Genomic DNA, 68,598 nt, shown 5'->3' on the forward strand with positions numbered 1-68,598 from the left:
GTTGGGTATGTTTAGCTTGGAAAAGAGGAGACTGAGGGGAGACAGGAGAGCCACCTTCCCATATCTCAAGGGCTGCCACATGGCAGATGGAGCAAGCTTGTTTTCTGCTCCAGAGGGTAGGAGTCGAACCCATGGCCTCAAGTTACAAGAAAGGAGATTCCGACTCAACGCCAGTAAGAAGGGTCTCCCTTGGCAGGGGGTGGACCCTCCTTCCTGGAGGGTTTTTAAGCAGAGGTTGGATTCCTTTCACGCAGATTCCTGCTTTCCCAGGAGTTGGGACAGCAAAAAGTAACCAAACACAGCCCTGTGTTGCAAAGAGAACGTCAGCAACGTCCAGGCAACACAATGACCGTGTACATACGCAATAGAGAATCTTGATAGAATTCCTTCCAACCAGTAAATTCCTTCAAACGGGGGGTTGGGCTAGATGATCCTTGGGGTCCCTTCCAGCTCTACAATTCCACTCCCACAAGAAGCCCCTCAGAAGGCTTCGCCTGAAGGGGCCAAGGGCTTTGCGGCCAAAGTGCGTCACTTGTCACTTATTTGATTGATGGGTTGCATTTATATCTCGCTTTTCCTCCAAGCAGCATACCTAGCTTTCCTCCTCCCCATCTTATCCCACAACCACCCCATGAAATAGGTCAGGATGAGGCCTTACTGGGCCCCAAGGCCACCCACTGATCTTCATGGCTGAGTGGGAGGATTTGAACCTCCCAGGTCCTGGCCTGACTCTCCAACCACTACACCCCATAAAATTGCATTTGCCCTTTGGGTGACCATTCGCTCGGTTTGGAGAGGTCCCCACAGACCCTCTTAGTTTTGCCCCCCACCCTGAATAGTTTGGCATTGTCAGGAAACCCCCGCCTTAAAAGGGGGTTCCCATATCAGGGGTGAATCTACTCTGAAATAAATGGAGCTTCAGCCTCAGGCCTCCAGAAGCAACTTGAGTCCACGTTTCTTAACAATTTGGGGTCAGGAAGACCCAGTTGGAGTCACACAACTCAATTGAGAGTTTGAGAGTCAGTTCAAGCTTCAGGAGCCCCCTGCCTATGGGGCTGCCTCTCCTGGTCTGCCCCACGGAGGACCTTAAGGTCCGCAAATGACAACACTTTGGAGGTCCCAAGTCGCAAGGAGGTTAGATTGGTCTCAAAAGGGCCAGGGCCTTTTCAGTACTGGCCCCGACTTGGTGGAACACTCTGTCCCAAGAGACCAGGGCCCTGCAAGACAGAGCTGTTCTTCCTGGCCTTTGGACTCAGTCTGACCCTTATGTTCCCCTCCCCTGACGGTTTTGATCTATGGGCTACTTTTAAAATGAGGCTGAATTTTAAACTGCATTTTAACTTGTATTTTAAATTGGTCCCCCCCCCATTATGTTTTTACTGTAATTTTATTGGTGTTAGCTGCCCTGAGCCCAGCTCTGGCCGGGGAGGACGGGGTATAAATATTATTATTATTATTATTATTATTATTATTATTATTATTATTATTATTATTATTAAAATGTAGGTCAGCCACTGCCCCATAGGGATTCTTCTGGGAGATTATTGAGCGCCCCCAGGTGTCTGATGTAGGGACTGCCCAGATGGATTGCAAGACTCTCTTCTGAGAGTTAAAATCCATCGTCTGCTTGGGAAAGACTCTGAGGTGGACTCTTCTGTGAACTTGGCAAACAGGAGGAGGAGACAGGAAAGGGATTTCGCTCCCCCCCCTTCCAGATGTGTGAAGCTGGTGAAGAAAACCACTGGAGTCACCGTAAGACTTTTAATTAAATAGTTATCAGGATGGATCCAAGAAGTTAAACCGTGGGACTCCCTGCGGCAGGAGACTGTGGGGGCTGGATGGCTTTAAAAGGGGGTCAGACCAATTCATGGAGGGCTCTGCTCTGCCCTCCACACTCAGAGGCAGCAGCGCTTCTGAACAGCGGTCGCCGGGAGCCACAAGAGGGGAGAGGGTCTTGAGTTCGAAACCTGCTAGTGGGCTTCCCATTGAGGGCACCTGGTCGGCCACTGGGAGAACTGGGTGCAGGACCAGATGGGACACAGGCCTCATCCAGCACATGCTCTTCTCGTGCTCTTAGTCAACTAGTTATTTTATGACCTTTACATATAACTAAGTGGAGCAGGAAAACTCACTTGAGTCCAGCGCCCAGTGCTCTGGGGAGCCCCACAAGCTAGGCCTGTGGGCATCAGGCCCTCCTCCCTGCTCTGTGTCCCCAGAGGACAGTGCTCAGTGGTAGACCCTCGTGGCACATGGAGGTTCTACTTAGCTCCTGTGAGTAATAGCTGCTGGCACACCTGCTGCCGAGGAGGAGAGGTCAATGTCTGGGGTTGGGGTTTGAGGGGTGGAGAGGAAGAAGATGGGGCCAATCCTGCCTGGGGCTGGGCTACACCTGCCAGTAGGTGCCATTGTAGCTGAAGGGCTCCTGGGAGACGCAGGGCATGGGGTCGGCCGGGGTCCAGCGCTGGACATGCACCCCAGACCTGCCCCCCGGCTCAGAGGGGCGCACGATGACGGTGCGTCGCGAGGCCACAGAGGGGTCTTCGTCAAAGAAGTTGAAGGGTCGCAGGTAGAAGCCCACCACGTTGCCCGGCGTGGACGTGTTGGGGATGTCCTCCGAGTGGGGGATGTGGAGGAAGCCCACCGTCACCCAGGCCACCAGGTCCTGCCGGAGGGAGAATAATAATCGTAATAATTTCTTATTTATACCCTGCCCATCTGGCTGGGCTTCCCCAGACACTCTGGGCGGCTTCCAACAAAATATTAGAATACAGTAATGCATCAAACATTAAAAGCTTCCCTAAACAGGGCTGCCTTCAGATGTCTTCTAAAAGATAGTTGTTCATCTGGTGGGAGGGTGTTCCACAGGGCGGGTGCCACCACCGAGAAGGCCCTCTGCCTGGTTCCCTGTCACTTGGCTTCTCGCAGTGAGGGAACCGTCAGAAGACCTTCAAAGCTGGACGGTTGTGGTGGAGACGCTTGTTCAAGTATACTGGACCGAGGCCGTTTAGGACCGTTTAGAGCATGAATCTGCCTGCCCTGGCCTGGATCTCCGTGTGTGCTCCCCCCCCAAAATCCCAAGTGAGCCGCCCTGCTGCTCCTCTTCCTGCCCCCCACGCCCAGGCCGCCCTCACCTGGTTCTCCAGGCTCTCGTCGTTCTTGAGGAAGTTCTCAAAGCTGACCGTGGGTCTCCAGGGGTCGTTCTGGATGTAGAGGCTGCTGCTGGTGTCCTCGTTGTCGTGATGCTGGGTCACTGCTAAGGGGTACCTGCCAGAGGGACACGACCCCTCAGTCCCCGGGGCATGGGTGCCCCTGAGCCCACCCCATCAAAGAGAGGCCAGCCCACACCCAGGCGCCCAACACCTCCTGCCCGCTGGATCAGGGGTCAGCAAACCTTTTCAGCAGAGGGCTGGTCCACTGTCCCTCAGACCTTGTGGGGGGCAGGACTATATTTTGGAAAAAACAATGAACGAATTCCTCTGCCCCACAAATAACCCAGAGATGCATTTTCAATAAAAGCACACATTCTACTCATGTAAAAATTCCTGGACCGTCCGCGGGCCGGATTGAGAAGGTGATTGGGCCGGATCTGGCCCCTGGGCCTTAGTTTGCCTACCCATGCGCTGAATCAAGGAGGCTCCCTTCTCCCCATCTGTTCCACAGGGGGGCAGGCTCCCTCGAAAGTGGGGGGCTCTCCTTCCTTGGAGGATTGTAAGCAGATATTTCATCAGGGATTCTTGAGCTCAAGGAGGAGAGATCTAGGGCCGGCTCCCAGCCAGTGGGGCTCTGCTCTGCCCTCCACACTCAGAGGCAGAGATGATTCTGAAGGCCAGGAGGGGGGAGAGGCTCTCTGCAGGTTCCCCATTGGGGTATCTGGCCGGTGACAGTGAGAACAGGGGGCTGGAGCGGATGGGCAAGCAGCAAGCTTCAATGAAATGTAACCCTGAATTTTTTGGGGGAATCAGACCACGCTGGATTTTGGGGTGTTAACCTGGAACCCCGTTTGCTATGTTAATTACTCAGTTTTGGGGGGGGGGAGTACAAAATGCAGAATTTCCGGTCCAAATGGGCACAAAACGAAGACATACCTTTGGCACCAGTTTGGAGGAGATCCTAATTTTGGGGTTACAGGTTAATGAGGCTCAATCCTGAATAGCTGCCTTGGTTAGAGAGAGGAGCTGATAATTCCAAGGTTGCAGGTTCCATCCTGATGTGGGGCAGCTGCATATTCCTGCCTTGCTGGGGGATGGACTAGTTGACCCTCGGGGTCCCTTCCAACGCTAGAATCCCATGATTCCATGAAGCAGCAGCCCAGCGCCAGAGCAGCACCGTCCCCACGGGGCTGTCCCGCAGCCAGTGGCATAGCGTGGGGGGTGCAGGGGGGGCCAGCCGCACCGGGCGCAACATCTGGGGGTTAGGGTTAGGGGGCGCAAATTACTTACCTTGCCCCGGGTGCTGACAACCCACGCTACGCCACTGCCAGCAGCGGCTCCTCGCGAGCAATTCCTGTCTCCCACCTGCCCCCAGTTTCCAGCCTTCTTTCTGGCCAGACCCCGACGGGGGGGTGAAATCTCCAGGCGTGGGCGACCCGCCGCTCCCTTCGGCTGGGAAGTGGGGTGGGGGCTGCCCTCCCGCCCGGCGTCCCAGCTCGCCTGCCTGCCCCGCCCGCCCGCCCCACCTGCCGGGCTCACCTGCTCCAGGTGATGCCGCGCTCCTCCTGCCAGCCGCGGGGCAGGACGCGGTCGGCGTGCGAGCTGAGCTGCAGGCGGTAGCTGCGCCGGTGGCCCCAGCGGTTGGGCTTCGCCGGGTTGCCGAAGAGCAGGTAGCGGGGCAGCGGCTGGCCGAAGGGGAAGGCGGCCTGGCGCTCGCGGAGCCGCGGCTGAGGCTCCAGGCGCGGCTGCACCAGCGGGTGACTCGGCTCCCAGGGCAGAGAGATGTTCTCCAGAGCCACGTCCAGCGTCTCGAAGCTGTTCTCCAGGCCTGCAGGGGGAGAGCGGGGGGGGGGGACGGGGGTCAGGAAAGCGGCAGGGGGGGCCCTGAGGGTGCGGGGGCAGGGGGGCTCGCTAAGGCCAAGGAGGGCGCCTGGCACGGCCAAAGGGGCCAGCCCCAGGGTTCCTCCTCTGCCCCGAGGGGCATGCAGTTTGCAGCGGGCCAGGAGAGCCGGCGGGGGCCGCTCCAGCCCCAGGAGGGAGGAAAAGGTTCCCCTCTCACAAGAAGGGTGGCCAAAGGGGGCAGCGGGAAGCCTTGGGGGCGCAACGGGGCAGGGGGCGCTGCAGCTGCAAACCACCAGGCTTGGAAAAGCTGCAGTCGCTGAATGAAGCGCACCGATTTTGTGGAATTGGTTAAACTAATCCGTTTTTATCGGAGTTTGCGTAAATGTGCAATGAATTGTCCCTGTTTGAATTTTATTGTGGGATGTAAACACAGGAGCAGTCAATGACAACATTCCTAGAGTGTACATGTTAGAACATGGGGAGGGATGTCTGTCCAGCAAGCAGGTAAACTTCCTGGGGACGGTTACAGATAGTTTGCCGTGTTGGTCTGCCATACTCAAAATAAAAAAATTCCTTCCAGTAGCACCTTAAAGACCAACTAAGTTAGTTCTTGGTATGTGCTTTCGTGTGCATGCACACTTCTTCAGATACCGTCCTGGGGACGGACTTCCTCCGCCTGTGACCAGAGGTGGGTGTGGCCTCACCTGTGCAGGTAATGACAAAAGCACAGGGCAGGCAGCCATCTCTCTCTCTCTGCCATCTTCCTTCGATGAGGAAGCATCTAAAGATGCCCTCTTGGCCTCAGCCAAGAGAGGAGATAAGGACTATCTTGCAACAAGATAGATTCTAAATATATGTAACCTTTTTAAGCCTGTCTGCCTTCTGGGATCATATTGTGAACAGAATGTGAGTAAACTCTTTTATACTTTTATAAAGACTGTGTCGTGTCTTGTATTTTAAGAGGGAACAAAAGGGGAAATTACCAGGGTAATTATTATAGAGGTTCTAGCGAACCTGTGCACACGTTACCATTGCAAACTTAAAGGGGAATGTCTATAAACTCTGCTGATATTTTGGGAACTTGTTAGCACAAGTTGGATAAGGATATAATTAGTCAATATATCCTCTCCTGCACCCCAGAACATTCCCACATTTATTACGTTGTGCCTTGCAGGGGGTTGGACTAGATGACCGTCGGGGTCCCTTCCAACTCTGTCATTCCCTGATTCTATGCTTATCTTCCTGAGATGGTTGCGCAGGCCAATATTCTGAATATAATGCTTTTTGTAGGGTAGGGGGCACGGGGAGTAAGTTGATGGAACCAAGCGGGCGCCCCCCCCAAAAAAATTGGTAACTGCTGCCCTACAAATTCAAGAAATGGAGTTGGGGGCGGGGAGACCCCTCTGCTCTGTTCTATAGACCTTGCGATGGAGCCTCCAGAGTGACTGGGAAGCGGGGGGGGGCAGCTCGTTCTGGCGCTTGGAGGCAGAGGCTGGGACCTCCCCCTTGCCTGCCTGCCTTCGAGCTCCTCTGCCGGGGGTCAAGGATGGGGCTTGGCCACAGAGCCCCCTCCCCGCTTGGCCTTTGAGAGTCCAGCGTATCTCCCGGGGTTGCCTGAGGACAGAACGAGGCGCCTCTTGCCCCCTGAGACTCTGGGCGAGGGGCGAGGAGAGCGGCTTGCGAGAACATCACAGCCGCCCCTCCCTTTCCCCGACGGGGGGGGGGCGCCTGGCTCTTCTTCAGACGTGACCCTGATGGCAAGGGATGCTCGACAGCAGAACGGACACCCTTGGGAGGCGGCGGGCTCTCCTTCGTGGGAGACGTGGAGTCACCCCTGCCGAGGGTTCTGTGATTCCTGCATTGCAGGGGGTCGGACTACATGACCCTGGGGGTCCCTTCCGCCTCTACGGTGCTATAAAAGCAGCCACAGCTGCAAACAGGGGCAATTCCTCGGAGCTCGGCCTGTTCCGTGACTGGAAAGGGGGAAGGGAGACTCTTGCGACTGAGGATGGACTGGGCTTAGGGACTCCCCGACTCCCCCCGTGCCCCTTTCTGCGAGCGAGCGAGCGAGGGCCCCACCTGCAACGTCCAGGTCGACCTTGTAGTGCACCAGGTGCGTGTGGATGTTGCCCAGCAGGTGTTCCTGCAGGCGGTTCCCGTAGCGGAGCCCCTCGGGCGTGTAGAACGAGGTGTGCAGGTAGCCCGTGGCGTGCACCTTGGTCTCCAGCACCCCGTTGGGGTAGAGCAGGAAGTCCCAGATGTAGTCGTAGTTGTAGACGGTGGAGATGGTGCGCAGGACCAGCGCAGCACCCTCGAGTCCCGCGTAGAAGTGGGAGCCACCACGGAAGTTGCTGTCGAAGTGGCGGCGCAGAGGGACCCCCGTGGGCAGCTCGAAGATGCAGAGGGCACGCGGGAAGTGCACGGGTCCCGGGGCGTCGTACAGGTGGTGGGCGTCCAGGAAGGTGGCCCCCTCGGGGCAGTCGACGCCGGGCGCCAGCTCGTGCGTCACGGAGCCCATGCCCCAGCCCACGTCGATGTACTTGGTCTGCATGGTGGCCGGCGTGTTCCCCCCGTAGATGGCGACGGCTTCCTGCACGCTCACCTCGTAGGCCACGCGCTCCCCGTTGAAGCGCACGTCGAAGAGCTGCAGCCCCGTGGATGAGCGCAGGCGGAAGGCCAGGCTCCAGCCGCTGTACTCCACCAGGTTTCCTTCCACCCAGTAGCGGCGGCCCTGCGGCTCGCACACCTTGGCGCCGTGCGCGTCCGTCGGGGGCCCCGCCGAGAAGCTCCCCCGCGGCACGAAGGTGGAGAAGAGGCTCTCGTCCGGGTGCGGCGGCAGAGGCACGACAGGCACGGCGCCCGAGGCGTGGAGCTGGGCCAGCTCCTCAGCGCTGCTGAAGTAGCGCCCGTTGTACCACAGCTTCTGCACCTGCCAGAGGCTCGGGTCAAGTTCCCGGTGGTCGAGCAGGACCTCCAGGCCCACCGGGTGCAGGAAGAAGCCCTCCACAAAGCGCTGGAGTATCAGCCAAGTGCGGCGCTCGCCCGAGGCCAGGCCCCGCGGGGCCACCTCCGTCAGGGTCAGGCACCGGTCGCCGCAGTTCCCGAAGCCGAAGCCCGAGGCGTCCAGCAGGAACTGCTGCAGCGGAGCCAAGCAGTCCGCCAGCCGCTGCGAGAGCAGCCCGAACTCCAGCTGCGACATCGGCCGCGCCGCGAAGGGCGCCGGCTTCCCCCAGGGCCGGTAGGAGGTGGGCGCGGGCAGGGGCCACACCACGTACTCGGTGACATTGGGCTGCGCCTCGGCCCCGAAGAAGACCACGGCTCTGGCCCGGCGTTGGGGGCGGGACTCCCCGGACTCCAGGTACTGCAAGGCGCGCCCTTTCTTCGGGGTCAAGAGCTCCACCAGGAACAGGCTGTTCTTGGCCAGGGAGGGGGCTGGATCCGCCTGGAGGCCCAGCTCGGGCCGGCCCAGCAGAAAGTCGCGGACGGCCCGCAGCTCTGCCGGAGTCAAGTCGGAGAAGATGGAGACCCCGTCGTGGCGCTGCGGGGGTTCCCCGGAGGCGGCCGCGGCCAGGAGGCCGAAGACGGCCAAAGCAGAGGACCACATCTCGCCCTGCGGGAGAAAGAGGGAGGCATCAGAAAGGGGGGAGGCGTCAGCAAGTGGGGTCGGGGCAGGATCCGGGGCCCCAGTCTTTCTCCAGAGTCTGACTCTGGAGTGTGGTGTAGTGGTTCAGAGAGGTGGCCGCGTAATCTGGGGAACCGGGTTTGATTCCTCGCTCCTCCACCTGCAGCTGCTGGGTGACCTTGGGCCAGTCACACTTCTTTGAAGTCTCTCAGCCCCACTCACCTCACAGAGTGTTTGTTGTGCGGGAGGAAGGGAAAGGAGATTGTGAGCTGCTTTGAGACTCCTTAAGGGGCGTGAAAGGCGGGACATCAAATCCAATCTCTTCTTCTTCTTCTTCTTCTTCTTCTTCTTCTTCTTCTTAGTCTTGGCTACACTGAGTGGCAGCCGCAGCTCTCGGGGTCTCAAGTGTGGGAGATGGCAGTCCAGCAAGGATGTTCTTGCTACTTAGCAGAGACTCAGACCACAGAAAATGTAATTGGTAGAGTCGGGTACATGAAAAGGGAGAGCCAGCTCGCAACCTAGCCGGCTAAATAGACGGCTCCACAACCTTCTTCAATTCTGCTGCTAAGGGGGGGGGGGTGTTTAACGCTACTCAGCCCACAAATGTGGGTGCCTGGAGGGATAAATCGAATTTGTATATCGTCTCCTACCTATTAAAACCTGCCCCGTATCAAGCAAGGGTCTTGCTCATCCCAAGTTGGAGATGCCCTTGCCGAGTGCAGCAACTGGAGGAACGTGTAGCTACGCTCCAAAGAATTAGAGAGCTGGAGCTCTTCTTGGAAGCAACAGAGCACACCGTCTCCACCAAGGAGGAGACAGGGGACACCCCTGAGAAGGAGGCTAGTTCACCAACACAGGAGCCAGATATATGGAGAAACGTGACTCAAAGAAGTAGGAGGCCCAGGGTTCACTCTGATTGTTTAGAAATACACAATCGCTTTGAGGTCCTCTCCCCTAGCATGGAAGATGAAGAGCAGACTCCATTTGAGGATCTCTCCCTCATTACAGTCGATCAGGTATATGAAGACGAGCAGCAAAGTCAGTCCTCAGGGAATGTGCAGGCGACCTTGGAACGGACAGCTCATGGAAGAACCCCGACCAAACCTATGTTGGGATTCGCAGGATACTGGATAAGTCTGCAGGCTTCAACAGGATGATGCAATACTCTGCTGGGTCAGAGTGACTCAGCAGGAGTGTGATTAGTGTAATTGGCTATCACCTGTTTTAAAAAGGAAAGCCTGTTTAACAGGGGGTGTGGTGGTTGTGCTGTAGTGTGGTGGTGCTGTGGTGGAGAGTATTCGTTTGTAAGTACTCTGTATGGACTGTTTCTTTTGTAAATGCCTGTATATAGCTCACATTAAAAAGGACTGCACTGAAAAAACCAGTAACTCTTAGTGTTTTGCTGAAGATGCCACATGGAATACACGACAGGGTTATGGGCCCAGCACACTTCCGCTGCGCAAGAGTACAGGTGGCAGTTATCTAGCCGTGGGTGCTGGAGGTGAACTGCAGGGATGGAGCAGTCCAGAACTGGCGTGTTGCTGGAGAAGCTGACGGCCACGAACTACAGCATCTGGTCGGTCCGCATGCAACACTTCCTCAAGCGTGAGCGCCTGTGGAAAGTGGTGGAAGAGCCACCGCAGCCCCCTGAGGAGGATGAAAAGGATGAGAAAGCTTTGGCTACGATCATCCTTGGAAAGCTTTGGCTACGATCATCCTTGGAGTGGACGATAGCCAGCTAGTCTACGTAGCTGATAAGGTGATGGCAAGTGAGGCGTGGAATGCGCTCAAGGCTGTCCATGTGCGAGAGACAGCTGGCTCACTGGTAACACTGACCAGGAGACTGTACCGGTGTCGGAAGAAACCGGGGGACTCCCTGGTAAACCACCTAAAATTCCTAACAGGCTGTTTCCAGGAGCTAGCCTTAAGAGGGAGGCCTGTGGGGGAAGAGGACAAGGTCTTTATAGTCCTGAGTTCCCTTGATGACAGCTATGATATGCTGGTCAACTCCCTCGAGTCTGTAGAGACTGATAAGCTGACTCTGGAATACATGACCGGACGGTTGTATGCAGAGGAGGACAGGCGTGCAGAGCGAAAGATGACCTCAGCCCAGCTGTTGGAGCATCCCAGAGGGAACAACAGCCGGGAAGAGCAGAGGTGTCGGGAGCCAGAGAAACAGCCAGGAGGAGCTGCTGCAGACCAGCCGGTGGTCAACAAAGTAAAAAGGTTTTTGCTGCAAGTCCAGTGGACATCTGCTGCGGGACTGCCCAAGAAAACAACAAAAACAGTGGAAGCACAAGTGGCAGCAGAGGGAGTCTACTGCTTGGGTGTCTGCAGATGGTCAAGAAAATGAGGAGCTGTGGGTTCTGGACAGTGGAGCTTCTCAAACCTTTTGTAAAAGAAAAGGATTGCTAACTGATGCTAGGGCTTCAAACAAAAAACATGTAAGTCTTGCTACGGGCCAGAAAGCTAATGTGGTTTGTGAGGGGGAGGTTGTGTTCCCACAGCTGGGACACACATTCAGGAATGTGTTGTGTGTGCCTAGTTTGCAAAACAATCTCCTGAGCATTCCTGATTTGGCAAAAGCAGGCTTTGAAGTAAATTTTGTGGGAGATCAGTGCCAGATAAAGCAAAATGGGGCAGTGTTGGCAAATGCTAGCCTTGGAACTAATATGTATGTACTGCAGTGTGAGTCTAAGGTTGCGAATGTGCAAAATGTCCCGACCCATGATATGTGTATTCATCTCCTGCACAGGCGTCTGGCTCATGCTAGCTATAAGGTGCTAAACAAAACACTGGAGTTGTGTGGGGGGATGAAAAACATAAAAAGTTGTGATAATTACTTAGACTGCAATATCTGCAAGGAGGTTAAAAGCAGGGCTTGCCCAGTAGCAAGAGCAAGCCAGAGAGAAACCAAAAAACCACTGGAGTTGATCCATGCAGATGTAACTGGTCCTTTCCCACCAAGTGTCTCCCACAACAAGTATTGTTTAATCCTAGTGGATGATTTTTCTAGATTTGGCTGGGTCTATCCATTAAAGCAAAAGTCTGACGTTGCCCAAACTTTGAAGTTCTGGGTAAGAAGGGTAGAAAGGCAACTTGGTGAAAAGGTGTCCTCTATTCAATCAGACAGGGGAGGGGAGTTTATGGCAAGCTCCCTAAGAAACTGGTTGGGTTCCCAAGGGATTAAACATAGGCTTACCAATGTGGCCACGCCTCAGGAGAACGGAGTAGCAGAGCGTAGGGGAGGTGTCTTGCGGACACAAATGAAAGCATTGTTAGAAGATGCAAATCTTCCAATTAAGTACTGGGCTGAGAGTATTAAAACTGCGAATTATATTGGGAATCGCTTGTTGTCAAGGGTACTAGATGACATACCCTATAAAATTCTCTATAACAAAAGTCCCAGTTTGCAACATTTAAGAATCTTTGGGACAAAGGCATGGGTTGACATACCTGTGAAAAACCGAAGAAAAGGTGGGAAAAGGGCACAGCAGTTGCTATTTCTTGGGTATGAAAGTGGTACGAAAGCCTACAGGTTTGAAGATGATAAAAACCTTTTGAATTATAGTCGATCAGCCAGCTTTAATGAGCAAAGAAATTGGCCCAAGATACATGCAAACCTGCTGCCAGAAAGTTTTACTGCCGAGCATACCTGATAAGGCAGCTGAAACGAAGCTAAGAATTGGCAGCTCTCCCAGAGAAACTGAAAGGGAGGAAGTAAAGGTTGAGAATTTTTTTCCAGCTGCTAGCATGGAGCAGGGGAGAGAAGAAAGTGCAACAGGGAAAGGAGGAGGTAGATCTACAGAGTCAATCCACCCCAAAAGCAGTCCTGAAGGTAGCCCAGGGGGTGAGATTAATGAACCAAGGAGGTCTGCAAGAAGTAATAAAGGTCAACCTCCAGACCGTTATGGGTTCCCAGCCACCATAAACCAGGTTTGTGTAACTGAGCCAGAAAACTTTGAAGAAGTGCAAGAGTTACCTACTCTAGAGAAAGAGGCGTGGTTAAAGGCAATGCAGGCAGAGTATAACTCTCTGCTAAACAACAATGTGTACCTACAGAATTGCCTGAAGGTAAAAAGCCCATAAGCTGTAAGTGGGTTTTTAAAGTGAAAAAGCTGGCTGATGGTAGTTGTCAGAGGAAAGCCAGGTTGGTTGCACGGGGCTTTACACAGAGGAAAATGATACATTATGATGAAGTGTTTGCCCCAACAGCAAAGGCTGAAACAGTAAAATCAGTTTTAGCAATGGCAAGTCTGAGAGGGTTAAAAGTTAATCATTTTGATGTTGCCTCAGCATATTTAAATGCTCCTATTGACGCCGAGGTATATTTACAGCAAATACCAGGTTATGAGCTAGAAAAAGACAGTATGGTGTTAAAACTGCAAAGGGCACTATATGGTTTACACCAAAGTTCACGTCTATGGCATGAATGCATAGACACAACTTTGAAAAAGATGGGATTCAAACAAAGCCTGGCTGATTCCTGTTTATATTCAGCAATGGTGCAAGGAAGTGTTTGTTATTTACTTTTGTATGTTGATGATATCTGTCTAATAACAACTGCACAAAAGCAAGTGTCTTGGTTTATAAACAGCCTAGGTAACAAATACAAACTGAAGTATTTGGGAGAGATTCGGAATTACTTAGGAGTAGAGGTTCAGAGAAATGAAGAGGGTGTTTACTCTCTGAGTCAGAAGGAAAAAATCGAAAAGTTGCTGAAGACATATGGAATGGAGAGGGCAAATGAGGTTGACACTCCCATATCTACCCGGTACAAACATGAACCAGAAGGGCAAAAATGTGAGAATGCAACAGCGTTTCATTCTCTGTTGGGTTCTCTGTTATATTTAAGTTGTTGGACAAGACCCGACATAACATTGGCAGTGCACATGTTAAGCCAAAGAAGTGCAGACCCGGCTCAGAGAGATTGGGTAGCACTTAAAAGAATCCTAAGGTATCTGAAAGGCACAAAAGATTACAAACTGGTGCTGGATACAGGATATGATCAGCAAGTGTATGCATACGCTGATGCCAGCTGGGGAGACAGAGAAAATGGAAAGTCTACCACTGGCTATGCCATATATATTGGAAATGCCCTGGTTCAGTGGAAATCCCAAAAACAAACATTTGTTGCCACAAGTACTTGTGAAGCAGAGTACTCAGCCATAAGCGAATGTGTATCACAAATAGAGTGGTTTGCTTGCCTAACAAAAGAGCTTGGAATACCTTCTGAAATGCCAATCACTGTGCTAAGTGACAACATGGCTGCACAACAGCTTGCCAACCAACAGAACTTTAAAAGCAAGAGCAAACATATTGCTATAAGATACGGAAATGTGAAAAATGCTTTGGAAAGAAATGTGTTAAAGGTACAGCACTGTAACACAAAATGTAATGTGGCAGATTTGTATACAAAATGTTTGGATGCTCCTAAATTTCGAGACTTAAGAGAATTATTGGGTCTCAAGCCTTTGACTTAAGGAGGAGTGTTGGGATTCGCAGGATACTGGATAAGTCTGCAGGCTTCAACAGGATGATGCAATACTCTGCTGGGTCAGAGTGACTCAGCAGGAGTGTGATTAGTGTAATTGGCTATCACCTGTTTTAAAAAGGAAAGCCTGTTTAACAGGGGGTGTGGTGGTTGTGCTGTAGTGTGGTGGTGCTGTGGTGGAGAGTATTCGTTTGTAAGTACTCTGTATGGACTGTTTCTTTTGTAAATGCCTGTATATAGCTCACATTAAAAAGGACTGCACTGAAAAACCAGGAACTCTTAGTGTTTTGCTGAAAACGCCGCGTGGAATATGTGACAACCTAAGAGGAGGCGTGTAGTGGTGATAGGGGATTCCCTACTGAGGGGAACAGAAGCAGTGATCTGTGGGCCTGACAAGATGTCTCGGGAAGTGTGCTGTCTCCCCGGGGCTAAGATCCAAGATGTAACTGAACGACTGCAAGGAATCAAAACCCACTGACAAATACCCCATCCTCTTGGTTCATGTGGGAACCAATGACACTGCAAGCAATAGCCTCCAGAAGATCAAAAGAGACTACGAGGCTCTCGGCAGGAAATTGAAGCAACTAAATGCACAAATTGTCATCTCATCTGTCCTCCCAGTTGAACGACGTGGCCCAGGGAGAGAGGGGGAAAATAGTGGAAGTGAACAGCTGGCTTCGTAAATGGTGTAAACAGGAACGGTTTGGATTCTTAGATCACGGACTGCAGTTTCTTGAAGATGGACTTCTGGCAAGTGATGGGCTGCACCTCACAACGGTTGGGAGAAATGTTTTTGCCAAAAATCTCAGAAACCTCATCAGGAGGGCTTTAAACTGACTAATGTGGGGGAGGGAGACAGTGCTCCTGAAGGTAGGAGTCTATCAGTTGATGAAGATGATCATCCAAATGCCATAGACCAAATGGAGCAAACAGCACGTAGACCTAGTGGTGGGAGGAAAAAATCCTTAAATAAGAGACACGGGGGAATGATTAATGGACTTCAATGTCTGTACACTAATGCGCAAAGCATGGGAAATAAACAAGATGAGCTTGAGCTCTTGGTACAGCAAACTAAATATGACATAATAGGCATCACTGAAACCTGGTGGGATAAGTCCCACGATTGGAATGTAATAATGGGGGGATACAATCTATTTCAGAGAAACAGACCAGACAAGAAAGGAGGAGGAGTGGCGTTATATGTCAGGGATGTGTATACCTGTGAAGAGATCCAAGATTTAGAACCTCAAAGCCAAAGTGAGAGCATTTGGGTCAAAATTAAGGGAGAGAAGAATAACAGAGACCTCATTGTGGGAGTTTACTATAGATCCCCAAGCCAAACGGAGGACATAGATGATGCCTTCCTGGAACAGATGGCCAAGCATGCAAAAGGAAGGGAGATAGTAGTAATGGGGGACTTCAATTACCCGGATATTTGTTGGATGTCAAACTCAGCCAAGAGCATAAGGTCAAACAGATTCCTCACTGGCCTTGCAGACAACTTCATTGTCCAGAAAGTGGGAGAAGCAACAAGAGGAACAGCCATTTTAGATCTGGTCCTAACCAATGTTGATGACCTGGTTAGTGGGGTAGAAGTGGAAGGATCATTAGGCGCGAGTGATCATGCTCTTCTGAAGTTTACTATACAGCGGAAAGGAGCAGCCAAGCATACTAGGACTCAATTTCTTGACTTTAAGAAAGCCGACTTCATAAAACTTAGGGAAGTGCTGGGTGAGATCCCATGGACAGTAATACTAAAAGGAAAGGGAGTTCATGATGGCTGGGAGTTTGTTAAGAGGGAGATAATAAAAGCGCAACGTCAGGCAATACCAATGAGACGGAAACATGGAAGGTGCCTAAAGAAGCCAGGGTGGCTATCTAAAGAACTTTTAACTGAGTTAAGATTAAAAAAGGATGTGTACAAAAAATGGAAAAGGGGGGAAACCACCAAAGAGGAATTCAAACAAATAGCCAGCACGTGTAGACACAAAGTCAGAAAAGCTAAAGCACAGAATGAACTCAGGCTTGCTAGAGAGGTTAAAAGCAACAAAAAAGGCTTTTATGGGTATGTTCGTAGCAAAAGGAAGAACAAAGAAACAGTGGGGTCACTCAGAGGAGAAGATGGTGAAATGCAAACAGGGGACACAGAAAGGGCTGAACTCCTCAATGCCTTCTTTGCCTCAGTCTTCTCCGATAAAGAAAACAATGCCCGACCTGAAGAATTTGGAGCAAATGATTCAGCAAAGGAAACACAGCCCAGAATAACTAAGGAGATAGTACAAGAATACTTGGCTAGTTTAGATGTATTCAAGTCTCCAGGGCCAGATGAACTGCATCCAAGAGTATGAAAAGAACTGGCAGATGTGATCTCAGAACCACTGGCAGTCATCTTTGAGAATTCCTGGAGAACAGGCGAAGTCCCGGCAGACTGGAGGAGGGCAAATGTTGTCCCTATTTTCAAAAAGAGGAAAAGAGAGGACCCAAATAATTACCGCCCAGTCTGTCTGACATCAATACCAGGGAAGATTCTGGAGCAGATCATTAAGCAAACAGTCTGTGAGCACCTAGAAAGGAATGCTGTGATCACCAATAGTCAGCATGGATTTCTGAAAAATAAGTCATGTCAGACTAACCTGATCTCGTTTTTTGACAGAATTACAAGCCTGGTAGATGAAGGGAACGCAGTGGATGTAGCCTACCTTGATTTCAGCAAGGCATTTGACAAGGTGCCCCATGATATTCTTGTAAAGAAGCTGGTAAAATGCGGTCTTGACTATGCTACCACTCAGTGGATTTGTAACTGGCTGACTGACCGAACCCAAAGGGTGCTCATCAATGGTTCCTCTTCATCCTGGAGAAGAGTGACTAGTGGGGTGCCACAGGGTTCTGTCTTGGGCCCGGTCTTATTCAACATCTTCATCAATGACTTGGATGATGGACTCAAGGGCATCCTGATCAAATTTGCAGATGACACCAAACTGGGAGGGGTGGCTCAGGACAGGATCACACTTCAAAACGACCTTGACAGATTAGAGAACTGGGCCAAAACAAACAAGATGAATTTTAACAGGGAGAAATGTCAAGTCTTGCACTTGGGCAAAAAAAATGAGAGGCACAAATACAAGATGGGGGACACCTGGCTTGAGAGCAGTACATGTGAAAAGGATCTAGGAGTCTTGGTTGACCACAAACTTGACATGAGCCAACAGTGTGACGTGGCAGCTAAAAAAGCCAATGCAATTCTGGGATGCATCAATAGGAGTATAGCATCTAGATCAGGGGTCTGCAACCTTTAAGACAAAAGGAGCCACTTGGACCCATTTCCGATGAAAAAGCAACAACTGTGAGCTGCAAAACCATTGCGACATTTAAAGCATGAGCACCGCTGCCCTCCGATCTGACAGCGGGCGGGAAGGTGACGTTGGGAAGGTGCATGACTAACGCATGCACCGCCCCCATGCGACGTCACAGCCAGTACAGCGCCCACCACAGTGGGGAGTGTCAGGGTGCACAATGCGCCTCCTCCCCTCGCTAGTATCCACCCCGGAGCCGCGGCAAAGGTGTAAAAGAGCCACATGCGGCTCCGGAGTCGCGGGTTGCAGACCCCTGATCTAGATCAAGGGAAGTAATAGTGCCACTGTATTCTGCTCTGGTCAGACCTCACCTGGAGTACTGTGTCCAGTTCTGGGCACCACAGTTCAAGTAGGACACTGACAAACTGGAACGTGTCCAGAGGAGGGCAACCAAAATGGTCAAAGGCCTGGAAACGATGCCTTATGAGGAACGGCTAAGGGAGCTGGGCATGTTTAGCCTGGAGAAGAGGAGGTTAAGGGGTGATATGATAGCCATGTTCAAATATATAAAAGGATGTCACATAGAGGAGGGAGAAAGGTTGTTTTCTGCTGCTCCAGAGAAGCGGACACGGAGCAATGGATCCAAACTACAAGAAAGAAGATTCCACCTAAACATTAGGAAGAACTTCCTGACAGTCAGAGCTGTTTGACAGTAGAATTTGCTGCCCAGGAGTGTGGTGGAGTCTCCTACTTTGGAGGTCTTTAAGCAGAGGCTTGACAACCATATGTCAGGAGTGCTCTGATGGTGTTTCCTGCTTGGCAGGGGGTTGGACTCGATGGCCCTTGGGGTCTCTTCCAACTCTATGATTCTATGAGTGAACCCGGGATCTTCTTTCCGCGTGGAAGGCAGGGCCTGTCCCACTCGAAGTCGTCAAGAGCCAGCAGAAAATTCTGCTTTTAATTAAGGGTGAAGTCTCCGATCCAGTTTGGACATGGAAACCTCCCTACAAGTAGCTATCGTCCGAATGGGGGTTTTTTGGCGCGGGGGGGAGCAGCGCCCACAAAGGGAGGGCTAGAGAGTCTTTAACCCTTCCCTGCCTTGCATGCTGCCATCCCAAGTCTGGATCAGCCCCACCCCCGCTACTTGCGGTGGGAGAAATTCTCCCCATGGTGGCACCGCGAAGCAGAGCTGAGCAGTTCGGCCAGGGAAGCTCAGCTTTGGGCCGCCCCTTTTAGCAACCACAACCCACCCGACGGAGCCGAGCGCCAGGCTTGGCAAAACCTCCTCTCCCGCTTTGCTGAATGTGAACTGCCTGGCAGCGCCGCCTGGTCAGAGCTGAGCCGCTGCGGCCGGAATCTTTACTTTGATAGCGGGTGAAACGGAGTTCTTGGGGAGGGTCGTAGTGGGAAAAGGAGGCCTGGAGGGTCTCAGGGAATCATAGAGTCGGAAGGGACCCCAAGGGCCATCTAGCTCACCCCCGGCCACGCACTGCCTCGCCTCTCCCTCTTCCAGCCTCGTAGAGCGGCTGCCAAGAATCCGCTCTGACGGCAGGGTCGCCACTTTGCAACGGGCCACGAGATATTTTTGGAGGGCCTGCCTGGCTCTTCGCTTTTGCGGAACTCTGAAGTGCTATAGAAATAACAAATACATCCAGGAAGGGGTGTCCCCCCCGAGCACGTGCAGAGTGCCTTTTTCTCAGCCCTGAGTAATAGCTGGAAGTCTTTGAACCAGAAAGCGTGGCTCCGAAGCAAGTGGGATCCCCAGACCATGTCCCCCTCAGATGCCTCCGGGGTCAGACCAGCAGCGGGGGGGGGGGGGGGAGAAACGGGGTGACAGCAGAGGGACAAAGGTGGGAGGGGGAGGCCCAGGTGGGTTTTGGAAGGGCCTGCAAATCCCAGTGTTAACAGGGCAGCACTGGCATATTAGAGAAAACCCGTCTGCTTGCATCTCAGGATTGAGCCCCCTCTGGGACAGAAGACCACAGACTCCCGTGCCATGTGGGGCATCGTGGCCTTGGCAGGAGGGAAGGTGCCCTAAGGAAACCAGACAAATGCCCTCCCTGGAGCTTTGACCCTCCTTGCCCCTCTGTGCTGCCCCGGGGGGGCACTTCTGGAGCAGGGGTGCAGCCCTGGCTCTGAGTTAGGATCCCCGGAGCCCCCTCCCTAGAGGTGCCCCTTACCTGTCCAGCTCCTGGGCTCTGCTCTCCTCTCAGGGCTGCTCAGGCTGGGTACTCCTGCGGGGAGCCCGGAGTTATCATACCTGGGAGAAGGAGGGAGGGGCGGGGAAGGCTGGCCGAGAGAGGCAGCGATTGGCTGCTGCTAGGCAGTGGGGGGGGGGCTGAGTAGCAGGTGCCTGGAGGTGGGGGGCGCTCCCAGAGCTCCTGGGAACTGGCAGCGTGCAGGGTGGACACCCAGGCCTGGCAAAAAGGCTGCTCAAAAGTTCTTTTCAATGCCTCCTGTGATCCAGGGCTCAGGATCCACCCTGGAAAAATGTTTTGGACCTGAAAGGGGGGAGAGGAGAAAAAGGAGAGCCCCCCCCCCTCAGGGTGGGTCAGCAGCAGCAGCAGCAGCAGCAGCAGCAGCAAGAGGGTGGCCTCCCAGGGCAGCTGGGTCTCCTCTCTCCCATGGTTTGGATCTTGCCCTGGACGGTGGAGCGTCCCCTTCCCCCGGGGGCTCCTAGGAAAGGGCAGACCCCAGGGAATAAGAGCATCATGGGGTCACAGAACCAAAGGGTCATCTAGTCCAACCCCCTGCAGTGCCGGAATCGCAACTCAAGAATCCCTGGCAGGGACGTCACTTCTTCCTTCGCGGTCGGAGGAGGAGAAGGCAAGATGATCCCGCCGGTGGAGGTTTCCCCGCTGATCAAGTTCGGCAGGTATTCTGCACTGCTCATTGGGATAGTCTGTGGAAAGAAAAGACAGGACTATTTGAAGCCTATTGCTGAGGAGGAAAGAAGAACAGAAGCAGAGGAGGAGAAGAAGCGTCAGGAGAAGGAACGAACTGCAAAAGCTCTGGCAGAAGCTAAGGACGATTCAGTGCTGAAATCAACCTGCTGATCTTCATCTTCACCTTTTAATATCCAATGTATGACATTTTGAAGTAGTTGATCTCGAGTGCCAAACACAAACTTATTTACATCAATAAACAATTGCTGGGGGGGGGGGGAAGAATCCCTGGCAGAGGGCCACTCAACCTGTGCTTTCAAATCTCCAGGGAAGGAGAGCCCACCACCTCCCACAAGAGACTGTTCCACTGCCCAACAGCTCTGACTGTCAGAAAGTTTCGTCAGAATCTCCTCTCTTGCAACTTGCTCCCTCCTCCATGGAGCATCCCTGAAGATATTGGAAGGTGGCTCCCAGATCTCCTCACAGCCTCCTCTTTTCCAGGCTAGACATCTCCAGCTCCTTCGACTGCTCCTCATCAGGCTTAGTTTCTAGACCCCTGATCATCTTGGCTGCCCTCCTCTGCCCACATTCCAGCTGGCCTCCATCCTTCTTAAATTGTGGCACCCAGAACTGGACACAGTATTCCAGGTGGGGTCTGACCAAGGCAGAAGAGAGCCAGACTATGACTTCCCTTGATCTGGACACTAGACTTCTGTTGAGGCAGCCTAGAATAACATTCGCCTTTTTTGCTGCTGCATCACACAGTGGACTCATGTCAAGCTTGTGGTCCACCAAGACCCCTAAGTCCTTTCCCCACATAGACTGAGTGTGGTGGCAGACTGAGATGGCAGAGGGGGCCCACGCAAGCCCCCTGACTTGTTCAGGGTGAGGTGGATTCTCACAAAAGCAGGCTGCCCCCTTTGGTGGTGTGGATTTTGTCTTGGAGACAGACCACCAAATGGAAGGAGTCAACACAGCAGCTCTGCATTTCCCCCCTTTTGCCTGGACTTCCACTTTTGGGGGCTGAACTTCTACAGGGATACAACCTCACTCTTGCCACCAACCTGACCCCAGTACCAGATCCAAAAAAGAAAAAACTAGCACTTTTTCAGGCGCCACTTCATACCCCTTCCACACTGGTAAGAAACTGATGTTTCAGGGAGGCAGCAGCTACACTTTGGAACTGCCTGCCACTTGACATCAGGCAGCGGTCTTTGCTGGACTCTTTTTGCCACCTGCTAAAAAGACATTTGCTTAGACAAGCCTGCCCAGACATGTACAAATGCTGGCGCATGTTTCAATCTGTTTATTTACCCCCGTCTGGCTTATTTACCACCATAAACAAGACAGGCCAAATGCCCTCTGCATGGAAAACGAGGGTCATTTCTCCGATTTGTAAGAAAGGAAAGATCCACAAAAATTTCAGCCAATCAGCTTGTTAGACATCACCTCAAAGCTATATGCATGATATCTCCTTCAAAAATTATCTGACTGGTTGCAAAACAATAACATTAATTATGAAGAACACACTGAATTCAAAGGCGGAAGAAGTGCCATTGTTTAATGTTTTACCCCAAACCATATGATAAGGAAATATACTAAGAACACTAAGAATAATTTTTATGTAGCCTTTGTTGATCTTTATCCTGCATTCGATATCAATTGCAGCAGACTGTGGAAGAAACGTTAAATTGCCAACATTGACTGCAGACGTCTGCAACTGATCCAAGAACTGTACAGCAATACAGAAATGAGGGTCAGAGTAGGTTTCAATGGTGGGACAACTGATGCTTTTAAAATGTCACAAGGAGCCAAGCAAGTTTGTATTCTGGCTCCTGCTCTTTTTAACTTCTACATTAATAGTTTAATGCCATATTTACCCAACACAAACTCTCCCTCTCCAGTAGTAGATAGGTAGCCGTGTTGGTCTGCCATAGTCAAAATAAAAAAATTCCTTCCAGTAGCACCTTAAAGACCAACTAAGTTAGTTCTTGGTATGAGCTTTCGTGTGCATGCACACTTCTTCTTATCTGAAGAAGTGTGCATGCACACGAAAGCTCATACCAAGAACTAACTTAGTTGGTCTTTAAGGTGCTACTGGAAGGAATTTTTTTATTCTCCCTCTCCAGTAATTAAAAGAGGGGGAAATATCTCCTTAATGATATATACTGATGATTTAGCGCTCCTCTCTCATTCCCAATTGGGCCTCAGAAATCTCTCGGATTTCTACAGCACAGGAAACCTATCCATAGGTTTCTGGCAAACACAGACCTAGTTATAAATGGTGATTAGATCAGGCAAGGGGGGGGGGGGTCCAGGCGATCTCACAGGTAAATGGTCCCGAGTTGTTTAGAGTGTTTTAACTACAAGTAATACCTTGAACTTGGTCTGCTAAGCAGATCAGCAACCAGGGCAGATCTGTGAGCAGCGAAGGTGTTAAATGCTGACAAGGTCTCACTCCTGTCAGCAATTGTGCTGCAGCATTCTGCATTGATTGCAGCTTCTGGCTCATGCACAAGGGCAGCCCCATGGAGAGCGCATTGCAGTAATCCAGCAATTGCAGCCAACTTATGCATGGCTGAAGAATGGATGCTTTTGAATTCTGGTGCTGGAGGAGACTCTTGGGAGTCCCATGGATTGCAAGAAGATCAAACCTCTCCATTCTGAAGGAAATCAGCCCTGAGTGCTCACTGGAAGGACAGATCCTGAAGCTGAGGCTCCAAGACTTTGGCCACCTCATGAGAAGAGAAGACTCCCTGGAAAAGACCCTGATGTTGGGAAAGATGGAGGGCACAAGGAGAAGGGGACGACAGAGGACAAGATGGTGGGACAGTGTTCTCGAAGCTACCAGCATGAGTTTGACCAAACTGCGGGAGGCAGTGGAAGACAGGAGGGCCTGGCGGGCTCTGGTCCAGGGGGTCACAAAAAGTCAGACACGACTGAATGACTAAACAATAACAGCAATACATGGCCAGGCTCTCCCAGTCCAGGAATGGCCGTAGCTGTTCAAGCAAAGGCCCTTCTAGCCGCAGATGCCACCTGAGCCTCCAGGGACAGAGCTGCAGCCCCTGTGCTGCAGTGGGGTTGGACTAGATGACCCTCGGGATCCCTTCCAACTCTACTCTTCTGTGATTCCCCTTCAAAGTCAAAGCAAAAGGGATGGCCTGCAAAATATGGAAGGCTTGGTTTTCTCTCCTACTCACCAGAAGGCATCACTTGTGAAAACATGACAGGGCAAAAGAGAGAGCCTTTTGCATCAGCCTCTCTGCCAGTCCCTGCTTAGGGAACAGGAGTCTGAGAGTGGCAATGAATGGACTGTCCTCCCAAGAGAGGGACGTAGAAAGTGGCGTCCCCAACAGATCAGGATTGGGACCTGTGCTTTTCAATCTGCCTGTAAATTACGGTACCTAGAATGAGAGGTGAGCAGCCAGGGACTTCCGGGACAGCGCCATCGGCAATGGCGGAGTTCCTCTGACCGAGAGGAACCCGCTCTGTGAAAATCGGGTCTTGCCGCCGCGGCAAAGGCGGAGACCCTTTAAAAATCCCAGGCGGAGGAAGCCTGGGAACGTGGGATTTGGTTGACACCAGGAGCGCCTCCCCTACTCGCAGGGAAACCCTTTTTCGGGGGTCCAAAGCGACGTGGGGTGAGTGGCGTGGTGTTTTGAATCAACTGCTACTTTTACGGAGTGAAGCCAGACAGCCGTTGCTGGAGAGCGCTGACTTTTTCCTGTGGACAATTGGACTCTAAACAAGTACCCGTGAGTAGAACGGAAAATTGGATTAAGTATTAAGAAATATTTTAATTTGGCACCGAAACGGGAAGGTTCTAAACAGGAAGTCCGCCTCCCGTTTTTTGTAAATAGATTGAAGCAAAAACTTTGTAAGCTAAAGTCTGGAAAGTCGTATATAAAGTTCTAAATTTCCTTCATTCATCACCACCAAAACCCCTCTTGGAAGCAGGAGAAAAGAGGGGGATTTTTGACTGTTTAAACCTGCAGGAGAGAGAGTAAAAAAAGATAAATTTTCCACTGTCTCAAACCTGGGAACGGGGTGTCAGAGACAGAAATTTATGGGGAAAGTTCATCGACTGTGAACGGAAAGTCTTTTGACAGATAGTAAATATATATATATATATATATTGATTCCAATGTTGCTTCTTGCAATCAAAAGAAACAAAGTATTTGAAAAGTGAAAGTAATTTTTCCTTGTTGGTCCTGCTTTTAAAAGATGGATACAAATAGAAATTGTCTCCTCTAGAGGGAGCTTGTTAATTTGTTGCCGGAGCTGATCTGGGGACCTCACAGCTGTATGATTAGTATCGTGAGACCAGACTCTAACCTTGGGGAAAAAAATGTGTTTACAAGAAGTCTTGGGGCTTGCTTTTTGCAAGACAAGTGTCTTGCTGGAGCAGATGCATGAGAAGATGGATTTGATGACTGTTGCAGTTAAAAACTTTGGACAAACGGTGAATACCCATATAGAAACCATTCAGGAACCAGCCCAGGAATCTGTTTTGATAGGGCAAGCGCAAGGGCAGAAGAAAATGGAGGAGGTTGTTGTTGAACCTCAAATAACACAAATGGAGAGACCCGAGGCCTTGCAGGAGTATAAGCCACTGTTCTTGAAGTTCGAATCTGGAGTGGACCAGGGGGGGTCTGGAGTTGTGAGGGCTCTTAATTTTGGAAAGACTTTGAAACATGCTTTTAAATACTTTCTGGATTACAGTGTTGACTGTGGGGAATGGGACTGTGGGGAATGGGCTGATCTGCTGAGGAGAGATGGAGATACTTTTGGATTGGAGTCCTCCCGAGACCTACCCCCCAATGAGAAAGGAAAGAAAACAAGAAAAAGATCAACAAAAGATGAAGTAAAGGGCAGGTATAAACAAGAAGAAGACCTGCAGAAGGGACATGGAAAAGATTTAAGAGCCTCAGACATAAGAGCACCAGGTTGATGGACTAGATAGACAAGAAAGGACTGACAAAACCCGAGACCAGGAAGAAGAGACGATGGATGAAGATTGGAAGAAAGTTTCAAAATTTATTTAGAAAAGTATTGTAAAATTAATGAGTATTAGAAAAATGTTGGAATGAAATTATTTGGCTTTAGCAGAAATGTCAAAAGGAATTATGAAAGAATATGTTATGGTTAAAAGAATTTGGTATATATAAGTTTTACGTTTTAGGGTTTTTTAGGTAAGATAAGGTTAAAATAGATTAAGGTAATTTAAATGACAGAATATTGTGAAAGATGGAAAGGATTTGCTGAGATAAATAACAACTAGAATACAAAAAAGGGAGGTGTGAGGAGGTCGGTGAAATAAGTTAATGAAAGTTAAGGATTTGGGGATATTAGACTTGTTTTTTAATTGTTTGTTTATTTTTTGATTTAGATGTATTGTGTGTTGTCAGAGCTGCTTGAAGATCCTAGCTCACAGAGGATCACGCTAGCCAGCGATCATTAAGTAAAAGTCTTTATTGAGTTACAGTTTCCATTCTCAAGCTGCTGCGTGCAACTCTACGTCTAGTAGCTAGATCGGCGAAGCTCCGTCTGAGTCTCCGCCCCTTGCGCACCAACTTAATATCCTCGCCCTGCTCCACCTTTTCCACCTGACTATTCTCCTCTGGGTCCCTCTGCCCCCCGGGGTCTCCTCCCTCCGGGATTCTTCTGATGCTGACCCCCCGGACCCTCCTGTCTCCTTGCGCCGGGCTTTAGGACCTGGCTCCCTTTCCGGGCTGCCTCCTGCGCCGCCTTCCGGTGCATTTGAACTTGGCGCGCGCGCCCAACCTTCCACCTTCCGTCTAACCGTCTCTTCGCTCCCCGATGGAGGTGTGGCCACTCCTGACTCGTGTCCTCCCTCCTGTTGTGAGCTGCCGGCGCTTGCCCCCTGGCTCCCTTCCTCTTCCCTGCTCTCTGGCGGTGACGCTGGTCCCGATTTCCAACTGCTCTCCTCTGAGTCCCCTCTGGCTCTATCTACCTGGGGTGCCCCCCTAGACTCCCCCCTTGCCCTGGCCACTGGTGCTCCTTTCTGTGAATCCTCTGATTCACTGGAAAGACTCGGAGATCTCGGGTCGTCGTCATCACTCATCTTTTCTTCTGCCTCCTCCCCTTCGCTCTCTGTTTCCTCCCTCGCCCTTGCCTCTGCTCCTAAACCCCTGACATCCATCCCCCCCTCGAAGCCCCCCATTCCCCCCTCCCCTCCTTCCGGTGCTGGAGCTGGGTGCTGCTGTGTCAAAGGGACGAACGTCGGATATCGTTCGCTTCCCGTGGCGGGTCTCCATCTGAAGTCTCCCGGGTCTTCCTCCCTGCTCTCGTCGACGACGGTCACCTCCGCTTCCATCTCTGTGCCGCCGTGCTCGAAACCAGGGTCGTCCCCGAAAACGTCCATGTCCGTCTCTCCCTCACTTCCTCCTGGCGGCGTCGCTCGTCCTGGGCCTTCCAGCCACTTCCTGCGCCACTGCTCCTCTGGTCTATCGTCCCACCAATACGAGGGTTCTGAGGCAGATCCCGAGGGTGACCCCTCCGGGGAACGGGCGTCTCGTGTTGGGTCCTCGTCCGAGTCGAACCCCCGGAACGTGCTGGCCGAAAGCGTGGGCGTGAAAAGCCAGTCGTCGAAAAAGTCTGCTGGCATTGGTCTATGTGGGAAGAGGGCATGAAACTCGTCTTTGAGCAGAGGTTCGTCCAAGGCGTAGCCCGGCACCCAGCTGTTCGCACTGGCCGGGGTGCCCTCCTTGGCGAGAAAGTATTCTACCCCCTCTTCCCCCCATCTGGAGTCCAAAATCTCCGTGACTTCGTTGATGCGCTCCTTCTGTGCCACTCCCGCGTGCCCTGTTCTGTCTCTGACCGGACTCGGCGCCGTTCCGGGTTCCTGGAACCTGTGCGGTGCCTTGTAGGGAGTGAGCACCGATCTGTGGAACACCGGATGCATTCTGGAACCCTCCGGAAGTGCCAGTCTGAAAGCTACCGGGTTGACCTGCTCTTCGACTTGGTAGGGCCCCAGTTGTTTATGCCCTAGTTTCTTCTTGGCCAACGACCTGGCCGGCACTGCGTGGGCTGCTAACCAGACCCAGTCTCCCACGTGGAGCTCTTCGCCAACCCTTCTGTGTTTGTCCGCTTGTACCTTGTATGCGTGCTTGGCCAGCTCCAGATGGCGCCTCAGCTGATCGTGGACTTCCTGCAGCTCCGACGCGAACGCATCTGCTGTCTGCGGCTCCCCCTCCCCCATTCTCTCCAGTCCCGGGAAGGTTCTGGGGTGCCTCCCGTTGTTGGCGAAGAACGGCGTGACCCCCGTGGACACGTGCTTCGTGTTGTTGTAGGCGAACTCGGCAAGCGGCAGGTAATCCACCCACGTCGCAGGCTGTTGATTTGCATAACATCTCAGGTACTGCTGCATGATGGCATTGACCCGCTCCGCTTGCCCGTTGGTCTGCGGGTGTCTCGCCGACGCCAGGTTGATCTTGACGTTCAGGAAGCCCATCAGCTTCTGCCAGAAATTCGAGATGAACTGCCGCCCCCGGTCGGACAGAATAGACCGTGGCAGACCGTGAACCTTGAACACGTGGTCTATGAACAGTTTGGCGGTTTGCTCCGCCGTGGCCACCTTAGCACACGGAATGAAATGTGCCATCTTGGAAAACAGGTCCACCACCACCAGCACTGCCGTCTTGCCCCTCGAGCTGGGCAGATCCGTGACAAAGTCCAGGGCCACCCTTTCCCAAGGTTCGACCGGAGTTTGCAGCGGTTCCAACAGTCCGGCCGGCGGTCTGTGCACTGGCTTGGCCCTCTGGCAGGTGTCACACCTCGCCACGTAGTCCGCGACCTCCCCTCTCATTCCGGGCCACCAGAAATCCCTGGCGACTAATTCCACCGTCTTCTCCTTGCCAAAGTGCCCGGCAGTGGGCGCGTCGTGCAGCTGCTGCAGCACCTTGGCGCGAAGGTCGTCTCCCGGCACGTAGATGGCCCCTTTACGGATGAGCAATCCATCTCGTAGCTGGAAACCGTCGGCCGCTGCCTTGCCCCTTTGCACCTCTGCCATTTTTGCTCGCGCAAAGGAGTCATCCTGCAACGCTCGTCGCACCGCCTCCAGGTCCACGGTTGCCGCGGCGCACGCCCACACTGTTGGTGCGAAGATGTGCATGGCGGCTGCTGGCGTTGCGTCCTCCAGATACTGCGGCTTACGGGAGAGAGCGTCCGCCATGATGTTGGTGTCCCCCGGGACATACTCTATGCGGAAGTCGAAGTTCGCAAAGAACTCAGCCCAACGTATCTGCCTCTGGTTTAGGAACTGTGCCGTGCGCCAGTGCTCCAGATTCTTGTGGTCTGTGCAAACCTGCACCGTGTGCTTGGCGCCGATCAGGAAGTGCCTCCACGCTTTGAACGCTGCATGAATGGCCAGCAACTCCCTGTCCCAGATGGTGTAGTTCTGCTCGGACTTGCTGAGCTTCCTGGAGTAAAACGCTCCCGGTCGCCACACCCCCTGCGAGTCCTTCTGCAGCAGGACCGCCCCCACGGCTCTGTCCGAGGCGTCTGTCTCCACCCTCATCGGCCTGCTGGGGTTGACATGAAGCAGCTGCTCTTCCGACGCGAAGAGACGCTTGAGTGCCTGAAAGGACTGCTCCGCCTGCTCTGTCCAAACGAACTTCTTTTTCTTGGAGCTAAGCGTGTCCGTGATGGCCGCTGTCTGCATAGCGAAGCCCTTGATAAACTTGCGATAGAAGTTCGCAAAGCCGACAAACCGTTGGACCTCCTTCCGGTTGCGTGGGCTCTTCCAATCCAACACCGCTCGAACCTTGGCGCTGTCCATGGCGAGCCCCTTGTCAGACAGCTTGTAGCCCAGAAAATCCACCTCCGTCACGTCAAATTGGCACTTCTCCAGCTTGGCGTAGAGCCTATGTTGCTTTAGTCTGCTCAGCACTTCCTTGACGTGTCCGTCATGCTCCTGCTGCGATTCCGAAAAGATCAGGATGTCATCTAAGAAACAGACGCACGTCTTGTAGAGAAGTCCCGCCAACACGTGATGCATGAAAGCTTGAAAAACGTGAGAGCCATTTTGCAATCCAAAAGGCATAACTCTATATTCGTAGGTACCCAGTGGCGTGAACATGGCTGTCTTCCACTCATCTCCTTCCCGCATGCGAATGAGGTTGTACGCCCCTCGCAGGTCTAACTTGGTGAACACTTTTCCCTTCCGCACCTTCGCTAGGAGGTCGTCGATTCGGGGCATGGGGAAGTCCGATGGCTTGGTCCCATTGTTTAAAATGCGATAGTCCACTACCAGTCTTTTTTGGGGCATGTCCCGCTTTTTAACAAAGAATACAGGACTGCCCCCCGCTGCCTTGGACTCTCGGATGAAACCGCGCTCCAAATTATGATCTATGAACTCTTTGAGTTCTTGCAGTTCGTCCTCTGACATGGAATACAGTTTCCCTTTAGGCAGCGCCGCCCCCGGCAGCAGGTCAATTTTGCAGTCATATGGTCTGTGAGGGGGTAGCCTGTCTGCCTCCTTCTCGCAGAAAACTTCCAAAAATTCTGCGTACTTGTGGGGAATCGCTTGCAGCGTGCCTAGCAGCAGCTGTGACTCCTCTTCCTCTCCTTCCTGCCGGGGCACGATGCAGTGTTCAGCACAAAAGGAAGAGCCGAAGGTCAGCTGCCTCTGGTACCAAGCCATCGCTGGGCTGTGCTTGTCCAGCCAACTCATTCCCAATACAATGGGCGTATCCGATAGTTGAGTGACATTGAAGCTGATGATTTCTTTGTGATTCCCAAGTCGCATCACCATTGGTGGCGTCTGCTTCACCACTTGCCCCCCGAGCAGCTCCCTGCCATCCACCGTGACAACCTGCAGGGGCAGTGTGGCCGGCAGCAACTGTATAGCGTGTTTGTCGACAAAGTCCTGCCCTATAAAGTCCGCATTGCTGCCTGAGTCAATGGTGATTGGCACGTCCATGGTGATTCCATTAGGCAGCTGGAGAGATGCGGTGAGCCTCACTACTGGTTTGGGCGGGAGGGGGTTCACGGGCTGTAAAATCTCTGGGGACTGCGTCACTAACACGTCTGGCTGGGCCCCAGGGCCTCTTCCTCCAGCCAGACTGCGTCGTTTCCCTGCTGTGGTCCTCCTTGCTGCGTTGCTGCAGTCACCATTGCTGAGGCTGCAGTGAGCTTGTGGAGCCTCTGGGGACACTCTTTCGCCATATGCCCTGGCTCCTCACAGACGTAACACTTCCTGTTCCCTCCAGGAGGCTTCGCTTTCACTGCTGCCGGTGCTAGGGCTCTGGTTGCTGACTGAGCCCTTGCACCTCCAACCTCCATAGGTTCCGCTCCTCCTCCTGGCGGAGGCGTGGATTGCGCCCGCGCTGCTTCTCTGGGAAGGAAGGAGGGGCCCCTGGCTGGTTCGCGCCCTCCACGCCCTTCGTCCCTGCTCCACGGACGTTCTTCCAGCCGCACCCCCACTGCCAGTGCCCTCTGAACGACCTCCTGGGTGGTCCGGGGTCTCTCCCCCCTCGCGATTTCATCTTTAATCGAGCTGTGCAGCCCCTCCCAAAAGAGGTCTCTTACAGGGGCCGAATCTCTGTCCCATTCCAGGGCACTGACCAAAGCGAAAAAGCGGGCGTGGTACTGCCTCACGCTGGCCCTCCCTTGCCTTAGTCCATGCACCTCCTTCCGGGCCAGATCCACGTCAATGCTTGATAAAAAACACCCATCCATCGCTTTAATAAAGGCATCCGCATTTTGGAGCGCCGGATCCTTATCTCTCCATAAATTGCGCAGCCATGCTTTAGCATCCCCATGCAAATGGGACATGATGAATCCCACTTTCTCTTGCTCATCTCTAAAGTCTTTATGCAGCAGTTGCAGTGCGCACAGTACGTCTGCTCTAAAGTTGGGATACTGTTGCAGGTTCCCATCGAAGTGAGAGACCAGACCGCCTGTTCGTCTCGCCAACCCAATTCCCTCCTGCCTGGGTGTCTGCTTTGTAAGCACGTCTAACCTGACCTGGAGATCCCTGCAGGCGGCAGCTGCCTCCTCCTCTCTCTTCCTGGATGCGAGAGCCGCTGCATTCAGTTGTGACACTGCTTCTCTGAGTTCCGCTATCTGCTGCTCAGCCGTCATGTCGGCTGCCGTTCGTGAGCTCGCTGGTAGGCACCTGCTTCTCTCCCCTCCTCGAGGCTGTAGGTGCCCACAATTGTGAGACGGAGCTTACTGTCAGAGCTGCTTGAAGATCCTAGCTCACAGAGGATCACGCTAGCCAGCGATCATTAAGTAAAAGTCTTTATTGGGTTACAGTTTCCATTCTCAAGCTGCTGCTTGCAACTCTACGTCTAGTAGCTAGATCGGCGAAGCTCCGTCTGAGTCTCCGCCCCTTGCGCACCAACTTAATATCCTCGCCCTGCTCCACCTTTTCCACCTGACTATTCTCCTCTGGGTCCCTCTGCCCCCCGGGGTCTCCTCCCTCCGGGATTCTTCTGATGCTGACCCCCCGGACCCTCCTGTCTCCTTGCGCCGGGCTTTAGGACCTGGCTCCCTTTCCGGGCTGCCTCCTGCGCCGCCTTCCGGTGCATTTGAACTTGGCGCGCGCGCCCAACCTTCCACCTTCCGTCTAACCGTCTCTTCGCTCCCCGATGGAGGTGTGGCCACTCCTGACTCGTGTCCTCCCTCCTGTTGTGAGCTGCCGGCGCTTGCCCCCTGGCTCCCTTCCTCTTCCCTGCTCTCTGGCGGTGACGCTGGTCCCGATTTCCAACTGCTCTCCTCTGAGTCCCCTCTGGCTCTATCTACCTGGGGTGCCCCCCTAGACTCCCCCCTTGCCCTGGCCACTGGTGCTCCTTTCTGTGAATCCTCTGATTCACTGGAAAGACTCGGAGATCTCGGGTCGTCGTCATCACTCATCTTTTCTTCTGCCTCCTCCCCTTCGCTCTCTGTTTCCTCCCTCGCCCTTGCCTCTGCTCCTAAACCCCTGACATGTGTTTTTATTTTTGTTTTGTTTTTTGACTTTGGTTTTTATTGATCTGTATTGTTTAATTGTTATGTTTATCTACTTCTTTCTCTCTTTTTCTCCTTCTCTTGTCTTTTCTTTCTTCTTTCTTTGTAACTTTAAAATTCTCAATAAACATCATTTTTTTTAAAAAAAACAGAGAGGTGAGCAGCCAGATTTGCTGAGGATTTACCGTACTTTTATTAAACATGACATAGGGACAGACGGTCTGGGATGCAATGCAGGCACTGTCAGGGCGAGGAGAATTTCAAGGACAATAGAACAGCAGCTATTGTCGTAAGTTAATGGATGTTCTGGAACACGGAAGGCTTCCAAAGTACTCTTTGCACCAGCTTCTAGGAAGAATAGGTCACTTTCTAGAAGAATTTGAGCCTGTAACGAGGAAATATGTTAGGGGCCTCATTTTCCCTTCCACTCTGCACTGGTCGCCTGAGCGGCTGTTTCCATTTCAATCAGAGACTTTATTTCTTTGTCTCACTCTTCCTTGCCGCCGAGTTACATTGCCATCGCCTTGCCCCTCTCTGTTCATTTCAGCCCAAAGGAAACACAAGGCAAATTGTGGGAATCATCAGTGGAAGAGACTGAGGAGGAAGTGGCTTCTCCTTCCTTGTAGGTTTGTAAGCAAAGGTTGGCTGGCCACCGGTCAGGGATGCTTGGGCTGAGATGCCTGCGCTGCAAGGGGGTGAACTAGAGGACTCCACAGTCTGTGATTCTGTTAACAGTGACGTGTCATTTGCAGACCACAAATAGCAGGGAAGACCGGTTGTGTTTGATGGCGTGGTGTTTATTCTGCACAAATAGTATTGCCACGGGACGCAGGTGGCGCTGTGGGTTAAACCACATAGCCTAGGACTTGCCGATCAGAAGGTCAGCGGTTCGAATCCCCGTGACGGGGTGAGCTCCAGTTGCTCAGTCCCTGCTCCTGCCAACCTAGCAGTTCAAAAGCATGTCAAGGTGCAAGTAGATCAATAGGTACCACTCCAGCGGGAAGGTAAACGGCGTTTCCGTGCACTGCTCTGGTTCACCAGAAGCGGCTTAGTCCTGCTGGCCACATGACCCGGAAGCTGTACACTGGATCCCTCGGCCAATAAAGCGAGATGAGCGCCGCAACCCCAGAGTCGGCCACAACTGGACCTAACGGTCAGGGGTCCCTTTACCTAGTATTGCCACACACAGTCTTCAATGCACAGCAAGGGTCTCTGAGACACTGGGCAGGGAGCGGGTGTGACTTGGAAGACAGTTGGTCTTTTCATCCACACCTTCCTGTCAAAGAGAGAGGAAAATACTTGAGGTAAAACACTGGATGTGAAGGTAAGCATCGTCAGGAAGGATTTGCGCTTCTTGGATCCTGGTCTCCGCTTCCTTGAGGCAGGACTTCTGGCAAGAGATGGGCCGCACCTCACAGCAGCTGGCAAGAAGGTGTTTGCCCAGAGAATCTGATCAGGAGAGCTTTAAAAGATGAATTTGAGCTTACAGAGAGGGAACTTAGATTGAAACCAATGCAAGAAGTAAGGACCCAATTACAGATTGATGACAGCACCATCAAATATATGATACGTTTAAATGAGATTTTAAAAATGGGTTTCTGGATCAAAGCTCACAGTTTGAAAGAGAATTATTATGGAATAAGGATAAACTATGGTCAAAAATGTATAACTTATTATTACGATGGGAAACAAAAGACGAGTTAGTCAAAGTTTCAATAACCTACTGGGCAATGGATATAGGACATAACATAGACCTAAACCTCTGGGGGAAACTCTGGAAGAACTATTTGAAATTTACCAAATGTTATAGTTTGAAAGAGAATTATATGCAAATGATGCCTAGATGGTATTTAACTCTGAGTAGGTTGGTTAAGATGTACAAAGTAGGATCAGATCTGTGTTGGAAGTGCAGAGAAATGGAAGGAACATTTCTTCACATGTGGTGGACACGTAAAAAGGCTAAAGACTATTGGGAAATCTACAATGAGTTTTAAAAAACTCCCCCCCCAAAAAAAGAACCCTGAGGCCTTTTTGTTAGGAATAGTACAGTCTGAAGTTTCCAGTTGTCAGAAAAAAATATTTATGTACACAACCATGGCAGCTCGAATTTTGCTAGCCCAAAGATGGAAAATGAGTGAGATTGATAGAATTTGTGGAAGCAGCAGGCTTTACTTATAGAATAAGAAAGCACGAAGAATCTTTATTCAGAGAAGTGGATTATTATTTTTGCTGAATATTTAGAAAACAACTGTGTAAAATTGAAAACGCTAGTAGCATTTAGATAAATTCAGCAGTATGGTAAATATTTGAAGGATGTAAAATGGAGAAACAGATTGCATATAGCAAAATATGCAGGAATGATAAGTAAAATGAACCGTGAAAGGGGAAGGAGGGACGTCAATTGTTACATAGTATTATGTAAAAAAAAATATTTATTTATTTATTTATTTATTTGATACTGGAAAATTAATAAAGATTGTTATAAAAATAAAATAAACTAGAACTTGAGGGGGAGGGAGGCAATATTACAAATGACAGGAGAATACCAGGCACTGGAGATAATGGCTTCACTGATGCACAGGAAACTGAAGTTGTGCACTAGAAACCCCCTAAAGGACAGGAAACTCCTGGAAGGAAGCAGCAGGAGGGAACAACTCATGGTTTCAGTTGTCTCTACACGAATGCACAGAGTATGGGAAACAAGCAAGACGAATTGGAGCTCTTAATACAAGATGGCAAATATGACCTCGTAGGGAGTACTGAAACGTGGTGGGATGAGACCCATGACTGGAATGTAGGAATTGAGGGGTATGACCTGTTCAAAAGGAACAGACCAAACTGGAAGGGAGGAGGAGTAGCAGTATGTATAAAGGATGTGTACACTTGTGAATAAATCCATGACCTGGAGCATGGAAAGCAGATGGAGCGTATATGGTTAGACTTGTAGGAGAGAGATACAACAGCGACCTTACTGTGAGGTTCTCCTATAGACCTCCAAGCCAGACTGAAGACTTGGAAGATGCCTTCCAATAGAAGATTCCCACACATTAGAAAAAGATACAGTAGTCATGGAAGACTTCAACAACCCCAGTATCTGTTGGGACTCAAACTCTGCCATGAGCAGAGTTCCTCTGACAAATTCCTCCATTCCTCGCTGACAGTTTCATTTCCCAGAAGGTGGAAGAACCAACAAGGGGATCATCTGTCTTGGCCCTGGTCCTCACCAACAGGGAGGAACTGATAGATGAAGTGGAAGGACAGGGAAACTTGGGAGGAAGTGGTCATGTCCTCCTGGGTTTCAGGATACAGAAGAAAGAAAGATTGATCAAGTGGTGAGTCCTCTGGAGAAGACGGAGAAATACCGTAATACATTAAAAAAATTCCTTCCAGTAGCACCTTAAAGACCAACTAAGTTAGTTCTTGGTATGAGCTTTCGTGTGCATGCACACTTCTTCAGATACACTTCTTCGTTTGCATGCACACGAAAGCTCATACCAAGAACTAACTTAGTTGGTCTTTAAGGTGCTACTGGAAGGAATTTTTTTATTTTGACTATGGCAGACCAACACGGCTACCTATCTGTAACCCTAATACATTAAACATTAAAAGCTTCCCTAAAGAGGGCTGCCTTCAGATTTCTTCTAAAAGTCTGGTAGTTGTTGCTCTTTTTGACATCTGATGGGAGGGCGTGCCAAAGGGCGGGCGCCACCACCGAGAAGGCCCTCTGTTTGGTTCCCTGTAACTTGGCTTCTCACAGTGAGGGAACCGCCAGAAGGCCCTCGGAGCTGGACCTCAGTGTCCAGGCTGAACGATGGAGGTGGAGATGCTCCTTCAGGTCTACTGGGCCTTTGAGGCCGTTTAGGGTTTTAAAGGTCAACACCAACACTTTGAGTTGTGCTCGGAAACATACTGGGAGCCAATGTAGGTCTTTCAGGACTGGTGTTATGTGGTCTCGGCAGCTGCTCCCAGTCACCAGTCTAGCTGCCGCATTCTGGATTAGCTGTAGTTTCCAGGTCACCTTCAAAGGTAGCCCCACGTAGAGCGCATTGCAGTAGTCCAAGCGGGAGATAACCAGAGCATGCACCATTCTGGCAAGACAGTCTGTGGGCAGGCAGGGTCTCATCCTGTGTACCAGATGGAGCTGCCCTGGACACAGACTTGACCTGCGCCTCCATGGACAGCTGTGAGTCCAAAATGACTCGCAGGCTGCACACCTGGTCCTTCAGGGACAGAGTTGCCCCATTCAGGACCAGGGAGTCTTCCACACCCGCCCGCCCTGCCCCCCCAAAACAGTACTTCTGTCTTGTCAGGATTCATCCTCAATCAACTGTGTTAACCAAGTTTTGAGGACAAAAGGACATGCAAATCCTTTCTTCTGCCAGCGTGAGACAGATGTTGTAACAAACAGGGCCATGTCTGGATCTCAGATTTCTGCCAGACACCTCACCTTTTCTGCGACATACCTATGATGTTTTGATGACACTGTGTGAAATATATTATGGGAAAGTGTGGGAACTTTAAAAAAACATGTAAACTTTTGTTCGGAGTTCTTCTTCCTTGTTCTTGCTTACGAGTTGGAACTGTTGTTCGGCTTCTTCAACCTGGCCAAGGTCTCTTGCTTGAACCCGACCGAACCATATGTCAGGAGTGCTCTGATGGTGTTTCCTGCTTGGCAGGGGGTTGGACTTGATGGCCCTTGGGGTCTCTTCCAACTCTATGATTCTGAACCTGCAGGGCTAGACCCTGACAAAGTTGGGAGATGGCTTAAGTAGCAGACCCCAAGATTTTGTCCTTAACAGCATACATGTAAAACTGTAAGCCGAGGTCTTGGCTTTGGAAAAATGCAAGGGGTGTGTGTCTCTGAGGTAAATACACACACCTTGACCTCCTCGTCTGTGGAGCCAGTTGTGGAAAGCGCTCTGTGCATGCTCAAAGTTCCTCCACTCTCTCATTATCACTGCCCACCATCCTAGGCTGAGCCCTGCCATGAGAAACAGGTTCTGGGGCTGACAAGCAGAAGAACACGAGAAGAGCCTGCAGGATCAGGACCACGGTCTATCCAGTGCAGCATCCTGTTCTCACGGGGGGCCCACCAGGTGCCCCAATAGGACTCGAACTCAAGACCCTCTCACCTCTTGTGGCTTCCAGTGGCTGCCATTCAGAAGCACAATCCTCTTTTAAAGCCATCGAGATTGGTAGTCCCTGCTTCCTGTGGCAGGGAGTTCCTAGGAACTCATTCCAAGGAAACCAAACTCTGGGCAAGACTTGGAGCTTCTCATTACTTGGAGATTGGGGGGCACACAACAATATTTGTGGCTTCTTTAAAAGAGGATTTATAAAGGGACAGACAGAAGACAGTACTAGAGAGATTTGCACACACATACATATATGAAATTAGTATCTTAGCAATACAGGAAACCTCAGCAGTCTACAGTTTTATACTTTGCAGACCTGCTCTGACTGTGTGGAGGGAGTCTTTTCACAAGATGCATGTACTGCGTTGGGCTAAGGGGGGTCTGAGGGACATAGGAGCATCTTCTGGGAGCTGCGATTAAGGGATGTGTGTCAAAACCACTGAACCTGCAGGAGGAGGGAAGGGGAGAGTCCTGCTGCCCCCCTCCTTGCTCCTCAGATCTTAAGCTGCTATGATGAAGCTGGGTGCACATCGCACACGTGTGTGTGTGTGTGTGTGTGTGTGTGTTGCGGGAGAGCGTTTTGTCAAAACAGCATCAATAAAACACGCCCGCCACTTATACTGTCTCCGCATTACAACCTCCTTATCTCCTCTTCCCAGCATCCAAAGAATGCCGTTTAATCATTCTGTGAACGTCCCCAGTGATAAATTAATAAAGCCCATTCGGAGATGAATGGATCTGAACTTGGATTATCAGAGCAGACTGGAGCAGGATGGGGCTGAAGGAGAAAAAGTGCGTCTGATTTTGGGAGTTCGTCTGACTCAGCTGAGATCTCTGGGTTGACAGAATGCCATTATTGCCGGCTCATGAAGTCGGGAGGGGGCCTCTAAAGGTCATCTGGTCCAACTCCTCAAAACACAGGAGACCCACAGCCACTGAAGCATCCTTGAGAGGGGGGCGCGCGCGCGCGCACACACACACACACACACACACACACCAGGAATTGAAGGAAGGTTCAAGGAAAACCTTTCCTATATGGGCAGGATAAATGAGGTGAATACAAAGACTCTACACAACATTACATATTTCTTTCTAGCCAATCACATATAAACTGATTTAATGCATGATTGCAAAGTAATAAACTTTATCTCTGTACCTTTTTAAAAAAGCAATGTTCTAACCCTGCACTGAACAAAGAAGGGCTGGATGTTCCAAACGCAATTGCCACACTTCCAGGTTAATTGCCGTGTCAACGATCTGCAAAATCTAGTGACAATAACCCCTGGAACATGAAGCAGTTGGAGGCCTGGACTTGGCTAGGAAAACAAGGCTGCATGTCACATACTGTAATGCAGTATGTGAGAAAAATCTTTCAGTATCTCCAGGTCAAAAGCCATTTACAAGAGAAGGAAAGGAGTTGTTTTTGCACACTGGCAAAGAAGATGTTTATTTAAGTGTACCCATTTTACAGAAAAGGGTTGTTTAAAACACAGATGGTTATCTAAGAATAAACAGCAAAGAGGATTTCAGTTAAAAAATTCCAGCAATTCTTTAGATCCCTGTTTTCCCAGGGCCAAAAAACAGCTGCGGAAGTCTCCCCCCTGCATTTTGGGGGTGTCCTACAAGGCTAAGAGCTCCTGGGCAACCTGACGACCGAGTTATAAGGAGCAGGAAGTTGGGTATTTCTTGAGACAGCTATTTGGGGCTTTTGGGAAAGGGAAGATCAGCCTCAAACCTGCAATTGGAAGTGGAAGAGCAATCTCTGTGTCTGGCCTTTTCCTCCTGCCATTTGCCCCCCCCAACCCCACACCCCAAAATCCACTTTCCCTCTTTTACGGTTTGCCCCACAGAGATGAGGAAAGAAGGTTTGGGGTGAACCTGAGAGGACAAGCAGGAAGGGCAAAGCGGCCCCTGCCCCACGGCCATTTCTCAGCCTCGGCTTCCAAGGCCATTTCTCAGGTTGTTGTTTTTTAAAACCACCCCGCCCCAGAACAAACTGTCCAGGGCAAGGAAAACGCAGCTGCCCCATAACTCAAAGCCCTGACGTTCATCCAGACTGAAGCCTCAAACCCTCAGCTCAGGCACCTCGGCCACTTTGTGGGTCTTGTGGCAGCCAAACCCTCGTGGGGAAGAAATCCTTGGCAGCAGAAAGGCTGAATGCCGCCCTGGCACCCGATGTGGGCGCCCCCTTGTCCGGGGAAATCCAGGAGCAGGTTGACGGGGGCAGAGAGGGGACCCCAGCTCCTCCTTCAGAAATAGCTCCTCCTGTCCTTCTCCTCGGCGGCGTCGCTGACAAAGACAAGGTTGTGGCAGCCGCCCAGCGGCTGTGGGGGGGAGGGCGGGGAGCTTGAGGACCCCAGGAACGTCTTCAGCCGGGGGGCATTTGCCGGGTGCTGCCCCACGTCCTGCAAGGCACAAGATGAATGGGGCTCAGGGGGCGGGACAGGCAGCGCCCCACATCTCCTGTCAAGGATCCCACCTGCGCAGCCAGAGGGACAGGCTGTCCTCTGGACTAAACTAAGGATTTGGGGGAGTGTGGAGGGGGGGACACATTTTGGACCCTCCAGGGGAACTTCACTTCCTTCGACGCCAACCTGCAACATGGCCCACAGGCAGGGATGTAGGCGGCATCCCTCTGTCTCGAGGGACAATGGAGTGTACCTCTGGGGGTGGAACAGCGGCATAAACAGCCCCAGAGTGAACTCTCTGGGATGCAAGCCTGGGCAGGGGGCCTGGGGGTCCTGGCCTGCCCAGGTTGCAAGGCCCCCCTCTTGCCAGGCTGACGGGGTCCCAAGGAAAGCAGAGCAAGGCGTTTGGCACCAGCTGGCCTGCAGGAGTCGCTGAAAGACTGTCTCGCCAGAGTGGTGCATGCTCTGGTTATCTCCCGCTTGGACTACTGCCATGCGCTCTACGTGGGGCTCCCTTTGAAGGTGACTCAGAAACTGCAATTAACCCAGAATGCGGCAGCTAGACTGGTGACTGGGAATGGCCGCCGAAACCACATAACACTGGTCCTGAAAGACCTACATTGGCTCCCAGTATGTTTCCGAGCACAATTCAGAGTGTTGGTGCTGACATTTAAATCCCCAAACAGCCTCAAAGGCCCAGTAGACCTGAAGGGGCGTCTCCACCCCCATCGTTCTGCCTGGACACTGAGGTCCAGCTCCGAGGGCCTTCTGGCGGTTCCCTCCCTGCAAGAAGTGAGGTTACAGGGAACCAGGCAGAGGGCCTTCTCGGTGGTGGCGCCTGCCCTGTGGAACGCCCTCCCACCAGATGTCAAGGAAATCAGCAGCTAGCTTATCTTTAAAAGACATCTGAAGGCAGCCCTGTTTAGGGAAGTTTTTAATATTTAATGCTGTATTATTTTTCAACACTTGATTGGGAGCCGCCCAGAGTGGCTGCGGAAACTCAGCCAGATGGGTGGGGTATAAATATATTATTATTATTATTATTATTATTATTATTATTATTATTATTATTACAAGGCGCCTTCAAGCCGCCTTCGGGACTTCACTCTGCCTTTGTGGAGGGTTCACCCCTCAGCCTTTTCTTCTCCTGAAGATGTCCCACAAGACAGTGGAGGTTTAGGGTCAGAGTTTTCCTTCTCCTAGATGGGCTCCCTTCCCAGATTGATGAGCCCCACCTGCCCCCCACTTGCAGAAACCACCTTCTTGAGCCTTGGGCCACCTCTTGGCCTCATGGGCCCCATCCGCTGGAGCCTGTCTTCACACGCAGGCAAAGTCCCAAACTGCCTTTGGGTCTGAGACCCATCAGCTGCCCTCACCTGGTTCAGCCATTCTGGGAGTGTCACCTGCTGGAAGTTTCCGGGAGCCACAGGTGTCAACAGAGTGCAGGAGGGAGGTGGGCAAACTGCCCCAGAAGCAGCACAGTGTGCCCCCCATCAGAGGCATGACCCCACTCTGAACACCCCATTCGTCCCAGGGATGATGGTGGTGGAAATTGGGGTCCAGCCATCAGAGGACCAGGGGGTCCCCATCCTTAGCCTGAACCATCCCATGTGTTCAAATAATAATAATAATTTATTTTATTTGTCCACTGTGGGAGCGGGGCCTGGACAGGAGAGTGCTAGAGTCCTGTCTAGTCAAGTTGCATGGGATCGATTCCAACCTGTTACCTCCGAGGCTGCAGACAGGCTGCTTGGACGCGTGAAACCAACCACCTGTCTCCTTGATCCTTGCCCATCCTGGCTAATAAAAGCAAGCTGGGAAGGGCTGGGCAATGGGCTCTGCGGGGTGGTGAATGCTTCCCTCTGTGAGGGAAGCTTTTTAATGACTGATGTGGGTGGCGCTGTGGGTTAAACCACAGAGCCTAGGACTTGCCAATCAGAAGGTCGGCGGTTCGAATCCCCGCGACAGAGTGAGCTCCCGTTGCTCAGTCCCTGCTCCTGCCCACCTAGCAGTTCGAAAGCACGTCAAAGTGGCTTAGTCCTGCTGGCCACATGACCCGGAAGCTGTACACTGATTCCCTCGGCCAATAAAGCGAGATGAGTGCCGCAACCCCAGAGTCGGCCATGACTGGATCTAATGGTCAGGGGTCCCTTTACCTTTAATCTCCTGTTGGAAGCCGCCCAGAGTGGCTGGGGAAACCCAGACAGATGGGTGGAGTATAAGTATTATTATTATTATTATTATTATTATTATTATTATTATTATTATTACCCCATCCATCTGGCTAGGTTTCCCAGTCACTCTGGGTGGCTCCCTACAGAACATTAAGAACAGAATAAAACATCAAACATTAAAAGTCTCCCTAAACAGGGCAGCCTTCAGATGTCTTCTAAAAGTTTGGTAGTTTATTTCCTTGACATCTGATTGTTCCACAGGGTGGGTGCCACCACCGAGAAGGTCCTCAGCCTGATTTCCTGTAACCTCACTTTTTGCAGGGAGGGAACCGCCAGAAGGCCTTTGGGAGATGAACCCTGGTGTCCGGGATAGAGATGCTCCTTCAGGTCTACTGGGCCCTTGAGGCCGTTGAGGGCTTTCAAGGTCAGCACCAACACTTTGAACTGTGCTCCCTTCAAAATGAAGGGAGGGGGTCTTGGACTGGCTCCTGGCGGCCCCGTCCTCACTGGATCAGCTTCGCCAAGGCTCACCCCTCCCCCCAGCAGTGGGCACCCTGCCCCTCTTGGGCACGGGGGTGGGCATGCGGGGAGGGGAGTGTTCCTGCCTTGCCCCCTTCTTTGCCCTTCTTGTAGAAACCAAGGCAGGGAAGACCGCCAGGTGCCCCTTGGCTGAGTTACACAAGACAGACCCCCCTGACCCCCCCCCCGGCAATGCTCACCGGGCCCCAGAGGGACAGGCGGTCCCCTCTCCTCATCTCAGCCTCCTCCAGGCTCCACGGAGGCCTCACGCGGGGCAGGCTCAAGGTGGAGGAGGCGTGCAGGGGAAGCTGCGGGGTGTCAGGGGTCTCCTTGAGGTCCTCCTTGGGGGGCCGGGTGCTTCTGTGGGGAGGGGAGAAAGAGAGAGGGAGGGAGGGGGGGCAGCCCAGGGGAGGGAGGAGAGGTCCAAGGAGGAGGAAGAGGAAGAGGAGCCCCTCGTCCTCCAGAGTAGGGCTCCTGGCCAGCTCAGTCTCCCCCAATTGCTCACTAGGCAAGAAGGGGGTCTTTCCTTCCACCTCCCCCCCAAAAAAGAGGCACATTGCTTCTTCTTCTTTCTTTGGCGATCCCTCGTAGCCAAGTTAGATTGTCTTCCATAAACATGGTTCTATAAATCCAATTGAAATTGAGAGATATATAGCCACACCGGCAGCATATCTCTTCTTTCTCGTATCCAAAAATGCAAGAAGGGCTTTTACACTCGTCAGAAGTTCTGCCCTCGCCGGTCCTTGAAGGATCCTTTAAAAAGTCCCACATGCTCAGAGACTTTGCGCCTGTTCATTGGGGGAGAAGGGAAGCCCAGAGCACTTGTTCTTTAGATGTCCCTTTTAGGAAGAGGCACATAGTGAGACCACTGATCCCCTGCTGGTGAGGCTCGCTGACCTCCCGGAAAAGCAAAAAATTGACCTTTTCCTGTTAGGCAAAGATCAGAAGACGACCCAGATGGTTGCCAGATTCTGTGTACAGATCTGTAGGCACAGACCATCCCCCGACCCAAACTAGTTCGTTAAGAAAATCCCCAAACTCGGTTCCATGGGTGACTCTGGGTCACCTCTCTGCGGTAGCTTATCTTAAAGTTTTAAGTGTCTATACGCTTATTGCATTTATAAATTTTAAATTTATTGTTGTACATCGTTTTAAATGTTTGTTTTCCTTCTGGGATTGTACCCCCAAGTGTGTTTTATCAGCAGTAATATGACCATAATAAATGATCTATCTATCAACATGGTTTGAACAATGAGTTTGTAAGTGACTGTGGAGGCCAATTCTGGATCCACACATCTTTCCACGGGGGGGGGGGGCACATTGGTTTCCAGGCGGGCACCCTGATGCTGTGTTTAGTCTCCCCTCATGGGCCAAGGGTAGGGGCCAGCAATGTCCCCCCAAAAGCCCCCACCCTCCCCAAGGCAAGGAGGCCAGTTGTGTTCTTCTGCACGAGGAGAAAGAACATGCAATGAAGGAATCAGAGCGACGAGGAGAGTTAAGAGCACAAGACGATGGGGTGGTAAAAGCTTTCTGGAAAATGATATATAATGAGTTGGGAAAAAATGTTAAAGATGATTTTTGTCCCCAAACCAGAGGCTTTTTTGTTAGGCATTATAGGTGCGGAACTACCTAAAGAAAATAAAAGACTGCTTATGTATGCAATGACAGCAGCAAGGATGCTCTTGGCACAGAGATGGAAAGAAGGAGAAAGACCAAGCAGAGAAGATGGAATATGCAGGAATGGCGAGACTGAAGGGAGAGATCAGAACCCAGGAAGACCAAGTATTCTTAAAAGACTGGAACAACTTTCTAACATATTTGAGAGATCACTGTAAACAGTTGAAACCATTGGCAGCAATACAGTGACGCTTGTAACGTAACATGGGTTTTGGATACTATGATTATATAACAGACAGATTGCACTCAGCAAAAGATGCAGGAATAAAATTTAGAACTGGAACCCAGGGAGGGAAGGAAGGAGGTTTCAAGGTTCGAAAGAACCCCTTTTTAATGTGTGAAAGGTTATGGTGTATAACCTTCATGTAAAACTAATAAAAAATTATTTTTTTAAAAAAAAGAGCAACAGACAAGCCTGGCTTCAGGATCAGGCCCATCAGGTCCAGCCTCCTCTTTTCACAAGGGCCAACCAGATGCCCATTAGGGGAAACCCTCTATCAGGATTCGCACTCAGAACCAGCTGTCTCCCCTCCTGCGGCTTCCAGGGAGAGCAAGAGGCAAACTGGTCTGTAGCCAGAGAGCGGGATTTTTCCTGGGGAGACGCACCCCCCCTTACCTGGAAAGAGACCCAGCGATGAGCAGCAGCAGCAGGAGACCAGCGAGGCCAGAGACCACCACCAAGGCCAGCAGGAAGGCTGGGGGGGCAGAGAGGAGTCAGCCCCAAAGGGGAACCAGGGGAGCCCAAGCCCCCCCCCGAAGGGCTCTTACGCTCCCCAGAGAGGAGCCATGGGGAGGACAGGACGCTGGCCAAGGGGGGTCCCTCTGGCCTGATCCGGCCACTGCAGGGCGCCCCCCTCATGCTCCTTTGCCCAGGGGGGATTAAGGAGGGGGGGAAATGGGCACCAACTTGCCCCATGAGGGCAGGGGGCAGGGAGGGCACTTACGCTCCTGGCAGCCGGCACCACCGAACCCAAACGGACACCTGGGAGAGAAAAGGGGATGGAAGGTTAAGGCAGGTAGGGTCATAGAATGGGGGAGTTGGAAGGGACCCCCCCTTGCAGGGCAGAAATCTCATCGAAAGAAGTTTATATGTTGGAAATGTAAAGCGAAGGATGGAGATTTTTTTCACATGGGGTGGACATGTGAGAAAATGAAAAAAAAAAGGGATATGATTTAAGACGAATTGTTCAGATATACATTCCCCAAAAAACCCAGAAGCTTTTTTGCCGGGGTTGAGAGGAGCTGAAATAAGAAATGCAGACCAGAGATTATTCATGTGTGCTACGACTGCCGCCAGAGTCTTAGGAGCCCCAAAATAGAAAACTCAGGAAATACCAACATTAGTGGAGTGGCAGACAAAAATGGTTGAATATGTGGAATTAGCAAACTGACCCGCAGGATCCGTAACCAAGAGGAAACGAAGTTCAGAAGTGAGTGGAGTAAATTTGTGGAGTATATACGTAATAATTGTAGAAGTTTAAAAACTGTAGTAGGATTAAAATAAATCTTATGATGTGAATAGGATGTTATGGAGAACCTGCGAAAAATGAAAGATTACTATGAAAACTTGTTGAAGGGAGGGAGGGAAGTCTGTGCTCGACGGAGCGTTGGGAAAATAAGTGCACATAGGACTGTAGAACTTCAGTGCATTTATTTTGTTTTGTTTGTGTTAAAGAAAACTCAATAAAAATCATTTAAAAAAAATAAAAATAAAGAAGTTTACAAAATGAGGAATGGCATGGAGAAGGCAGAGAGAGGAGTCTCTCTCATAACAGGGGAACCTGGGGTTCAAATGGATAAAATAAAGTCCTTCATGCAATACAGTTAACCTGTGGAACTCTGCTGTGGGAGAAAGTGACAGCGACCAACCGGGATGGCTTGAAAAGAGGATGAGACAAATTCATGAAGGAGGAGGGGAAGCAGAGGTTGGACGGCCGCCTGTCACGCGTGATCTAGTTGAGATTCCTGCATTGCAGGGGGCTGGACTAGATGGCCTTTGGGGGTCCTTCCCACCTGGACAACGCTGTGATTCTGTAAGAGGGTGATGGGTAGCCATGAGCTTGTGGGTTTCCCTGGGGGGCATCCGGGTGGCCATCGTGAGAAGAGGAGGCTAGAGACTGCAAGAAGTTTTGTAAGGAGGACTATTTGAAATATTGCAAGAAAGACGAGGAGGAGAGTTATTAGTTAATGATAATTAGGAGTAATAGAGAAATTAAGAAATGCAGAATAAGTGATCAAGAATGAAAAATCATCAGAGGTGTTGATGGAAGTCTAAAATATTGTATAAGATAAGAAGTTATGTTATATGATTGTTGGAAATGATATGTTAAAAAAACCAATAAAAATGTATTTTTAAAAAAGGGATGAGAAGAGGAGGCTGGAGCAGGTGGGGCCCTTTGGGTCTGATCCTACGGCCTCCAGGTCCCCTTCTGCCGCTGGCTCAGGGGAAGAATGAGGTGGGAGAAGACCCTGCAGCTTCTGCCCAGACCCTGGAGCCCACCTGGTCCTGGAGGGGCAGCTCAGGGAGGGAGGAAGAAGAAGACGAGAGGAGGTCAGAAATGGAAGCAGCTGCAAAAGGCACTTCCTGGTAGCCACCCCCCCCCCCCAAAAAGAAAAAGCCAGGAGGAGCAGAAGGCAGGGAGATGGAGTTTGCCCCCCAGGGCAGGTCCAGCCCGGAGCCACCTCAGCAGAGGAGATAGAGAGCGGTCATAAAATGTTGCAAGAAACCTCCAAGGTCGTCTCAAAGGGAGCCTTTCGCAGCCTGCAGGGACTTTTCCCTGCCGGAACCTCAGGGGAATTCTGCACATGGCCAGAGACCTCTTGGGATGGAGCCAGGGCACCCCCAGACCTCCTCCGCAATGCACCCCTTGAGGGAAGAGTCTGGATGGGGCCCAGACATTGTCCTGGGACAGGAGGGGGATGTTTGTGTCCTGCAGGCAGACAGGGACAACTCCCCCCCCGGGGGGGGGGGCCCAAGAGGGACAAGGCCTGCCTCTCACGCCTCCTGCAAAATGGGACACCTGCCCAAGTCTCTCATTTTCCCTTCTTTTAATAATTTCAGTTGGGGTGGGGGGTGACAATAAATTTTCCGCACCGGGTCCCAGCTGACCTTGGTATGCCACTGCTTGCTGCTGGCTTGTTTTTTTATGGGGTGGGGGGAAGTAACAGCCACAATAAGTGAGGGGGGTCTGGGGAGGGGGCCGCTGCGCTCAGGCCCTGCTGGGGGGCTCCCTTTCAGAGGGAGGTGGAAGGAGGTGCCCCCGCCCCTGGCAAGTCGCCACAGGGACACCCCCCCCCGGGAAACTCACCTGGTGCAGGTGCCGTTCTGCAGCCAAAATCCACTGCTGCATTCTTTGGGGCGCAGGAGGGAGAAGAGAGAGAACAAGCATGAATCACAGGAGGGACCTCAGGGGTCATCCAGCCCAACCCCCTGAAACACAGAGGTCTGAGCTGAAGAATCCCAGACAAGGGGAACTGACGTGCCCCCCAAGTGGTGCTCTGCCCCACGACCCCCCTTCCCACCCATCCAGGCAGTGATGACCAAGGGGCCAGTTCACACGTCCTTAAGGGAAGACCCCCTCCCACCCCCCCTCTGACTGGGGGTCTCCTCTGCCTCCCAGGGTTTCGGGGTGGGGGTGCTGGGTCCCTGCCCCTCCCATCTGGCTGGGAGCCTGGAAACCCCTTGGAGGGCCGGCCCAGGATCCCTCCCTCCCTCCCCCCCCCGGGGAGCCACACCTGCGCAGGTGCGGTCGGCTGGGTGCGCCTGGAAGTGGCCAGGCTGGCAGGTGCATCGGACGAGGCCGTCTTGGAAGTGGCAGCTGGTGGAGAGGGAGTCGCAGACGTCAAAGAGGCAGAGGCTCAGGCCTGCAGAGAGAGAGCGAGGCTGCAGGATCCGGCCCAAAGGGGCCCAGCGAGACCAGCCTCCTCGGGGGGAGACCCGCAGGCAGGGTCCCAGCACAAGAGCAACTCTCCCTTCCAACTCCTCCTCCTCCTCCAAGAATTTGCCTTCTCCTCTTTGGAAGCCCACTTGGTGGCCATCCCTGTCTCATGAGGCAGGGAGTCCCACAGTTCAACTCTGCTTTCCTTTATCTGACTCACAGGATGCCCCAGACTTTTAGCACTACGAGGGAGAAAAGCTTCTCCGTCTTGGCTTTCTCTGCGCTACGAATTACTCCTCTGAATTTTACGGATTATAACTCCGACCAGGGCGTGTTTCTTACAAGCCTTTTCCCCAAACTAAAAGTCCCCAACGTCAGGCTCTTCTGCCATCCTTTTCCAACTCCGCAATGTCCTTCTCTAAAGGTGGGCAGCCCAGTCGCAGGGAGGACACCCCCCCTAACAGTCTGCGGCAGCTAGACTGGGAACAGAGTGGCTGCAGAGACCACATAACACCAGTCCTGAAAGACCTACACTGGCTCCCAGTACATTTCTGAGCACAAGTCAAAGTGTTGGTGCTGAACTTGAAAGCCCTAAATGGCCTCAGCCCAGTAGACCTGAAGGAGCATCTCCGTCCCCATCGTTCAGCCTGGACACTGAGGTCCAGCTCCGAGGGCCTTCTGGCGGTTCCCTCCCTGTGAGAAGCGAGGTTACAGGGAACCAGGCAGAGGGCCTTCTCGGTGGTGGCGCCCACCCTGTGGAACGCCCTCCCAGCAGATGTCAAAGAGAAGAACAACTCCCAGAATTTCAGAAGACATCTAAAGGCAGCCCTCTTTAGGGAAGTTTTTAATGTTTGAAGTTTTATTCTGTTTTTAGTCTCCTGTTGGAAGCCACCCAGAGTGGCTGGGGAAACCCAGCCAGATGGGTGGGATATAAATAATAAATAATAATAATTATGGGCCACAATTGGGGGGTTGCAGGCTTAGCACCCAGAAAGGACCCCCTCCTGCCTTCTCAAGCGCCAGGCCTGCCAGCCACCCCCCCCCACCTCCCTTGCCCTGACAGACCCGGACCTTCCCCCACCCCCGTGCTCCCTTCCACTCACTCTGGTAGGGGCCCGTCTGGCGCAGGAGAGCACATGTGGGGCCTCCCATGTGGCTGCTGTTGTGGCACTGTGCCCGGAACGTGGCCACGGCCTCCGCCACCTGCCGGCTGGTGACTGGCGCCCGGGCGGAGAAATGGTGGAACAGGGTCACTTCGGAGCAGGGCCACCTGGGGAGCGACAGGTGAGGGGGGGTCAGGGGGGGTTCTGCCTGCCCCAGCCCCCTCACTCCCTTCCTTCTCCCTCCATCACCTGCCTTCACTGGGGTGAACAGCCACCCTCCAAACCAGCCCGCCTTATAGGGCTGTCGCCGGGTTTACAAAGCTCTGTGGGCGCACAGAAAATGTGCTTTGTGGAGACGGGGGAAGCAGAGGGAGGCCATGATCCGGGACTGCCAGCTCCCCTGGTCTTATTTACTTCTTTACTAACATATTGATAGAGCAATTAAGGATTTTTACAATTTTATAAGACGCAGAGAATAACATGCGCTGAGAAACCAGAGAGAGGAGCGGAGTCTCTTGGGATTTTTCTTTTTGGGGAGGGGGAATGAGGATGGTGTACTTTGGATAAAATGTTATGTTGATATGCCTAATAAAAATTTCCCCCCCAGAAATGTAACTTATTTATTTCTTTACTTATTTCATAAAATTTATACACTGTTTGACTGGAGAGGGGGGGAAAGCAAAACTCAAAACGAAAAAATTGCAGCCACACTTTAAAACATACGAAAATTAGAATACTAAAACAGATGAAAGCCACCTCAATGTTCTGGGCCTCCGAGTGGCCTGTCAATAGAAGGATGCTTATAGCAGAGAACGGGGAAGGCGACTGCTTGATGTCAAGAGGCAGGGAGTTCCCAAGGGCAGGAACTGCCACATGAAATGCAGGGAAAGGGCAGGATGTGGCACCTGGAGCAGATCTCAGCGGTCAAGGGGGCACATGTGGGGTGAGAGAGACTCCGTTTGCCATGGGGGGGGGTTGGTTTCACCTGCTCTGCCCCACCTCCAGCCCCAGGAGCCTTCGGGGGTCTCTCTGCCACAGGCCCCCTGGCTATGGGTATTTTAATGCGCTGAAAAGTGGAATATTATGAGCCGTGGGGCAGGGAGTGTGTTTATTTATCTCCTGGCCACTATTCCATTAATGTCATTAATACTGTTTCATGGAGTATAAATGTTATATTGATTTGTTAATCACATGACAGGGCTGTGTGGCGTTTAGCTTATTTTTGAGTCGTTGCTTTGTTAGCAACAAATTATAGATTGCAAGTGTTTCTCTGGCTGATTTGTGGATTATTCTATATGATTCATGTGGATCGGTGATGCTCCGCCCTGTCATTGCTAATTATTGTTTGTAAGCTGCTTTGGGATTCATCTGAAAGAAAAATGGCGCAGAAATATAATTTAAAAAACTAAAATGATTAATTGATAGTGCAGGTGGTGGACTCGCCTTCCTTGGAGGTTTTAAGGCAGAGGTTGGATGACCCTGTCAGGGATGCTTTCCTTGTGAATTCCTGGATCGCAGAGGGTTAGACTAGAGGACCTCTTGGGGCCCCAATCCCACCATTCTATGATATCAGTCTTGCCGTGATCCCCCCCCCCACAGTGGCAAGCAGGCAGATGGATGCACATGGACACCTCGTTTTAGAGGTGGGGGCAGGAACCCAACCCCAAGCACCCTGACCCCCCCCCCGACATTTACTTCAGCCCCTCACTTACTTCAGGTCTCTGGCAGAAGAGCCCAGGTAGCCATCGAGGTGCCCCAGGATGTGTTGGAACTGGGGAGAAAAATTGGGGGGGGGGGAGAGAAGCAGGCCACAATGGAACTCCGAATTCCCACCATGCCCCCCCCCAAGTCCCAGACCACTGCTCTCAGCGAAGAGGCTACTGCCATGGACTGGCTCCCCCCTCTTCCTTCCTGGGCCGTGTTCAGAAAGTGGGGGGGGGATGAGTGTTCAGACCCCTGGGCCCTCACTTGTGGGGTGCCTCAGGGTTCTGTCCTCTCCCCCATGCTTTTTAATAACTATATGAAGCCGCTGGGAGAGATCATCAGGGGGTTTGGGCTGGGTGTCCATCAATATGCAGATGATACCCAGCTCTACCTCTCTTTTAAATCAGAACCAGTGAAGGCGGTGAAGGTCCTGCGTGAGTGTCTGGAGGCAGTTGGAGGATGGATGGCAGCTAACAGATTGAGGTTGAATCCTGACAAGACAGAAGTACTGTTTTGGGGGGACGGGGCGGGCGGGTGTGGGGGACTCCCTGGTTCTGAATGGGGTAACTGTGCCCCTGAAGGACCAGGTGCACAGCCTGGGAGACATTTTGGACTCACAGCTGACCATGGAGGCACAGGTTAAATCCGTGTCCAGGGCAGCTGTCTCCCAGCTCCATCTGGTACGCAGGATGAGACCCTACCTGCCCACAGACTGTCTCGCCAGAGTGGTGCATGCTCTGGTTATCTCCCGCTTGGACTACTGCAATGCGCTCTATGTGGGGCTACCTTTGAAGGTGACCCGGAAACTACAACTAATCCAGAACGCGGCAGCCAGACTGGTGACTGGGAGCGGCCGCCGAGACCACATAACACCGGTCTTGAAAGACCTACATTGGCTCCCAGTACGTTTCCGAGCACAATTCAAAGTGTTGGTGCTGACCTTTAAAGCCCTAAACGGCCTCAGTCCAGTAGACCTGAAGGAGCGTCTCCACCCCCATCATTCTACCCAGACACTGAGGTCCAGCTCTGAGGGCCTTCTGGCGGTTCCCTCACTGTGAGAAGCCAAGTTACAGGGAACCAGGCAGAGGGCCTTCTCAGTGGTGGCACCCTCCCTGTGGAACTCCCTCCCGTTAGATGTCAAAGAGAAAACCAACTACCAGAATTTTAGAAGACATCTGAAGGCAGCCCTCTTTAGGGAAGCTTTTAATGTTTAACAGACTACTGTATTTTAATACTTTGTTGGGAAACCCAGCCAGATGGGTGGGGTATAAATAATAAATTCTATTCTATTCTGTTCTGTTCTTCCTCTGAGCTAAAGGGGAAAGCCCCCCAGAATGGCTTAAAAAGGGGGAAAAATGAATTGTATGAAACAAATGAATAATCCAGGATGTGGTGGGGAGGGCAGAGGGTAGGGGAAGAATCCCTAAAAGCCGCTGACCACGAAGGCCGGAGGGGGGGGGACACACAAGGAGCTGGCTGCTGCAAATGGGGACCCATAGAGCCTTCAGCCAATTGGGGAGGGGGGGCGTCCCTTACCGATCTCTGGATCTGGAGGGTGACCCACGGCAGCTGCGACTCGGCTGAGGTGATGCCCGGCAGCGACCAGTCGGGGCTTCTCGAATCCCACAGCGAGAGCCGGCCGGGGAAGGCCTTGACTTGGCAAGAGAGAGAGGGAGGGGGCAGAAGTGGGATCAGAACAAGGCGGGGGGGGGAGGAGAAGCCAGAGCACATTGTCAAACTGCAGACCTCCCTGCCACAGGAGGCCTAGGTGGCTTCAGCAGAAGGGTGGACAACTTTGTGGAGGCGGCTCTCGATGGCTCCTGGCCAGGATGGCTCCGCTCTGCCCTCCCCAGTCGCAGGCAGAAACGCTTTGAATCCCCTCTATGGAAACCCCAGGAGGAGAGAGGGTTGCTCTCGCACTCGGATCCCACTTGGGGGTTTCCCATCACGGGTGTCTGGGAGAACAGGATGCTGGCCAAGTTGGGCCATTGGGCAGATCCTGCAGGCTCTCCTTAGGGTGCCTTTTCTTTTCTTTTCAGAATTATTTTTATTAAAAGTTTTCCAACAAAATTTACAATAATCAATACTAAATAAAAACAAAATAAAAACACAAATTGCATTTTACATTTCTATTCCCCTTCCCCCAACTTCCCTTTCTGGTTTATCACTTATTCATTTTCTTCTGCATGTAATTTTCTACACCTTGTATATTGAAATTGAAATCCTACCTTATTGACATGTTCTTAACGTTTTACCCTCCTATTTATATTTTCTATTTTTTAATTGTAAGTGTCTTAATCAAATCCTGCAAGTGAGTTCATTACAGTACATTGTTTCTGTATATGCAGCACGTATACTGAAATTGGAACGATACAGAGAAGATTAGCACGGTCCTTATTGCTGCCTTTTCTTTAATTTTTTGAATTTTTATTAGAAATTTCATTTACAACGTAACATAAACCCTCCACCCCCCCCAATACAGAAACACAATAAGCATAACATACAACAATACAAACAACCAAATAAAAGACTTCCTTTATCCTGTATCTGGCCTCCTTATTTACTTCTTATAAGCTGTTTCCTTTATGAATGACCATTAAGATTTTTCTAATTATAACTTAAATATCCACAAAATCTCCTGCAGACATTAATCGAAACAAGTCCAGGTACGTATTTTAGGGCAGTGTTTTGTGAAGTATTCTCCGCATTTCCCCCATGCTTTTTGAAACTCTTGTCTAGTGTGATCTCTAATTGCCTCTCTTAATCTAGCCAGCTCAACAGACTCTTAACAGTTTGTCTTGCCATTCCTTTTTTGTTTTTATGCTGCCTTTTCAACCAGGCTGGAGAAAGGCTGATCACGGAATCGTAGCGCTGGGAGAGACCCAGGGGTCATCTAGTCCAACCCCCCCCCCATCCTTTGAAATGGAGCCAAGCGGACGTCAGTGTGGGGGATATTTATGGGGGGGGGGAGAGAAAGGCTTAAGCACAAGGCGGAGCAGAACGAGGCTGCGCACCCATTCTTGGTCCCTTTCCCCATCGCATTTCCAGTCACTGGACACATTCACAGTCCATCTGTCTGTGTCCCTGCCCCCCCCCCCGTGAGTAGAGAGTGGGGCACAGGGGTCTTCATACAGCTGACATGTGGCTTGGGGGTGTTATGTACAGTGGTACCTCGGGTTAAGTACTTAATTCATTCCGGAGGTCCGTTCTTAACCTGAAGCACCACTTTAGCTAATGGGGCCTCCCGCTGCCGCTGCGCCGCCAGAGCACGATTTCTGTTCTCATCCTGAAGCAAAGTTCTTAACCTGAAGCACTATTTCTGGGTTAGCGGAGTCTGTAACCTGAAGCGTATGTAACCTGAGGTACCACTGTACTGAGTTGAATAGGATCCAAAATGCAGTAGTCTGATTGGTCCACAGGAGCAGCCCAATCCAACTCCATGTGGAAGTGAATTCGCAACCTGATTGGCCTACAGGAGAATCCCGGAATTAGCCAATCACGTGGGGCCCATTGTGTAAATAATGTATATAAAGCAGACATTCTGGGGGAACTTCCATTCCTCCTCCTCACCAATGAGCTGAATAAAGAGCATGAAATCCACTCTCAACTCCCAGTATATTTCAGGGCGGTGGGGAAGCACCTCAGGAGAGGTGTGGATTGGGGCCAACACCATGTATGCCCAGCTCCCCACACCAGGAAGGGGAGCCCATTGGAGGCAGAGGAAACAGGAGGGGGGAGCCTCTGCAGCCCCACAAGAGAGAGGAAAAGCACTTTCTCCACTCTTCATTTCCCCCCATCCCGAAAAGGAGAGGACCACCATCGCCCTCTAGAGGACAGGTGAGGCCATTGCGCTCCCCTCCATCTCAAGCCACAGGCCGGTCATTCAGTTGTCCTCCCTGATGCTCCTGAGTTTTCACAGAATCCTAGAATGGTCAAATGGCAAGGGACCCCCAAGGGTCATCCAGTCCAACCCCCTGCAAGGCAGGAATCTCAGCTCAAGCATCCCTGACAGACAGTCATCCAACCTCTGCTTAAAAGCCTCCAAGGAAGGAGTCTGTCCCAGAGTCCCTACAGGACATTATTCCTTTGCATTTTACATTTAAACCCATCCGCCCTCCCAAAGGAGACCAGGGCCGGAAGCAGCAAGTGATAAAATAGCAAAATATCTTATTTGGGGAGGGGGCTAGACGACCTTTGGGAGCCTTTCCAACTCTACAGTAATTCTGTGAGTGTAAGCAGCAAGGCCCACATTCAGCCTTCAGCTTTAGCTGATTCCTGCCTTGCAGGGGGTTGGACTAGATGACTCTTGGAGGGCCCTCCCAACTGTTAATTCCGGTTCTATGATCCCAGAGACCCCCTTGGCTTTCTGTGACTTTACTTGACCCCTGGACTTAAGCAGCAGGAAGGGGCCGGCTCCTTGGGCCGGTCACAATCTCTCAGCCTAGCCTACCTTGCAGGGCTCTTGTGGGGATTAAGAGGCAGTCACCTTCAGCTCTTTGGAGCGGCGAGGGACAAAGGTGAGAGCTGTTTCCTAGTTCTGCTGGATCTCTCAGTGGCTTTTGATACCATCAACCATAACAGCCTCCTGGACCGTCTAGAGGGGCTGGGAGCTGGGGGCAATGTTATACCAGCTCCATCTGGTACACAGGATGAGACCCTTCCTGCCTGCGGACTGTCTCACCAGAGTGGTGCATGCTCTAGTTATCTCTCGCTTGGACTACTGCAATGCGCTCTATGTGGGGCTACCTTTGAAGGTGACCCGGAAACTACAACTAATCCAGAATGTGGCAGCTAGGTTGGTGACTGGGAGCGGCTGCCGAGACCACATAACACCGGTGCTGAAAGACCTACATTTGCTCCCAGTACGTTTCCGAGCACAATTCAGAGTGTTGGTGCTGACCTTGAAAGCCCTCAACGGCCTCAAAGGTCCAGTATACCTGAAGGAGCGTCTCCACCCCCATCGTTCAGCCTGGACACTGAGGTCCAGCTCCGAGGGCCTTCTGGCGGTTCCCTCACTGCGAGAAGCCAAGTTACAGGCAACCAGGTAGAGGGCCTTGTCAGTGGTGGCACCCACCCGGTGGAACACCCTAACCCTTCCTATCAGATGTCAAGGAAATAAGCAACTATCTGACTTTCAGAAGACATCTGAAGGCAGCCCTGTTTAGGGAAGTTTTTAATGTCTGACGCTGTATTGTTTTTGATATTTGATTGGCGGTCGCCCAGGGTGGCTGGGAAGATCCAGTCAAATGGACGGGGTATAAATAATAAATTATTATTATTATTATTATTATTATTATTATTAGGAGAAAAAGGGAGGATATAAAGGCAATCAATCAATCAATCAATCAATCAAGGAGGGCCCTTGCTCTGCTCTTCCTCGCTAAGGCTGCTCAGAAAGGCCAGCCCACTCACCTTTATACACACAATTCAAACCCCGAACCCAAGCTCTGCCCGCTTACCTGGCACACAGCCCAGGGTGGGGCTGAGGTGGTAGCCCAGCCCACAGCGGCAGGAGTTGCGCCCGGCCTGCTCCTCACAGCTGCTCCAAGGGGGGCAGTCCTCCTCTCCCCTGCAGGCGGGGGGCTCTGGGGGAACACAGAGAGTCAGAAGACAGGAAGACCCCCCCCCCATGGGAAAGGGAAGTTGAAACACTGGAGAGCCTCTTCCAGGCGTTGCTGAACTACAACTCCCGCTGCTGTGCTTGCTGGGAGTTGTAGTTCGGGAAGAGGGGAAGGGCCAAAGGTTCGCCTCCCCTGAGTTTGATCAGAACAAAGGAGGAGCATCTTTGCTGGAGGAGGCAGAGAGAGGATGTGAGAGCCACCTTCAAATTTTTGCTTTCCGCTGCTCCAGAAAGCAGGACTCGAACCCATGGCTTCAAGTGGCAAGAAATGAGATTCCGACTAAACCTTAGGAATAACTTCCTTCGGGCAAGAGCTGCTTGACGGCGGAGCAGATTGTTGGCTCTCCTTCCGTGGAAGTTTTTAAGTGGAGATTGGAGGGCCTCTCGGATTCTGGGTTTGGGACTACATCTCCCAGCATCCCCAGCCAGCATGGAGGCAGGAGGCAGGGGCTGATGGGAGTTGTAGTGTGAAACGACTGCACGACACCCGGGCTAGGGAGGGTTCCTCTATCTCTGTTTCCCAACCTTGGGCCTCCAGCTGTTTTTGGACTACAACTCCCATCATCCCTAGCTAGCAAGACCAGTGGTCAGGGATGATGGGAATTGTAGTTCAAAAACAGCTGGAGGCCCAAGGTTGGGAAACACTGCGAGTCTAACTGCACCCCCAAGTCTCACCCCCAAGCAAAGAGCCGCTCAGCTTTACCCTGCTCTCCTGGGGCACCAGCCCCACTGCTGCCCGTTGACCCGGGGAGTGGCGTGGTCCATGTCGGAGGGCTGGGGCTGGGAGGGTCTGATCCTGCTGACCAGTTGGCTGCACTGGGCTCTGAAAGAGATGGAAGGTCGTTGGCAGCAGCTCTGCGACACCCAGGCACCCTTGCCAAGATGCAGCCATGCCCCTATCAGGCTCTGGCAAGCTGGCTGCACTGAGATCATCCATTCTGCTGATTTAATCTTTAACTGGACTTTGAGTAATTGCAACCATTTCAAATTTCATGGCATCACGGGGGGTTGGACTAGATGGCCCTTGGGTCCCCTTCCAATTATCCTCCTTCAGTGGGTTATGCAACCGCTATGGAGAATGGTGCTTTTTATAGGGCAGTGAGCACAGGGGGTGAGTTGGTGGAGCTGAGGGGGCGGAGGCCCAAAAAAGCTTGGGAACAGCTGACGCAGATCCAGATTGCATAACCCGCATTCGGTTCCTCAGAGGTAATGCTCAAAAGCTGGAACCCATCCAGAGAGAGAGAGAGAGAGAGAAAGAAGAAGGGGGAAAAGGAGGGGGGAACCATCTCACTGGAGGGACTTTCAGCCTCTGGAGGATTTCAAATCCCAAACCAGGAATCCTAAAAACCAGGAATTAATGCAGATTAAAGTTCCCTTTTTGTCTTTCCATCCCAGAGGCACCAGCGAGCTCTTCCCTTCTCCCCTAGCGGAGCAGGTCCAGGCCAGAGTGGCAGGATAGGGCCCCTCCAGGGGCTGCAACTGCTGCCCCACTGAGCCAGCCCCCCAAGAGAGGCTGCAGGATGAGGCCCCTCCCGGAGCGCAGCAGCCCCCCTTCCCCCCCCCGGCCACTTACCTGCCCGCGGCCCCCAGGCGGCCCCCAGCCCCACCTGCAAGGCGGCCACGAGCCAGCAGACGCCCCCCCACATCCTCCTGGCCGCCCGGGATCCGTGGGGCGAAGGAAGAGGAGGGCGCTGACCCCACACCTGGCACTCATTAACGCGGCCAGGGCGCCTCCTCCAATCCCCGGAGGGGAGGAGATTCCAGGGGGCTGCCTGGCCGGAGGGTCGCCCAAGGGAGCTCGGGGACAGGCAGAGGGGAAAAGGGAGGGACCCCACCGGGTCATCTAGTCTGACCCCGGCCAGGCAGGAAGAGGCAGCTGCCCCCGGGGCCGGATTGAGGTTGGATGAGGCCCTGAGGGGCTCCTGGAGGTAATAGGGGGGCTTTCCATGTCCAGCTGCCCTTTTCCAACAACAAATTGTCGCTTTTTTGTGTTGGAATAGATACCTATATGGATCTCATAGGTATCGGAAGCCATTTGCACATAACCAAGAGGAGCCGACACAACACAAAACACGGTTGCTGCATGGAGGTTTTATTTTATTTGTTTTCTTATATTTTGGAAATGTAAAACCAGAGTTTTTCCCCCTTTAATCCCCCCCCAAGAGAGTGGGGCCCTAAGCTAGAACCTGTTTAGCTTAGACGTGCATCCGGCCCTGGCTGCCCCATCTGGGGATGGAAGGGGCGCTCTCAGCCCCAGAGCACCCTCGAATTGCAGAGGTGGAAGGGACCCCACCGGGTCATCTAGTCCAACCCGCCTGCAAGGCAGGAAGGAGCCACGGAGGAAGGCGGGTTCTGAGGAACGTAAGCTCTTTTTATATGCAGTAACAGCAGCAAGGATGTTACTGGCCCCAAAATGGAAGCAAGAAGAATTACCGATGCTTGAAGAATGGAGGATGAAGTTAATGGACTATGCAGAACTGGATAAACTAACAGGAAGGATTCGAAACCTGCGGGACCGGAAATTCATGGAAGACTGGAGTAAATTTACGGACTATTTGAAAAGTATTTGTGAAGATCAGACGACGTTTGTAGGGTTGCAAGAAGTTTTGTGAGGAGTATTGCAAAAATGGAGAAGGGGAAGGATGATTTGTGAAGAGATGGAAAGGCAATATAAAGTTAAGAAATGCACAAGAAGGGGTTAAAACGGTGGATCATCAGAGGAGCTGATGGAAGTCCAAAAAGATTGTAGAAGAAGTGATAGGTTTTGTGGTACATTTTATAATTTATATGTTAAAATCAATAAAAAAAATTAAAAAGGAAGGCGGGTTCTGGGTGCGGATTCTGGCGTGCATGGGGAGGGAGGCGCTGGCTCCTCCCCTGCCCCCACTAGGCATGCTGGCCCTCTCTCTCTCCCCCCATAAGAGGCCCTGGGGGGCGCAGGGGAGCCGGAAGTGTCGGGCGCCCGTCCGGGGATCCCCTCTTTGCTCCCTCCAGCCCCGGGGGCGGGGCCGGGGAGGAGGGGGCGGAGCCTGGCGCCCTTTGACCTCCCGCGGCTCCGCCAATCGCCAGGCTTCGAGTCGCCGCCGCCGCCGCCGCTTCCGCCTGGGCGCCCGGGAGGGGGAGGGGCGGCTCCTGCGAGAGAGACCCCCCGAGAGATGGAGCCCCCGGTGAGGAGGGGGGGAGGGAAGGGGAGACACGCCTCGGGGGGACTGGGGGGGCAGGAGGGAAGGCAGCCCGGGGGGGGGGGAGAAGGACCCCCCCAGGAGACTCCACGGAGGGGCTGGGGGGGTCAAGCCCCCCTGCCTTTGGGGCCGGACCTGCCGAGCCAGAGCTGGGTAGATGGGCAGGGTATAAATACTATGTATTATTATTATTAGTGTTACTACTATGCTCCTGGGGTGGGGGGAGCCCCCAGGGGTCGGGGGCACCTTCGCCGTCCTCAGAGACCCCCCCCCCGGCCCTGCCAGGGAGCGGTTTCTCCGGGAGACCGGGGGGGGGGTAGGGAGGGAAGGCAGCCCCTAGGGGGGAGAAGGACCCCCCAGGAGACATCATGGGGGGCATTGCTGGGGGGGGGTCAAGCCCCCCTGCCCGCAAGGGTCCCCTGCCTCTGGCCGGACCTGCCGAGCCGTAGCCAGGTAGATGGGCAGGGTATAAATATATTACGATTATTATTATTATGCACCTGGCAGAACCGTCCAGATTGCGCCCCCCCCCCCCAGCCAAGACAAGTGAGCTCTTCTTTCCACCTCTCCTCCCACCCCCACCCCATGCAAGTCATCCTCTGATTAAAACCTCTTCTCATGAGGCAATAACCCATCTTTATATATTTATAGACCTATTTATAGACATTTTTAAGGGGATTTTGCACGCACCCCATTCGCCTGCACCCCTGGTGGGGGCTCACCCTCCCTAACTGCGGCCCTGTGGCAGGGCCAGATTTAGTATAAGCTGTTTACTATAGCTTAGGGCCCCACTCTCTTGGAGCCCCCCCCCCCATTTCATTATTAATATACTTCTTCATTGTATTTCAGTTCAACAATTACTTTGATAAAAGACATATTTTGTGATGTGCAAATGACTTTAGATGCCTATTAGGTCCATAAGTAACTGTATAGCACATGGGTAGGCAAACTAAGCTCCGGGGTCCAGATCCGGCCCACAGACGGTCCGGGAATCAGCGTGTTTTTACATGAGCAGAATGTGTGCTTTTATTGAAAATGCATCTCTGGGTTATTTGTGGGGCAGAGGAATGTGTTCATTTTTCCCCAAAGTATAGTCCAGCCCCCCACAAGGTCTGAGGAACACTGGACCGGCCCCCTGCTGAAAAAGGTTGCTGACCCCTGATATAGCATCTATTCAACACACACAAAACAGCTACAATTTGTTGTGGACAAAGGACAGCTGGACATAGAAAGGGCCCCATTCAGGAGCTCCTGAGGGCCACATCAACTCTCAATCTGGCCCTGCCTTGTGCCAGGCTGCCTCTGACATCTCTCCTGCCCAAAGGAATCCAGATCCGCCCCCCCCCCCCGCCCTCCGGGGCTCCCTCTGGCCCCGGGGCTTCTGGAGAGCAGGGGGCAGGATCTGTTTCCCAGACTGGGGAGCGCAGAGCGGGGCCCCGGGACCACCCCTTGCCCTCCCCCATGGGTGGCTCCGTCAGTTTGTATTTCTTGGTGCAGAAAGGGTTGATCTGATGTGTAGAGATCTTTCCTATTCTACTTACCGTACTTTTCCGTGTATAAGACTAGGTTATTTTACTTTTTAAAAAGGTTAAAAGTCTCGGGGCATCTTATACACGGATAGTGCATGGGCCCATTTTCTAAATGCGGGGACCCCAAAAGTAGGGGGCATCTTATACATGGGGGCAGCTTAGGGAAGCTTTGAATGTTTGATGCATTACAGTGCTATCTTGGGTTAAGAACTTACTGTACAGTGGTACCTCGGGTTACAGACGCTTCAGGTTACAGACTCCGCTAACCCAGAAATATTACCTCGGGTTAAGAACTTTGCTTCAGGATGAGAACAGAAATTGTGCTCCGGCGGCGCGGCAGCAGCAGGAGGCCCCATTAGCTAAAGTGCTGCTTCAGGTTAAAAACAGTTTCAGGTTAAGAACGCACCTCCGGAACGAATTAAGTACTTAACCCGAGGTACCACTGTACTGTATTTTAATATTTTGTTGGAAGCCGCCCAGAGTGGCTGGGGAATAAATAATAATAATAATAATTAATTATACACAGAAAAATATTGTAATTCCAGAGGGTGCTGGAAGCTTCTCTGTTTGAAAGCAGCAGGCAGAAGGTGCCTCATGTTCAGGGTTATTCCTTCTGCCTGAAACTGCTTCTCTTATCTCTTCTGTCAAGGTCCTGCTATTATTGTCAGGCCCCGGGAGGAGCTCTCACTTTCTCTTTCTTTGTTCTGATCTTCTGTGCAGAGGATGCTTAGTATTAAGGTTTAGTCTTATTATAAGTTTATAAGTTCTTGTAAGTTAGTTTAAGTGAAGTCTGCTGCAGCTGGACTTCTTATGGACTGTGCCAATCCTGAATATATTGGATTTGTGACCAAGATGCTCATTTGCCTTCAGTAGCAGTGAAGCTCTGATGGATGAAAGAAACGTTAGTTGTCTCTGGTCTGTTTTTGGGAACTCTGCTACATGTTTAATTTCTTTCCTCCCCAGAAGAAGCTGGGGCGACAGGGTCTCCTCCTCTTTTAAAGACCCCTCCCCACGTGGCCCCCACCCCTTCTTCCTGTGGGTGGGAGTTCCACCATTTAACTCATGAAGAAGAAGCCCTTTCTCTTCTCTGCCCTGAATCGCCCAACTCTCAACGTTGTGGGATGCCCACAAAGAGAGAGGGGGGGGGAAGAAAAAACACTTTTCTCTATCCACCTTCTCCATGCCGTGCTTCATTTTATCAATTTTATCTTCCTTTGTGAGTTGTGCAAACAGCTACTCTGAATACTGCTTTCTTACAGGGTGGGGGGGCAGTAGGGATGGATTTATGGGACTCCCCTGAATTAAGGCTTTCAGGGGCCCAAGGCATTTGGCTCTTCCTATATTATTATCATTTTGTTTTATAATGTATATAAAACAGAGATAACAAAGTTGCACAGAACTTAAATAACAATATCGCAAGTACAGAGTGTTGACTGTATCAGATCAACAACAAAAATTCCAGGTTTTTTCAGGCTTGAAAATGATGGTTCCGTCGTCTATGTCCTGAAAGAGTCCCAAATCGTATAAAAAGTGTTGGAAGGTTCCAGGCCTTGTTGAAATCTCAAATTACGTGTGTGTCTCCATGATAGAAAGCTCTCTTCCAGAGTGAGTGGAGCCAGGCATCCAGTGTGAGACTTGGGGCTGTTTGAGTCGAGTTACTCTGTAATCTCAATTTTGGATAGTTTTCTAAGCAACATTTATCAATTCTGTCAAAATCGAACCTCAGGAGGGGAGAGAGTTGCTCTTGCGCCAGGACCCTGCTGGCCGGCCCCCAAGAGAAGAGGAGGCTGAGCTGGAGGGAAAGTCCTCTTTCCCCCCCGTGTTCCTCTGACACCTCTCTCTCTTTTAATACATTTTTATTATTTTTTTAACATATTCATTCTAACATTCATACAACATAACTTCTCATCCTATACAATATTTTTGGACTTCCATCAACACCTCTGATGATTTTCCATTATTTATCACATATTATGTATTTCTTAATTCCATATTACCTTTAATATCCTTAACTAATAATTCTCCTCATTGTCTTTTTTGCAATATTTCAAATAGCTCACCTTGCAAAACTTCTTGCAAACCTACTAGCGTAATCTGTTCATCACGATTTTCAAATAGTCCGTAAATTTACGCCAGTCTTCTGAGAATCTCTGGTCCCGCAGGTTTCGAATCCTTCCTGTTTGTTTATCTAATTCTGCATAGTCCATCAATTTCATCCTCCATTCTCCTTTCGTCGGTAGTTCTTCTTGCTTCCATTTTTATACCAATAATATTCTTGCTGCCTTCATTGCATATAAAAACAACTTACAATCCTTTCTGTTTATATCATCTCCTACAACGCCAAGTAAAAATGCTTCTGGTTTCTTCATAAATGTATATTTCAACATCTTTGTCCATCTCGTTATATATCATTTCCCAGAAGGTTTTCATCCTCTGACCTCTCTCTGCCCCACAGACTTTGGGGGACCTGCTCCTCACCCTTTATGAGATGGGCTTCACCGAGCGGCAGGTGCGCAATGCCCTCCGCGCCGGCTGCCTCAGCGCCCCGGAGGCTGCCAATTGGTGAGTGGCTAGATGACCTTGGGGGTCCCCTCCAGCCCCCTCCCCTGCCCTGGGGGGAGACAGTTCTGCCGGCTGCGCTCCCGGCGGTGCTGCACCCTCTCCCTTGACCAGTCCTGAACTCCCTGGCAGCACAGGCGCTGGAGCTTCTCCTGCTTGACGGCCTCGTCGTCTCCTCCTCTCTTTCCCCAGGTTGCTGCAGGAGAGGGCGGAAGAGCTGCCGCCCCCCCAGAGCAAGCCTCCCAGAGCGCTGAAGGGCTGCAGGGCGATGGACGCCTTCAACCCCCCCAGGGAGGTCCAGGAGGCTTCTTCGGAGCCAGCGGCTGCCAGCCTGGGCTGCCCAACCTCAGGTGCAGAAGGGGCTCCCTGTCCGCAGCCTCTCCCCCCGCAGGGGAGGCCCAGGGAGGCACGTCCCCTTTGGGGTGGGCTTCCCAGCATGCTCTTTGCTCTTCCCCCCAGGTGCCAGGGCAGAGGTGGCCGCCAAGGACCCCCCCAGGAGAGCGGGCAGCCAGGCTTTTGCTGAGCAGCAGCGGGAGCAGCTGGCGGAGGAGCTGAGGGCCGAGAGGAGGACCAAGCGGCGGGTGAGACAGCTTTCCGGGGGGGGGGGTGCCCCAAGGTGGAGGGTCCTCATTGCGGGTGTTTCTGGGGAGGAACCTGCCCTTGCTTCCTTCCTCCCAGGAGCACGAGTTGGCCCTGCAGAGAATCGCAGATGACCGGCGTCGCATCCAGGGCAAGACCCAGCTGGTGCAGGAGGCCCCCCCTTCGGAGAAGAGAGTGCAGCCCCCCAGCGACGGGCAGTGCCTGCTTAGGGTGAGAGGAGGAGCAGCAGCCCCAGGCTCCCTCAGGGGCCATTCCCCACCCCGGGGGCCAGGAGGGAAGAGAGGAGGGAATTACAAGTCTTGGGTGGGGGGCTTGAGTCAAGGAGGGAGGGTTGTAGCGCTACCAAAACAAGGAAGGATTGGACTCTGATTAATAGAATACACATGAGGCTTGACCAGCAAGACTCTGGGAGGGCTGCGTATAGTAATTCCTCTCCCCCCCCCCTCGGCCCAGGTCGTTTTATTCACAAAAGAACTTTTTACACATTGTTCGTAAGAACCATTCAGACTCCCTCTGAGCAGTTCAAAAACCCCACATGGGACAAAGTCAGATCAGAAGAAATTATTTTAACTACAAAGAAACTATTTCCTACTTGAGCATGCACAGTAGTCCAGAGAATATAAAATAGGAATAAAAGGAGGAAGGCGTTCAGCAAAACCCCGGAGGTCATAAACAGGAATAAACAGGAGAGACAGGATGGTGGTATATACCATCTCCTTGTGAACTCTCTTCCTGGCCCTTAAGATCTATCTAAAGATGAAACTATGTCAAAGTAACCTACTATCTTTATGTACTGAGGATGCCTGGTGAAGCAACTGGCCTGTGTATAGAATGCTTCTATGTGCCTGTCAGGCGTAGAGAAAGAAAATGGCAGAGGTGGAGAGGCTTGTGGGATTCGATCAGAAACCATTGTCAATTAATCAAACCCAGTCAACGCAATGGCTTGCTCCATATTTCATAATTCCTCAACGCAATCCCACCTGACCCCCACACTCTGGATATTTGCACCCCTACAGAGGGTGTCTGCCTGTTTGCCGGGGTTGGGCTAGATGAGCCTTAGGGGTCCCTTCCAACTCTACAGTTCTGTGATTCTTGGCTGGGCGGGGGGAGGTCATTTTGGCCTGAGGAGTGTAAGGGCCGGGCCGGATCCCAGGCCAGCCAAATGCCCCTTAGGGGATGCCTTCACGCAATGCCCCGCAGTGGGAGACCCAGCCCATGGCTGCCCCTCTTCTCCCCACAGATCCGCCTCCCCTCGGGGGACTCCGTGCGCCAGAGCTTCCCGTCCGCCTCCCCCCTGGAGGCCGTCCGCCTGCGCCTCCTGGAGCTCCACCCGCAGCTGCCGCCCGCCTTCTCCCTCCTGCAGGGCTTCCCCAAGCGCCACTTTGGGCCGGCCGACCTGCCCCGCTCCCTGGGGGACCTGGGCCTGGCCCCCAGCGCCACCCTCTGCGTGGTGGGGCCCCCGGCACCCCAGGCCCCGGCCTCCAAGGGGGTGGCGGGGCCTGAGTCCCCACCGCAGACCCCACACGAGGAGGAGGAGGAGGAGGAAGGAGAAGAGGAGGAGGAAGACGAGGAGGAAGAAGAGGAGGAGGAGGAGGAGGGGATGGCAGGGCCTGGTCTCCCGACCCCAGAGGGGAGAGGCCTCTTCGCTCAGGGCGCCCACCTGCCTTCCGTCCTCCGCTCTCCGGCGCAGAGGGTGACTCCGGGGGACTTTGCGGGGCTGCACGGCCACGGGGAGCTGGCCTTCCCTGAGCCCCACCGCTGGGGTAAGTATTCAGGAAGGGGCCTTTTGCTGTAATAACAACAACAACAACAACAATAATAATAATTTATTGTTTGTACCCCGCCCATCTGGCTGGGTCTCCCTAGCCACTCTGGGCGGCTTCCAACAAAGATTAAAAATACATTAAAATGTCACACATTAAGAACTTCCCTGAACAGGGCTGCCTTCAGATGTTTTCTAAATGTCAGGTAGTTGTTTATCTCTTTGACCTCTGATGGGAGGGCGTTCCACAGGGCAGGCACCACTACCCCTGGATGCCTCCAAGCTGCTCTGCTTTTCATCCACCCACTGAGCGGCGCTACCCTGGGTGTCAGCCAGGGAGCCCCTGTCCCCTGCCCTCCCTGGGGACGCCCTGGGGGGCTGCACCTGCCAAGCAGGGGCTCCGTCACTCAGCCCCAGCCCTTGTCCCCCTAGGAATGAACGTTGTTCTAGTCCAGGTCAGGGGGCATGTCAGAAGATGAGTCCGTCAGGCTCAATACTGGCTGCACTGGCAGGCAGCAGAGGCTCTCTTCAGGCAGGGGGCCTCTCCCAGCAGGGGGTTGGACCCGGCACCTTCTGCCTGCCAGGCAGGGCTCTGTTGCTGAGCCGCAGCCTTGTCCCTGAAAGCAGAGCAAGCTGACAGTCCTTTACAAGAGGAGCAGAGATGCTCTGGGCTCCTTGGGTTCAGTGCTTCCTGCACAGACTGGCAGCAGAGACTCTCCAGGGGTCTTCCAGCCCTGCCTGGAGAGGCTGCCAGCGGGGAATTGAACCCGGCACCTTCTGCATGCCAGGCAGGTCTCTGCCCCCCGAGCGATGTGTATTTGGGGCTCCTCCCTGGAGCTCCCCCCACCCGATCCCCAGTTCCATCGGGGGGGGAGCACGTCTGTGGGCAGAGGATGTGGCTGCCCCCCACCCCCGGTGTTCCTCCCTTCTCTGCAGCTGCCTTGGGCTCCTATCAGGGTGGATTGGATTGGATTTAAATCACTAGTCAGTATTACACTTGATTTCAATCATTTCTTTACAGAAAAACTCATTCTTGCTGTTACAATCTTAATATTTGCAACCAGATGAAGGTTTCGTTTTTCAAATAATAAATTTTCAGAATAGTTTTTACAGTTATATCAAAAATTGCTGATTTGGTTATACTATTAGAAATACATAGAAATTATTGTGAGGTTTAATATGTTAACTGTTTAATTTTGGACAACTTTTCTGCTGTGCTTTATTGGAAGGAGAAAAATAAACATTTCCTTAATAACAATAACTTAAATGGAAAATTTATCTTTAGAAAGATACAGCATTTTATTTCAAAAATCCAATTTAAATTTTTAAAATCTGATTTAAATTTTAAAAAATCAATTTTTTTGTTGTTAAAGCATTGATTTTTCATCCACCCTGGCTCCTATTAATTCCCTGCAGACACACCTCTTGGGGTGGGCGGGCAATAAGCCGCTTCCCAGGCCAGGTCAGAGCTGCCTTTGACTCCTTGCCAGGCCTGTGCCAGGGGGTGTAGCGGATAGAGTGTTGGGCAGGGATCTGGGTTCGAATCCCCACTCAGCCATAGTGTTGGCTGGGTGACCCTGGGGGCCGCTCCCTGCCTGTCAGCCTAGCCTGCCTTGCAGGGGTGTCGTTGTGGGGTTTAACTGAAGAGGAGGAGAACAACAACAACTGGATGTGCCCCCTCAAGCAGAAACGTCCGAAACAAGATGCTCTCTCTGTCCCCCCACAGGGAGGGGCCACAGGATGGACGTGGAGGAGCCCATGGAGCAGGAGTCCTCGGAGACCCTGAGGGAAGGAGAGGCTTCCGGGGGCCGGGGGCCGCCTCTGCCAGGTCAGCACCCGAGGCAGGAAGGTGGGAGGCCAGCGCCAGGAGGGAGGAGGCTCCAAGATCTGGCCTGCCTGAGTCACTGTAGAATTGGGAGGGACCCCTGAAGGTCATCCAGCCCAACCCGCTGCAAGGCAGGAATCTCATGGTGGAGCCTCTGCTTGGAAACCTCCAAGGAAGGAGAGGCAGCAGCACGGCCTCCCCTCCTGTCCCCAAGTACGGCCAAGCAGAGGATAAATTTAAATATACTTTGTTAAAATGGGGGGAGTGTGAATTGGGGGGGCCTCGAGACGCTTCCTTGGGTATCAGCACTGCAAACCTGGCTGGTGGGGAACAGGGTGGGGTGGGGGCGAGGAAGCCAAGATGAGGGGGGGTCCCCTGATTTGTGGGGGAAGTGGGTCTACTCTTGAGGAGGGAGATCCCTCGCTGAAGGTTTGGGAGGAACTTCTGGAGAGCAGAAAGAAGGGCAGGGCAAAGGCCAGAAAGGGGGGGGGGTTGGGTGGGGGCGAAGAAAGAACCTTGATCCTAAGCTGGGGGGGGGTCTTCTTTCTGTTTGAAGGCTCCTTGTCCTTTGGGGAACGCGCTCAGGGCCTCCCGGGGTCTCGGCACCAGTGGCCGGCGGAGGGCAACCTGCTGAGGTAGGGGCTATGTGGGGACGCTTGTTT

The 68,598-nt window shown here is 52.1% G+C and overlaps 4 protein-coding genes across 6 annotated transcripts in view; 2 read left to right on the forward strand and 2 right to left on the reverse strand.

Moving 5' to 3' along the window:
• Positions 1-1,684: 1,684 nt before the first annotated feature.
• Positions 1,685-19,630, reverse strand: LOC310690265 (diamine oxidase [copper-containing]-like). The gene is made up of 5 exons (XM_083468959.1): positions 19,581-19,630; positions 7,071-8,601; positions 4,689-4,977; positions 3,132-3,264; positions 1,685-2,662 (listed from the first exon to the last, which is right to left on the reverse strand). Exons 2-5 carry the CDS (start codon positions 8,593-8,595, stop codon positions 2,384-2,386), a joined length of 2,226 nt encoding a protein of 741 aa, XP_083325085.1. The 5' UTR covers positions 8,596-8,601; positions 19,581-19,630; the 3' UTR covers positions 1,685-2,383.
• A 549-nt stretch (positions 19,631-20,179) lies between these two features.
• LOC310690232 (ATP synthase subunit e, mitochondrial-like) lies at positions 20,180-20,555 on the forward strand. The gene has a single exon (XM_083468927.1). The coding sequence runs from the start codon at positions 20,232-20,234 to the stop codon at positions 20,454-20,456; it is 225 nt and encodes a 74-aa protein (XP_083325053.1). The 5' UTR covers positions 20,180-20,231; the 3' UTR covers positions 20,457-20,555.
• Positions 20,556-38,813: 18,258 nt separating this feature from the next.
• On the reverse strand, positions 38,814-58,213 carry LOC310689412 (protein HEG homolog 1-like). Of its 3 annotated transcripts, none has more exons than XM_083467097.1 (12): positions 58,053-58,213; positions 57,183-57,302; positions 56,319-56,444; positions 52,396-52,514; positions 50,868-50,926; positions 49,156-49,322; positions 47,910-48,038; positions 47,483-47,525; positions 45,119-45,156; positions 44,791-44,869; positions 42,698-42,857; positions 38,814-39,801 (listed from the first exon to the last, which is right to left on the reverse strand). In XM_083467097.1, exons 1-12 carry the CDS (start codon positions 58,123-58,125, stop codon positions 39,646-39,648), a joined length of 1,269 nt encoding a protein of 422 aa, XP_083323223.1. In that variant the 5' UTR covers positions 58,126-58,213; the 3' UTR covers positions 38,814-39,645. The 3 variants fall into 3 exon arrangements, with proteins under 3 accessions (XP_083323223.1, XP_083323222.1, XP_083323224.1); XM_083467096.1 differs by having other exon boundaries at positions 52,396-52,509; positions 58,053-58,202; XM_083467098.1 differs by lacking the exons at positions 44,791-44,869; positions 45,119-45,156 and having other exon boundaries at positions 52,396-52,509; positions 58,053-58,202.
• Positions 58,214-59,542: 1,329 nt separating this feature from the next.
• Positions 59,543-68,598, forward strand: part of LOC310689264 (uncharacterized protein) — a 19,304-nt gene continuing 10,248 nt past the window's right edge. Inside the window, exons 1-8 of the mRNA XM_083466722.1 lie at positions 59,543-59,646; positions 63,646-63,752; positions 63,942-64,099; positions 64,209-64,330; positions 64,428-64,559; positions 65,590-66,112; positions 67,838-67,939; positions 68,493-68,571. Of these exons, the coding sequence (XP_083322848.1) occupies positions 59,635-59,646; positions 63,646-63,752; positions 63,942-64,099; positions 64,209-64,330; positions 64,428-64,559; positions 65,590-66,112; positions 67,838-67,939; positions 68,493-68,571 (1,235 nt within the window). The 5' untranslated portion in view covers positions 59,543-59,634. The remainder of the gene's footprint in view (positions 59,647-63,645; positions 63,753-63,941; positions 64,100-64,208; positions 64,331-64,427; positions 64,560-65,589; positions 66,113-67,837; positions 67,940-68,492; positions 68,572-68,598) is intronic.

Source organism: Podarcis liolepis (genome assembly GCF_965112155.1).
Source record: "Podarcis liolepis genome assembly, chromosome: 12".
In the NCBI taxonomy this organism is placed as follows: domain Eukaryota; kingdom Metazoa; phylum Chordata; class Lepidosauria; order Squamata; family Lacertidae; genus Podarcis; species Podarcis liolepis.

What these genes read in the sequence shown, in the direction of transcription:
- LOC310690265 (XM_083468959.1), bottom strand. Translation starts at nt 8,595, where the DNA reads ATGTGGTCCTCTGCTTTGGCCGTCTTCGGCCTCCTGGCCGCGGCCGCC. An exon ending in GGTCGACCTGGACGTTGCAG is followed by an intron (nt 4,978 to 7,070) that starts GTGGGGCCCTCG and finishes CTCCCCCTGCAG; the next exon opens with GCCTGGAGAACAGCTTCGAG. An exon ending in CGCGGCATCACCTGGAGCAG is followed by an intron (nt 3,265 to 4,688) that starts GTGAGCCCGGCA and finishes TCCCTCTGGCAG; the next exon opens with GTACCCCTTAGCAGTGACCC.
- LOC310689412 (XM_083467096.1), bottom strand. Translation starts at nt 58,193, where the DNA reads ATGAGTGCCAGGTGTGGGGTCAGCGCCCTCCTCTTCCTTCGCCCCACG. An exon ending in AGCCGACCGCACCTGCGCAG is followed by an intron (nt 47,526 to 47,909) that starts GTGTGGCTCCCC and finishes TGCGCCCCAAAG; the next exon opens with AATGCAGCAGTGGATTTTGG. An exon ending in GCCTGTCCCTCTGGGGCCCG is followed by an intron (nt 39,802 to 42,697) that starts GTGAGCATTGCC and finishes TGTGCCTTGCAG; the next exon opens with GACGTGGGGCAGCACCCGGC.
- LOC310690232 (XM_083468927.1), top strand. Translation starts at nt 20,232, where the DNA reads ATGATCCCGCCGGTGGAGGTTTCCCCGCTGATCAAGTTCGGCAGGTAT.